This window comes from Phodopus roborovskii, unplaced genomic scaffold (assembly GCF_943737965.1).
Source record: "Phodopus roborovskii unplaced genomic scaffold, PHOROB, whole genome shotgun sequence".
NCBI lineage: Eukaryota > Metazoa > Chordata > Mammalia > Rodentia > Cricetidae > Phodopus > Phodopus roborovskii.
The window spans coordinates 25090808-25148938 of NW_026126459.1; the positions used below are offsets into that span (position 1 = coordinate 25090808).

The window sequence follows — 58131 nt, forward strand, 5'->3', positions numbered from 1 at the left end:
AACGTCTACAAGAATAACAGCTTTATTGTAAGTAAAAACCAGAGCTAATCCAGGGTCCTTCAATGGGTGAAAAGTTAAACAAACTGGGATCCATTCATCCTGTGGAATGAAAAGAAATAAACTATTGATATGTTCAAGAGCCTGGGTAAATCTCCAGAGAATTAGTTGATTGAAAAAAGCCAACTTCCAAAGTCTGCATGCTGCATAATTCTATTTAGTAACATCCTTGAAATGGAAACAGCCTTCTGAACACCAGGAGACAGAATCAGAGAAAGTTATGTGCCAATGTACAGGGCAAACAGTAAGCTCCTGGTGGTAATGGGAGTGTTGGAGTCTCCCTATGTAACCTTGGAACTAGATGTGTAAACCAGGCTGGCCTTGAGCTCATAGAGATCCACCTGCCTCTGCCTCCAAAGTGCTGAGATTATAGGCATGTGCCACCACACCTGGCCTAAATGTTGAGATCCTTATCTATGTCAATATCTTGTGACACTGTAATGTAATTTTCTAGGATTTTAGCATCAAGTCCAGCATTCCAGAGGTGGAGGCAGGAGGATTAGGAGTTCCAGGACAACCTAAGCCTATGTAGTGAGTTCAGGCATATCCAAGGCTAAAGCAAAACCTATTTACATAAATAATATAAATAAATAAATATTGGGGGACATTGGGTAAAAGGTAAATGGATCTCTGTTTAACCTCTTACAACTGCAATCTCTCTTTACAATGTGTCAAAATACAATTTTAACTTTGAAAATACATTATCAAGGCTGGAGGGATGGCAAGTTAAGATCACCTGCTGCTCTTCTAGAGGTCCTGAGTTAGTTTTCCAGTGCCCACTTCAGGTGGCTCACAACTACCTATACGTTCAGCTCCATCATAGGCACACATATAAATACAGAGGGGGGGGGAGAGAAAGAAGAGAGAAGAAAGAGAAAAAGAGGAAAGAGAGAGATGAGAGGGAGGGAGAGAGGAGAGAGGAAAGAGGGAGAGGAGAGAGCAAACAGAGAGAAAGAGAGGAAAGAGAGAGAGATGAGAGAGGGCGGGAGAGAGAGGAGAGAGAGAAATGCAATTTTAAATTTTAGACTGGGCAATGGTGGTGGACCTCAGCCTGGTCTACAGAACAAGTTACAGGACAGGCTCCAAATGCTACACAGACAAGCCCTGTCTCGAAAAGCCAAAATAAAATAAAATTTTAATAATAACATTCAAATTAAAACATTAAAGTGTATGAATATTTTGTGTTCATTCCATACCCCCAGCTTCTGAGACTCGAACTCACAGCCCTTGCCAAACTAGAACAGAATTTGTTTCTGAGACAGGATATCTTGTTGCCTAGGATGGCCTTGAACCGGCTAAGTAGCCAGGATGGCACAGAACCTATCTTCCTGGCTCCACATGCTTGGCAGGCAGGTAGGATTTTTCAAGACAGGCTGACTTCGAACTCACAGATTGCCCTGCCTCTGCCTCCTGAGTGCTGAGAGATTAAAGGCGTGCGCCACCACCATCTGGCATTTGATTCTTTTAATAGCCCTTACATGAGCACACACTTCCACAATTTTTTGTATTCCTTGAGAAATATGGAAGATTTCCCACGATATCGGAAACTGTGGAGTGGGGTCATGTAGGCGCAGGGACTTTCCACGAATGTCCCCAAGTGCTATCTAGAAGCCAGGCGATTTTTCCAGGTAAGGGCTACCAGGAAGCAAAGAAAGGAGAACTCCTACTCCAAGTTCCACAAGGCTCAAGGGGAACCTGGAACCTCTGGTTGCTAAGCTGTGGCCTCCTGGGGACCCGGGGATGGGGCGTCCGGGCGCCACCTGCTGACTCAGCGCATGGGGTTGTAGCAGCTCAGCAGCCTGTCCACCGTGCACCCCGTGGCCAGGGTCCCAGGACGCTGCGAGGAAAAAGGTCACAGGCAGGGACGCCGCTTCCCGACGCTGATTGCTGGAGCAGTGGGTCTGGAGGGTGGGTGGCGCAGAACACGGGCTGCTCCATAAACGGGTGTGTCCTTCCAGCCGGGCTGCTCTGCTCCAGCAGAGTCAAGCACAGCTTGAGCTCAGCACCCACTCCTCCTATCCCACTTTATTTAATCTTGGCAGTGTCTCTAAGGAAGGGTCCCACGTGGGCACAAGCCTCTTTCTCTTCCAGCCACCCTCCCCCCCGTCCTCCCCTACCCCCCCCCCCCCCAGCCAAGGTTGAGGCTAGTGAAAGGTTCCATTTGATCAGGCCATGGTGACAACGAATTTTTCTGGCATATAGTTAAGTTGCCAAGAATATGTCCTAAGTTAACAGATGAATGGTTCAAGTTTGGCTTCTCCAGGTACATATCCTCTCCGTGGCCTTCCTGACATTTGTCCTCAATATGAAGTACATTTCAGTGCAGCCCCTGTCAGACACTACAGTTATCATTAAAGGACCCCTCCTACTGGGCTGCAGTCAGCCTCCAACTAGATTCCTACTGGAGCGGGACAGAGTTCTCTCCCATATGGATTTCCTTTAGGAGGGATTTTGAAGTCATGCCTAACCCATGAAACCCCGAGCGTGTGCAAAGATTTAGCTCACTTCTGGCCTGGATACCACACAGGCCTGGGTAAGCCCAGAGCATACTCTCTGCAGAACTTTCTGGTCTTAGGTGGACTGTTCCTAGTCAAGGCCTGGTCAGGACATGTTGAAGTTGCTGGTGCTGCGACATGAAGGCCTTAGGGTAAACCACTGGAAGACAGAACCTATTAGAATGTTCTAGGCCTAAAGGACACAGAACTCCTGGGCCAACAGATGCCAGGGTCAGAGATACCCCTGCCAGATTGACAACCTTCTTTTCTATGGCCCATTTTCTGGAGACCTGAAGATCTCCCAGGCCCTCCCCACACATGCCTGTAGCTGAGGTCTGCTCTGTATTCCCTGCTAGAGATAATGATTTACACTCAAGGGCTTACTAAAGGGCTAAGGAGCCCAGGTAGGTGAGAGAGGGGAAAGGTAGAGATATAGGAACCACCAGTTATAGAGAGAAACTCTGTGGCACAATGCACCCCACCCCTTTAGCTCCCTTTCCCAGGATCCCACACTATTCTTCCTACCTTCTCTTCCTGAATGTTGCTTCTCCTCCTCCAGAAGTATTCCTTCTGTCCAGCCCACTTACGTGGTCCTAAAACTGTTTTGTTTTGGTTTTCTTTTATCTCTTTTTCTCAAGCAGAATGTTTTTCAAATTGATGAGCATACCAGAAAAGTAAGCTGTATAAATGTCTTTCTAAGCCAGCAGGATGGCTCAGTAGGTGAAGGCACATGCCCTAGTATGTTTTCCAGGGCCCAGGGAGATGGCTCAGCTAGCTGGTAAAGAACTTGCTGCACAAACATGCAGTCCTGAGTTTGATCCCAGAACCTATGTCAAAGGCCAGCCATGGTAGTGCCCACTTGTTATCCCAGCACTGCAGACAGAGATGAGTGAATCTCCAGGGCTACCTGGCCAGGCAGCCTAGTCATTGGGTTAGCTCCAGGCCAATGAGAGACCCTGTCTCAAAAATGACAAAATGAACAGGGCTAGAAAGATGGCTCTGGGGTTTAGAGCATTTGTTGCTCTTGAAGAAGGCCTAGGCAGGATTTTGTTCCAGCACCCACATGATGGTTCACAACCAACCATAACTCCAGTCCCAGGGGATCTGACACTCTCTTCTGACTTCTATGTGGTACACATACATACATATATACATACATGCAAAATATCCATACCCACAAAATAAAATAAGCAAATCTTAAAGGGGAGGTGGCTCCTGGGGAACAAAATTTGAAATTGACCTCTGGCCTTCATACAAACATGCACACACATGAAAAAAATTAAATAAAAGTTATGTTTTTGTTAAAATGCATATAATAAAGTAAGTTATACCAGAATACATCCTGTGTGACAAAATGAATATTGTTATTCTGTCTTATGAAAAATACATATATGTGTATTATATATAATGTGCTTGTGCATTTATTTTATTTTATTTGTATGAGTGTTTGCCTGCATGAAGTCTGTGCACCACATAAGAGTCTGGCTCCTGAGTCCTGAAACTGGAGTTACAGATGATTGTAAACCATTGTGTGGGTGCTGGGAACCAAACCCAAGTTCTCTACAAAAACAACATGTGTGTGTATTTTAAGTTTAAAACATGCAGAATCCCCAATGAAAGGTGAGAGTGTAACTCAGTGGTAGATTTCAAGGCCCTGGGTTCCACCCCTGATGCAGGGTAGTGGTGTTGGGCAGCTATTTATAATACTCAAGTTTGTTAGGTCTATTCTGGATCAGGGCACTTGACCCATCTGCCAAACCTGTTCTTCCTCTTCCTCTTGACCCCACCCCCACTGCACCCCACCCACATCCCCACCCCACCCCCCACCTCCCAGCAGCACCTCCACTGGATAATAATGGATTTTGTGCTGTTTAACAGTCGCTAGCCATATATGGTTTACAATGCGGCCTGTGACGGAGGAGACAGTTTTAGAATGTCATTTACTCTAAATTTTAAACCGCACGTCGGTAGCCTCGTTACCTAGGAGCTAAAAGTCACATTAAGCAACCCAGTATAGCTCCAGGCTCTAAGCTCCTGTGAGCAGAGATGGGCTTGCTCAGTATCACATCCTGGATGTAGCTTTGTTCCAAACTGTATTAAGTCACCAATAAGCAGTGGGCTTTTAGTATTTTAGTTTTGAGTGGTTTTGGTTTTTTGCTTGTTTGTTTTGACTTTTTTGAGACTGTCTCTCTGTGTAGACCAGGCCAGCTTTGAACTTGGGATGGTCCTCCTGTCCTCCTGCTCCTCAGTTGCTAGGATTACAAATGTCTCATTACACACCTTCCTTGATGTGTTCTCATTTTAAAATATACGAATATTCCCACCGTGGCTGATTTAGGCTCTAGTGCTTTAATTACTGCAAGTGAAATTTCTTTGCCCTCCTGGGGTCACTCCTACATTCTCTGTATGTTCAAGGAATGAAAAGCTGGTACCTAGCAAAGGAACTGCTTGGCCCCAAGATCAGAATGTAGGTTTCAGCCCTCATTCAAAACACAGAGCCTTCAACCAAAACTTCAATCAACAACATCCAAGGCAAAGACTCAACAAAGGCTACAGGTTTAAATCACAGCTGAGAGACAGCCTGGCAGTAAAGGCTGCTGGGAAATGTTCAGAGGAACATGGTGCTCATGATTTATGGTAGAAGTAGAACCCAAGGGACTTGTGCAAGGACAAAGATGAATACTCCTGATGAGAATAAAAAGAACAGAACTCTTGATATGCAACCTCTTGTCTAGCACAACCCAGGTACTCAATAAATACGAGTTCACTGGCTTTACTGAGTAGTGTGACTAGGACTCTGGAAACTGAACACTTGCTCTTAGCTGCAGCAGTAGCAAGAGATCATGGGCAACCAAATGCCAAGTCCCAGGCAGTACATCACCAGGGAGATAACCTTGAGCTGGTAGGAGCAGCCAGCCATGAAGTGGGGCCAAGCTAAGCCAAGAGCACTAACAAAAGGGTCTTGTCCCTGCACCAGTTATCAGGGAATGCTAGCCTTCCAGTTGCCTAGGCCTGGGCCTGGATAAGGGATAGCATCTGCCTGAAAAACATAGCTCTGCCTAGGTGGGCTCCCCAAATCCTGCTGCCCATGGAGCACTATTCTTCAGGCCCAGTCACAGGGCACTCTTGAGGGCTTTGAAGCCTGTCTTTTGGTTGCTCAATCCAACTCTGACCAACTGAAGTCTTTCTGTTATTTTCTGCAGCCAACTTTCATCTTCCCCATTTCTGGGCATTTATCACTGTACCCCAAGTCTTCCTAGTAAATTCTCCAGCCACTTGAGCCCCTTCTAAGGAATACAAACCATGTTTAAACAACACAATAATCTTAGGGACATAGCTCAGAGTGTGTTTGCCTAGCACACAGGAGGCTCTATAGTCATTCTCCAGCACAATATGGAGGGCATCATGCTATTATCCAAGCTCTTTTTGGAAGGTTTATTCTATTTTTAATTACATATATAAGTGCCATTTTTTGTTGTTGTTGTTTTGTTTTTTAACTTTTTACTGACCTGTCACCCAGCTCCCAAATAATTACACAGAAACTTATTCTTTTTTATAAATGCACTACCTTAACTTGGCTTATTTCTAGCCAGCTTTTCTTAACTTAAATGACCCCATCTACCTTTGGCCGTTGGGCTTTTACCTTTCTCTATTTGTGTATATCTTTTCTTTCCTTCTTATTCTGAGTCTTGTCGTGTGGCTGGGTGGCTGGTCCCAGACATCTTCCCTCCTCCTTTTCTCAATCTTTTGATCTCTCTTGCCGGGATTTCTCTTCCTATTTATTCTCTTTGCCTGCCAACCCCACCTATCTTTTCTCCTGCCTAGTTATTAGCCATTTAGCTCTTCAGGTGTTTTAGACATGCAAAGTAAGATAGCGTCACAGTTAAACAAAAGCAACATAAAAGAATGCAGCACATTGTTGTATCATTGAACAAATGTTCCACAGCATAAACAAATGTAACACATCTTCACCTAATATTCACAGTGTGTGAATCTGAACATGAATGGAGGTATTCATGGAGAACATAATAGAACATTGGGCACCCTGGAGTGGAGTTATAGTAGTTGTAAGTTACCAGGTGTGGGTGCTAGGAACCAAACTCTGGTCTCCTGCAAGAATGGGAAGATTTCTTAACTACAGAGCCATCTTTCCATATCTTATTCAAGTTTTAAGCAAACATTCCAAGTTCCAGAAAGCTCTTGCTAACTCACATGTAAAAGTTGTCATGTGACTATAGTTTTTGCACATCCTGTGTGTTACAAACATTTATGTGTCTAGTCACAGAACTATTAAGTGCAGCTAATTCTGTGATTCCCAGTGTCACCTCAAAACTCACTATGACTTTTCCTTATTAAATGTTATCTATACCACATTTCCTTTCTAAAATCAAGATAATGGTGACTCTAGAGACCATCTGGGTTCCAGGGTTCCTTTATTTTTTTTTATAAAAAAATATTTATTTATTATATAAACAATGTTCTGCCTGTATGTATGCCTGCAGGCCAGAAGAGGGCACCAGATCTAATTATAGATGGTTGTGAGCCACCATGTGGTTGCTGGGAACTGAACTCAGGACCTCAGGAAGAGCAGCCAGTGTTCTGCTGAGCTATCTCTCCAGCCCTCAGGGTTCCTTTAAGGGATGGTAGACGTGTAACTGAGATCCAGGCTTAAGTTTCTTGGATCTTACATGCCTGCTGGGCCTGCAGATGCTTTGGAGCTGATGAGGCAGAGAATGACGACAGTGAAAGAGGCAGGGCAGGGGCTTGGACAGCACAGGTCAGGGCCCTGCTGATACACAAGTACAGAACTGCCAGTGTCTGCATGTTCTCACCAGCACGTCCAGGATCAGACCCTTGCTCATCAGCAATTGCCTTGCCTATCTCTTGCTGTAGCCACACCCAGAGCACCACACACCTCCCTGGTGGAACTTTCTAGACACCCCCTCCCCCAGCACTGCTGCAGATGACAGACCTGCCCATGGCATCTACTTCAGGAACTCCACTTTCATTATTCCTTCACCCAGGGAATAATTCTTGACCATGTTGTGAGGCCCATGAGTGAGACAGCACCCTGTGGGAGTTGGGCAACATGAATGACAGTCTCAAGGAGGCTCAAGGAAGAGAGCAGAATGTGCACAGACAAATATAAGCAAATCGGGCTGAGTAGACTACAGCAATGTTTCTGGAGAGGTTAACCTGGAGGAAAACAATTTGGGCAAAAAAAAAAAAAAAAAAAAGTACTCTGGGCTCTGGGCCACAGCAAAAAGACTGGGTCTGAGTTAGCCAGGTTTACTGGACAATAGGACAAGGTGTTTCTCCCGCTCTCTGGGGAGGGTGGTGTAGTTCTAGTTCAGTGGTAGATCACTTGCTTACCATATATGAGGCCCTGGGTTTGATACCTTACACTGCACACATGTGCACACACAAGTAAAGTGTACACTAAATAGAATAGCCATAGGTGGACTAGTGACAAGTGACAAGGACTTAGTATGTTGGGGGAAGCGGCCATATCTTTAGAACTTACCCCTCTCTAACTGGGAATTTCTGCCCCTGTTCTTTCTATGTCTTTGTCTGTCTGTCTGTCTGTCTGTCTGTCTGTCTGTCTCTCTCTCTCTCTCACACACACACACACACACACACACACACACACACACACACACACACACGCACACAGTCTTTCTTCTTTTGAATCCCTAACACAAGCTCCCCTCCCCTTTCCTATAGCCAAAGCCCTCTGGAGGAGGTGCAGCCTTGCTGTCTGAGTGTAAAACAATGGCTGTGCAAACAGCCTGAGACTGAGGTCCAGCTCTTCTTTGTTACCAGACAAAGGGTTGAGGCCAACATCACCGAGATAAAAGGTCACTGGGAGGGGGAAGGGGAGAAGGCTTCCTGGAGGTGGTGGGCAACATGCTGATAGGTGAGTGCAACAGAGGCTGGGAATGAGGGACAGGGGCAGGTGCCATGAGGGCTCTCAGAGTCATCTGGCTGGATTCAGGAACAACTTCCTTTCAAGAACTAAAGTGGGAGCCACTTTTGGGGAGGGGCAGATGTTATGGAGTAGAAATGATGGTTTAAAAATATAGGCTTTCCTCTTCCCACGTTTAGATGTATAACACACACATTTATATAAGCAGGAGTTTGGGTCGGCAAAATAGGTCAGTGGATAGCAGTGCTTGCCACCAAGGCTGGTGACCTGAGTTGGGTTCCTGGGACCACATGGTGAAAAGTGAGAACTAAATTCTGAAAGGTTTCCTGTCACTTACACACATCCTGGCCCCTGGCCCTCCCACCCCCATCAAATGAATAAATAATGCGAAAATTTTTCAAGAAAAAATAAACTTGTGGTTTATGAGCTGTATACACTGAGGCCAAATGACCAGCCCCAATACTGCATGGCATGTACGTAGGTGTGGTCATGCCTTCCTTGTGCTGTAAGTACTCCTCACTCCGTGTGTGCCTCATGTTATACCCAGGTGAACCAACCTCAGAGTTGGCATCCTTCATTCCTCCAGTCCTGTCCAGAAGAAGATTTGGGCACATGGGGGTGTGAATAGAGCATGTGATCAAAGGTCCTACCACCTGCCCTGAGACACATAGGTGGATGAAAACTCTAGGGTCTGGGATACTAGTATTTATACTCAATTTCATCTCTATTCCTGAAACAGTGGCTACAAACTGCCCATTTCTAGCTTCTGGAGCAATGTATCTCTCTCAAACAGGCACAGAAATGACCATGAGAATACACTGTAACCATTCCTGTCCCTCTCTCCAAGAGACTTTCTCCAAGAGCCTTTGCAACCCTTGCATCCTCCTGCATCCAACTCAATGTAGCTCTGCACTCCTAGGTGCCTCTTCCAAGAACCTCACTTTTACAACATGGGATCAGAATTAGTGAGGCCATGGTAGTCTGTGAACCAATCACTAGGAGCCTTTGAGTGAACTGAGCCCTGGGATGGACCCATTGGATGAGCCGGTGTGCTCCTTCTAAAGCATCCTCCAGTTTTTGTATTGAACAAAGCTGAAGTGAGAGAGTACACAGAAGCCAGGTGGCACCTAGTGAAGGGAATCGATGCCTGGGAGGTGCCAAGCCCTCCAGCCCAGAACAGTTCCTTCTGTCCTGTGCTATGTGGGAGGTAGGAAAGGCTTTAGGCTCCAGCTCCAGGGTGGGAAGAATCCTTAGCCAAGTGTGTGAATGCGTTGCCTAGGCTAGTCCCATGACTGAGAGGAAGAGGAGGGAGTATCTCATCCTGGTCCTCACTCAGGGCATCTAGGAGCTCTGTGGGGCTGTGGTGACAACTGAGAGTAAGGAGGGGAAGATCAGTGTATGACCCTTCACCTCTGCCCTGTGCTGATTACAGACCACAATGCACTCCTTGGGTTATCTTTAAGCCTCAGCACCTTCTGTCTCCACTCCCTCCCAGCTCTGTAAACATCTTTATTGCTTGGCACAGTTAAAAACATAAAATCTAATCTTATCCCCACATTCCATCTCCCCTGCCCCCATTTTTGGCTCCTTCCTTAATTCTCCCAGTCTCCTTTGAGCTCTCAGCACCTCCTGCCAGGACTTCTTCCCGCTGCTTTTCCACAGCCCTCTCTCCTCCTCCAGGCCTTCCTCCCCTAAGTTTCAGCTCCTGGGCTCTCCCCTCCTCTGAAACTGCTTCTACACTGGCCCTGCTCAGGGAGATTGTTCTATCACTTAAGAGCCTAGCCTCACAGCTGGCAGGGACATCAATTATTTGAACGAACACTGTATTGGTGCCATGATGTGCCTGCTCTCCCTTCCCAAAAGAGATGGAAGAGAAAACCCCGCAATGGGTGGGGTTAAAACCACCTAGGCAGAACTCAAGAGCTATCTATCTATACACTGATCTAAACGGGAGGCCCCCTCCAAGTCCAGATGCTCAGGTATACAAAAGGAGACCATAAGGGAGGTAAAGAGAAGCTCAAAGAGGGAAACAGAGACAGAGGAAGGAAGGGGTGGTAGTGGAATGGGAACCTGGCTACAAAGGCTAAAGGGGACCAAACACAAATCATGGGAAAGAATGTGGTATCTATTCTAGATTAAAGAAAATGGAGGTTTACTTGGAGGGGTCAGTCTTATCTTATGTTTACATTCCAGAGAGCCCTGCAGCTTCTCATCCTCATGAGAAAATACCTGCAGGGTGTTCCTCCTACACAAGGTAGAGAGATTCAGGCATCTCCCTCAGCTTGCTCCCATTTACCTCTGGCCTCCTGTCTGCCTCTGAAGGGACACACACACACACACACACACACACACACACACACACACACACACACACGACCACTCACGCACAGAATATCAGAAATAGCCACTGAGGGAAATAGCTGGGTCTCTCAGTCTGCTACCCCTCTTCACACTCCACACAATAGTGAGATCATGGAAGCCAGAGCTGGAGAGAGCAGTGAGTTAAGAGTGCTTGCTGCTCTTTCAAAGTTCAGTTACCAGCATCCACATCAGACAGCTCACAGCAGCCTGCAACTCCAGGTCTGGAGGATCCAACATCTCTAGTCTCTGAGGGCACCTCTGCTCAAATAAAATACTCATGCACAGACACACACATACTCACAATTTAAAACAATTAAAAAGAAAGATGAGGCTGGGCAGAGGTGGTACATGCCTTCAATCCCACCACTTGGGAGGCAGAGGCAGGCAGATATCTACATTTGAAACCAGCCTGGTTTACAGAGTGAGTTCCAGAACACCCAGGGCTACACAGAGAAGCCCTGTCTGGGAATCAAAAACAAGATGAAGGAAATCAACACTTCATCCGTTAGTCCACCTGTCTATCCTACGTCTGTATTATCGTGCACAGACTAGAGACCATGCTGGGCACAGACACCAATGTGACCTATCTATACTCAGTAGCTGGTGATACAAACTATGATACAGCTTTTTTAATTACAAACATTTTTAGAGATTTATTTATTATGTATACTGTTGTTCTTTTAATACAACTATTGCCTAAGAAACACAAACACGAGACTCAGCGCCCACGTGGAATTTATTGAGAGAGGGGAGAGAAAGGGGGATAGAGAGAGAGAAGAAAGAGAAAGACAGAAAGAGCGGAGAGAGAAAGCCAGTGAGAAAGAGCAAGAGAGGGGGGCGAGCTTGGCGTGCTTGCTTTAAAAGGGGGGCTTGCGCATGCCTAACTGAGTCCTCTGGTAGCCAGGTAAAGCCTGACATAGTGATGACATGGCCATGAGCGTCCCGCCCATCGTTGGGGGAGGGGTCAGCAGACTGCTAGTTCCTAACATATACTGCATTCTGCCTCCATGTATGCCTGCACACCAGAAGAAGGCACCTGATCTCATCATGGATGGTTGTCTGGGAACTGAACTCACGACCTGTGGAAGAGAAGTCAGTACTCTCAATCTCTTAGCCAACTCTCCAGCCCTGATACAGTTATTAAAATGTCTCACAACAGGAGAGACAAAGTTGTCTTTCAGAATCAGGAAAGGTCATAAGAAAGCGGTGACCTTTGAGTTAGCCCTTGAGGGACTTATGGGATATGAGTGGCCATGATAAATGGAAGTGCATTCTAAGCAGATGGGAAGGACCTGGGCAATGGTCAGGAGCCATCCCCTCTCCTCACCACCAGTTCTGTCTTCTCACACAGCCTTCCTTCTGCTCCTCTACATCCCTCCCATCAGCACTCAGACATATTCTAGGGTTGCCCACTTTGAACATGTTCCCCAGACATGGTGTGCTGGCTAGTTTTACATCAACTTGACACAAGCTAGAGTTATCTGAAAGGAGAGAACCTCAAATGAGAAAATGCCTCCTTAAGAGCAGGCTGTAAGGCAAGCCTGTAGGGCATGCTCTTAATTAGTGACAGTGTGGGAAGACTCAGCCCTTTGTGGGTGGAGCCAGCCCTAGGTTGGTGGTCCTGGGTTCTGTAAGAAAGCAGGCTGAGCAAACCATGAGGAACAAGTCAGTAAGCAGCACTCCTTCAAGGCCTCTGCCCAACTCAAGCCTCCTGCTTGACTTCCTGCCCAGATGTCCCTCAATGATATACTATTAGCTAAAAGTGTAAGCTGAAACAGACCCTTTCCTCCCCAACTCACTCTTTGGCCATGACGTTTCATCGCAGCAATAGAACTCCTAATGAAGACACATTTCCCTCTCCAGTTCCTTCCTCAGCTCTCATGGCTAATGGCTCATGTCATTCCATATAGAGGTCTTCACACAGACTCCCTCCTGCTCACCTGCTCTCTCTCCAGCCAACTAAAGGATGGCCCAGCTCTTGTTTCTTCACAGAAGCTGTGTTAGCCAGAGGCCTCCACATTAGCAGCCATCCCTACATTCCTGAACTTCAGCTTCCAGCAACCTAACTCTCCCTCTATCCTCCTGAAAATGGGTCCCTACTCTCCTTGATGCCCATGAAGCTGTGGTCCCTGGTCTCCATGGTTTCTCCATCTCCACCCAGCTGACCCCCTTCTACATGACTATAAATATTGAGATTGGTTTCTTTGTGTAGCCCTGACTGTCCTAGAACTTGCTCTATAGACCAGGCTGGCCTTGAACTCACAGAGATCCGTCTGTCTCTGCCTCCAGAATGATAGAATTCAAGGTGTGTGCTGCCCAGCCAAATATTGAGATTCTTAGCAACTGCTCCTGCTTCTTTCTTAAGTTTCAGGAATATAGGCATGTAATACTATACCTGGCTGTTGCCCCCCTTGGTCATTTTAAAGTTAACCTGCTCAAAACTAGAAAAATGACAAACCATCTGTCCCATTGTTCATACTGGAAACCTGGGAATCTTATTTTACATCTCCATCTTTGTTACCTGACTTCCATGTAACAAATTACTCATTCTACTTCTGAAGTGTGTCCTAATCTTTCTATCTGCCCAGCATGTCCAGGTTGCACCTCTGGTCCTCGGTATTTCTGTCACATCCTTCCAACACAATATCTTCTTGTGGACCCTGGTGACCCTTCTGTCTTTCTCCACACACTAGCCAACAAAATCTTTTAAAAAACAAACAAACAAACAAACAAACAAACTTAGTGTGTCCATCATCTACTTAGAATCCCTCAACAGTCCAGGAAGCATTCCAACAATGTAGCTCCCAGCCCTGCTACTTTATCTCCCCATGTTGACCAGCCTTCAATCATGAAGGGGTTCTGGGTTCAGAACAGCTACTCTTTTCCCACTCAGTCATTGGACATGGTCCTCTCAGCTAGTTGCTCATCACATATCTAATACACACACACACACACACACACACACACCACTTTCTTCCTTCTACCACATCCTCATGGGTGTCTCCTTAGGCCCTGGTGACCAGAGGTGTTCAGTATTAAGGAAGGAAGAAAGGGAGACAGAAGGACGGGAAGAAGAGCATGGTAAGAGAGCCAGCTCTGGATTGACTTTGGACTGCCATTTGAACTGTCTCTTCAGACATTTCATTCCAAGCTGTAGCTTGACTTGTGACTTCAGCAGACCCAGCCTTAGCAGCCCTAATCTCTCTGCCCCCTGGTGGCCTTTAGTTACAAACACAGCTGTTTCTTTCTAACCAGTAGCTGTGGTGCTGCACTCTGATTTCCTGGCTTATATCGCCATCATGTGGACAGTTCTATTAACAGGCAGCTGCTCCAAGCCATATTCATTTCCAATCTTCCACTGATGGAGTATGTTTCATCCATGCTGGTCTATCGAGTAAGGCCATGCTAGAGGTGTGAACAGAACACAAATGACTGGGAGTCAAGGAACTGGCTGTGATTCTCAATCTCGGTCATGAGTGTCTGCCTGCATGTCTATATGAACCAGTGTGTGATTCGTGCCCACAGAAGCCAGCCGAGGGCATTACAGACAGTTGTAAACACCCCTGTGGGTGCTGGCTAAACCAAGGTCCTCTGCAAGAGCAGAAAATTCTCTTAACAGTTGACATCTTAGTTGTTCTTTATTACAAAAGCAGGGGCCTGGACCAGGCACGGTTGTGTATGCCTTTAATCCAAGCACTCAGGAGGCAGAGGCAAGAGGATCTTGGTGAATTTAAGGCCAACCTGATCTACATAATGAGCTCTGGGACGACCAGAACTATATAGAGAGATGAGAGAGGCTGTTCCAAACAAACAAAGTAAAACAAAAAGCAGGGCCAGGGAGATGGCTCTGCTGGTAAAGGCGTCTGCCATTAAGTCTGCTGGTTCGAGTCCACTCCTGAGGACTTACACAATGGAAAGAGCAAATCAACTCCTGAAGGCTGTTCTCTGACTTTCACATGTGTGCCGTGTGTGTGTGTGTGTGTGTGTGTGTGTGTGTGTGTGTGTGTGTGTGTGTGTGCGCGCGCGCGCGCGTCAGCATGCACGCACATAAAATATTTTAAAGAGAGGATCTCTCAGTGCAGCCCTGGCTGACCTAGAACTCACTTTTTAGAACAGGCTGGCCTCAGTCTCACAGAGCTTCACCTGTCATTTAATTTTGTTTTTATTTACATATTTCTATGTGTGAGTGTTTTGCCTGCATGTATGTCTGTGCACCATGTTTATGCTGGTATACTGGCTGGTTTTGTGTATCAACTTGACACAAGCTATAGAGTCATCAGAAGAAGGAGCCTCAGCTGAGGAAATGCCTCCTAGATATCCACCTGTAAGGCATTTTCTTAATTAGTGATCATTCCAGCTGGTGGTCCTGGGTTCTGTAGGAAAACAGGCTGAACAAGCCAGGGGAAGCAAACCAGTAAACAACTCCTGCCTCCAGGACCCTGCCCTGTTTTGAGTTTCTGTCTTGACTTCCTTCTGTGATGAGCAGCAATGATGAAGTGTAAGTCAAACAAACCCTTTCCTCCCCAACATGCTCTTTGGTCATGGTGTTTACATCACAGCAATAGAAACCCTAACTAAGACACCTGGTGCCCAAGGTGAGCAGAAGAGAGCATAGATCCCCTGGAAGTGGAGTTACAGAAAGTTGTGAGCCTCCATGTTCCATGTGGATGCTGGGAATCAAACCAAGTCCGTGTGGAAGAGCAGCCAGTGCTCTTAACCACTGGGTCATCTTTCCAGTCCTCCAAGTGTAATTTTAAACTTTAAAGAAAAAAACAAGACAAAAGTCGGACATGTTAGAAACCGATGAGCAGAAATAAGAAACCAAGGATCTCTCCTGGATGCTATCTAGAGAAAACTGTGAGCTTTTGTGTGTGTTTGTTTTGTTGTTGTTATTGCTTTTTGAGAGAGAAGCTCCACTACATAGCCCTGACTGTCCTAGAACTCACTCTGTAGACCAGGCTAGCCTTGAACTCAGAGATCTGCCTGTCTCTGACTCCTGAGTGCTGGGATTAAAGGCGTTCACCACCACTGACAGTGGGAGGAAAGGGTTTGTTTGGCTTAAACTTCAGCATCGATGTTCATCACTGAAGAAAGTTATGAAACTCAAAACAGGGCAGGGTCCTGGAGGAAGAAGCTAATGCAGAGGCCATGGAGGGGTGCTGCTCTGTGGTTTGCTTAACCTATTTTCTTACATAACCAGGACCACCAGCCCAAGGATGGCACCACCCACAATGAACTTGGCCTCCCCTGCCCCCCCCCATTGATCACTAAATGAGAAAATGCCTTACAGCTGCATCTCATGGAGGCATCTCCTTAGCTGAGGCTCCTTCCTGATAACTCTATAGCCACCTAGTGCACCATCTTTCCAGCCTTCATGCCTGGAAAGTTCACAGACAAGATCTCCAACCTTTAACATATGCTGATTATTTCATAATGGTAAAACTGATTTGGATGCACTATATTGCCAGTCCAGACCCCACTTTTATGTGGAACATGAGTATCTTTTCATACTATCACTGCCCCCTCCCTCAGCCCCAGAATTGAACAGTATCCCCCCCCATTGAATGTCACATAATTTTATTTAACTAGTCCCTAGTCTTCAGATATTTATATTGTTTTTAACTTACTGCCATCATAAACTGAACTTCAGCAAACCTCTCTCTGGCTGTGTGTGCACATGCATGCACACTTGTGATGGGAGATTTCATTCTGTAAATGTTTCTCATGCTGGTTAATGAATAAAGCACTGTTGGCCAATAGGAAAGGAAGATAGGAGGGACTAGGAGACAAGGAGGAAAGAGGAAGTAGGAAGGAGGAGTCAACATGGAGAGACTGGGGAGACGAGACCCTGGCCCCTTTCCCTGGTAAGAAGACCACGTGGAAATAATAGATTAACACAAATGGGTTAATAATTAAGGCAGAGCTAGCCGATAAGAAACAAGTAACCGGCCAACAGCATAATATCAAATACAGAGTCTCTGTGCATTAATTGGGGCAGGCGCAGCGGCGGGACAAGACCAGGCAGCAAGCAGAAAAACCTTACTCCTTACACACGTGTATTTGGGATTTGAGTCAAGAACCTTCCTAAGCTAGGCAAGCACTATACAACTGAGCCACATTCCCAGCTGGGCCTCTGGCAACTTGAAAGTCATTTTGCATTGCAAATATTCCTGTGGAAGGAACTCTTATCCATCCAAGTGTGATGGTCTTCACAAACTGTAAAGCTACTCTTCCCCCTCATGCAAAGTCACACTTTCAGACTGGGTCAGTTTGGGTCAGCCCATCTCACACTTGGAAGCACAATGGACTTAGAGTCACTTCTCACAGCCCATCTACTCCAGTTCTCCACTTCCCAGGATTCTCAAGTGTCCTGCTGTCTTCTCACGTGGCACAGAAATCAGTATCCATCTGATTTTACCTCTTGTGTTCATGTAAAAAAATAAGACACTTTCTGATTCTTGTGTTGTCATTTCCAAATCAGACAAATATCTTTGCATAATGTTTTGTGTTTATCACTTATTTTATTTTTTATTAATTTTTTAAACTTTTTTTTGTTTGTTTGTTTTGTTTTTGTTTTTGTTTTTCAAGACAGGGTTTCTCTGTAGCTTTAGAGCCTGTCCTGTAACTTGCTCTTTAGACCAGGCTAGCCTGGAACTCACAGAGATCCACCTGCCTCTGCCTTTTGAGTGCCCAGTACATTTTATCGCTTACTTTATTTTGTGACAAGAGTCTGCTGTAGCCCAGGCTGGTCTCAATCTTACTATGTAGCCAAGGATGAGCTTGAACTTGTGAGGATCCAACTGAGACTCTTGTGCATGCTAGTCAACTACCGACTGAGCTAAACTCCCAGCTATCACTTATTTGAGTGAGAGCTACTACTGTGTGCCAGGACTGCACCATGAATTTGCACTGAATGTCCTTAAGCATGTGTGAGTAGATAGGTATCAGTGACCTGTGATACCAAAGATAAGACTGGGCCTGGCAGAAGAGTTCTGAAGTCACTGAATTGTGGATTAGATAGTAGTGTCACAAACTGCTGGATGGAAAAACTAAATGTGAGTGCCTTCAAGACACCTTGGGTTCTTCTATTTTCCAGAGTCTGCATAGCAGCCCGTTACACAGCCTCACACACTTGCCTACAGATACTTGGCGGTATTAGAACTTGAGATCCCTGAAAATTTGTTTTTAGTACACACACACACACACACACACACACACACACACGCACGCACGCGCACGCACGCGCACGCACGCACGCACACACGCACGCACGCACGCTTTCCCCCATATGCATGTGTATGGCATACATATGAATGGTAGTACCCTCAGAGGCCATGAAAGGGCATCAGATCACCTGGAGCTAGAGTTACAGGTAATTGTGAGCTGCCTATGGTAGATCCTGGGAACTGAACTTAGGTCCTCTGTAAGATCAGTAAGTGCTCTTAACAGCTGAGCCATCTCTCCAGACCCAAATTATTATTTATTTTTTGTTTTGTGTTTTTGTTTTACCAGACAGGGTTTCCCTGTGTAGCTTTGGAGCCTGTCCAGGAACTAGCTTTTGTATGCCAGGCTTGCCTACCTACTACCTACTAAAGGCGTGCACCACCATCGCCCAGCTCCATCCCCAGCCCCAGATTTTATTTATGCTTTTTATGTGATTGTTCTGCCTAAATGTATTAAGTGCACTACATCTATATATGCACAGGAAGGCAATAGTAGGGCATCAGACTCTAGAACTGAAGTTAGAGATGGTTGTGAGCTGCCATGAGTGCGCTGGAAACTGAACCCAGATCCTCAGGAAGGACAGCTTTTAACCACACAACCATCTCTGTATTCCCAAAACATGTTCTTTGGTTTGAGCAACACAAGAAATAAACCATAGCCATACACAATAACTGTAGAGAAAGGCCACTCCCTGTGTCATTTGAGTATCTTTCAGTGTTTAAAACAGAGGCCAGAGATATGACTCAGCAGATTAAGGTACTTACTGCCAAGCCTGATGGTCTGAGAGTTTGATTCCCAGCACATACATGGTGGAAAAAGAGAACCAACTTCCAAAGGCTGTCCTCTGTCCACCGCACGCATGCTGTGGCACATGCACACATACACAAACAAACAATAAGTAAGTGGTATTTTAGAAATAACATCCACAGTTGGGCATTAGTGCTACACATCTTTAATCCCAGCATTTGGGAGGCAGATGCAGGTGGATCTCTTTCTGTTCAAGGCCATTCTTATCTACAGAGTAGGTTCCAAGACAGTCAGGACTACACAGAAAAACCATAAAAAATAAAAAAAAAAAAAATACAGTAACAACAGCAAAGTGTAACATATATTAAGTCCACAATTTAGTGTACATGAAATATCTGATCTGAATATATCTTAAAGTTATTTTTAAATTATTGTATAGGGAATAAAATAAAATAATCCCAGCATGTAGGAGGCAAAGGCAGGTTCATCTCTGTTAGTTCAAGGTCAATCTGGACTACATAGTGTGACCCTGTCTCCAACAAACAAACGAACGAAAAGAGCAGTTTGGAGCTAGGCATGGAGTTTCATAACTGTAACTGCACTTAGGAGGTAAAGACAAGAGAAATGCCACAAGTTTGATGCCAGCCTGTTCTACATGGTGAGTTCCAAGCCAACCAGGGATTTGCAGCCAGGGCTATATAGCCAGACCTTGTCTCACAGGCCTCACAGAACCCTGGACAACAGAGGAACACTAAGGAGCTACACTGTAGCATTTGGGCCTTTGAGGTAGAAGGCATCTTTGAGAATGCCAGACAGACTGACTGTGTTATCCCTCCAGTCAGACTCCAGCAGCTAGAACTGAGTGAGAGGCACTGCTCAGTTAACTGTGGCACTGAGAACAGCTTTGTTCAGGGGTCCCATGCTAGCCACGGGCTACACTGGCTCCAGGTGTATTTTCTGTGGGCTCTATAACCAAACTATAAGTCTCTATCGATGCCTTATGAAAGGATGGCATTTAATAATAAGTCATAAAGACTCTGTATGTCTCAAGTGTATTTTCTTTGGGCTCTATAACCAAACTATAAGTCTCTATCAATGCCTTATGAAAGAATGGCATTTTATAATGTCATAAAGACTCTGTCTCGTCCAGTCTCAGAGCTATTCCCATGAAGAGGCAACAGCATATATGTTACTTGTCATGTAGTTTTTCTTGGTTTCTTCATGTTTGTAGCCAAGATTTTCAGGAGGTCTCCCCTAGTCAAATCTGGTCTTTATTAATTTTAAAGGAATTCACAGCTTTTCATTTCTTGTAGAAACAAAGGTATAACCTTTCCCACAACACAACATATTTTCTGACTTCCATTATGAAATTATGACATTCCTAAAATATACAGGCTGATCTAATTAATTTTTTTTACAATCTGATGTCTCCCAGCAGCTGTTGGTTTTTTTCTCATTAGTGTTTTAAAAAATTTAAGTTAATAAAGCACTGAATAGGGCCCAAACATCTTTACGTGGTTTATTCTTTTATATTATTCTACCTTTATCTTTAAATATTTCCCTTTATTATTTTCAAGCTATTTTTTTTTTTTCTTCAGCACCTAAACATATTTTCAAGGTTTTCTGTCTGGACCTGGCTTTCTGCATGCCATGGCTGAGAAAATGTTACAAAGTCCTTCTGTGAGTAAGCAGGCTCCCTCTGTGGCTTGCTTAGCATTTGGTCCTAGTAACTGGCTCCACCCCTTGGGTCAGTGAGAGTGGCCCACCCCAGCTCTGGGAAGTTGCTGGGCCTAAGGCAGCAGGCATGTCTACCTAGTCTCCCCCCTCCCCCCCACTCAAGTACTCAGCTTCGTACACCTTGAGCACCAGGACTGCATGAGAGACTGCAGTTGCTAGGAAGCCACAGCCAGCTCCATATCTGGAACTTTTGTCAGCTTTCTTAGGCCCTATGCTTGGATATACAGGTCCCACACTGGGCACCAAATGTAGCAGGTCTTTCTTTGGACTGCCTGCTCCTGAACAACAACAAAGGAACTTTTCATTAATTATGAAATCTTGGCCCCTTAGCTTAGACTTGTTTCCTAACTAGCTCTTAAAAGTTAAATTAACTCATTTATATTAATGTGTTTGGCCACATGGCTTGTTACCTTTCTTCAATATCATATGTCTGACTTCTTCCATGTCTGTCTGCCAAAACTCCCATGCCTCAGATTCTTTCCTATCTCTGCCCAGAAGTCCTACCTATCCTCTCCTGCCTAGCTACTGGCTGTTCAGCTCTTTATTATACCAATCAGAAGGTGCCTTACACAAGTGAGGAAGGATAGAGATGCGTCTTCACATAGTGTATAAAAAGACTGTCCCAACAGTGGTGCACACCTGTAATCCAACACCCAGGAGGCTCAGCCAAAAACAAAAAACCAAATCCAAGGCTACTAGCCTTGGCTACATGGTGAAACCTTGTGCCAATTGCCAATTTCTTTACTCCCAACCTCCCTCTTCTTTGCCTTTTGGTTCAAAGTCTCACACAATAACTCAGGCTAGCCTGGACATCCTGGAATGGCCTATACAGCCCAGGCTGGCCTCAATCCTGCTTCAGCCCCTCCAGTGCTGAGATTATAAGCATGAACCAGACTACTGTATATATCTCAAGTCCCTCCTTCACTATATCACACCACCTAGGGACCCACTGTTCCATATTTCTTCTCTTCACTCTTAATTTTCAAAGCTGCAAGGTGATTACTAAAACATGGGTAAATGTTATCCCAGAAAACTCTCCTTAAAATACTTTGTATAGCCAGGCAGTGGTGGTGCATGCCTTTAATCCTAGCACTCCAGAGGCAGAGGTAGATCTCATGAGTTCGAGGCCAGCCTGGTCAACAGATCGAGTTCCAGGACAGGCTCCAAAGCTACACAGAGAGACCGAGTCTTGAACCCCCCCCCAAAAAAAAAGACGTTGTGTAATACAATCTTACTTATCCTACTATGTACTCTATCTGTTCTTCCTTTTCTGTTTCCATTTAGGTAATCCTTTAGAATGTTTAATTAATTATATTCTTAGCTATATACCTTTTTGCATAATACTCTTTTTTTTTTTTTTTTTTTTTTTTGCCTTTTAAATCATTTTAAAACTCGTGAGTCTTTTAAACTCTGAGTTTGAGGTCAGCCTGGTCTACATAGTGAGTTTCAGGACATAGAGTAAAAGTATTTGCCTACTGTATGGGGGGGTCCTAAATTGAATTCCCAGTACCACCACCAACAGGTGCGTGTACAAACACAAACACACACACACACACACAGATGGAGGGAGGGAAAGAGAGAGGGGGCAGAACTTATTGATGTTACCAATTTGGGGTAGGGTTTAATATAATAGAAACTTACTTTTCATCCCAGAAATAGAACTCACTGCTACATAATCCTGATATAGACCTAAAATTTAACCTTACACATTCAAAATTCAGCAAAAACTGGGAGTGGTGGACATATCTGCTGTGGAATATATTAACTATGTAAAAGTATGTTACATGTGTTTATGCTGTATTTGTTTAATTATGAAAAGATGCATTGCTCTGCCTGCCTAAGGCACCTGATTAGTCTTTTTAAAAAGCTGAATGGCCAATAGCTAGGCAGTAGAGGGATAGGCGGGCTGGAGACAGAGAGAATAAATAGGAGGACTCTAGGATGGAGAGAAGAGAGAATGGGAGAATAAGGAGATGCCTGGGGTCAGCCAGCCAAGCAGTCAGCAGTCAGCCAGACATGGAGGAAGCAGGAAAAGTAGGACATACAGAATGAAAGCAAGGTAAAAAGCCCTGAGGCAATATATAGATGAAGGAAACAGATTAAATTAGCTTATAAGAGCTAGTGGAATAAGCATAAGCTAAGGCAAAGCATTCATAATTGGTAATGAGACTCCTTGTCTTTATTTGGCAGCTCGTTAGTGGTCCAAAAGAAAGCCTGGTACACATACTTTAATTCTAGCACTTGGGAAACAGAAGCAGGTAGATCTATAAGTTTCAGGCCAGCTTGGTCTACATAGTAAGTTTCAGGCAAACCAGGGCTATACCGTGAGACCTTGTATCAAAAAGAACAACAACAAAACTCTATAACGGAGTTTTACTTTTAGACATACACGTGATTAAATTAGTGATATAATTTTGCTTGTCTCATAGGGAAGCAAAGCAGAAAACAATACGAAAACATTTTGTTGCCAGAGCCTAACAAAATAGAAGTAACTGACTTAAAACATTCCATTCATTTCCGGACCCTTTAATCCTGTCTGGTGAGGAACACCTTTTTCAGTTTTACTACGAATATGACAATATCTGTAATTACCATCACAGATTCATAAAATGACAAAGCACGTAGTAATAATCCTGTTTTACAGACTAAAATTCTAAGGCTCAGAAAAGATGAAAGGTTTTAACTAAAATGTATTAACTAAAGCAATTAAGATCTAAAATGTGTTAAACTGCCAAGTTCTGTAATTTTAGAAACAAACATACATTTTTATACAAGGTAATTATAAAAAAATCTGGGAAGGCTGGACACTGCTCAGTGGTTAAGAGCACTTGCTCTTGCAGAGGACTTAGGTTTGGTTCTTGGCAACCATATAGCAGCTTACAATGAACTGCTATGGGGTGGGGGGAATCCAGCTCCCTCTTCTGGCCACCTTAGTCACCATGTGTGCATGTATATATGGTACACAAACATACATGCACACAAAATATATTAAAAAAAAAAACTTCAAAGAAGAAAGGAAAATCTCAGAAGAAAGGAAGGAAGATCTGGGCCAGTGAGGTGGCTCAGAGGATAAAGGTGCTAACAATGACCTGAGATCAATCCATGGGTTTCACATGTTGGGAAATGAGAACTAGTAATGACCTGAGGTCATCCATGGGTCTCACATGGTAGGTACAGAGAACAGACTCCCACAAGTTGTCATGACTTCCACAGATGTGGGAGAGCAGGAGCACTCCCTCACATATAATATACACATAATAAAAATGTAAGCATTTTTTTTCTAGCAGGACAACACATATCTGGAATCCCAGGATTCCAGCACTAGCACATAGGAGATAGAGACATGAGGATCATGAGGGTCAGGAATTCAAAACCAATCTTGAAAGAAAGATTGACACCTAGGAGACTAGCCTAGAGAATCACAAATACAGCCGGGTGTGGGAGCCCATGAGCTTTCCACATCTTTAATCCCAGCATTCAGGAGGCAGAGGCAAATTCAAGGGCCAGCCTGGTCTACATAGTGAGTTCCAGGACAGCTAGAGCTATATAATAGAGACCCTGTCTCAAAAACAAAAACAAATTTGAGGATCACCTGGGTATCTGAGGATCCATTTGAAAATAAAATTACAAAAGAGAGCAAGCTTAGTGCTGGGGATGAGGCAGTAAGGCAAGTGAGTGAAAAAAAGAAAGAAAAATTTGAAGCCAAGTATGGCATCTAATGACTACAGACACAAACCCTTGGATGCCGGGGGGGGGGGGGGGGATACAGCAAGTTCCATCCCTAGCTACACAGTAAGACCCCATCAAAACTGGGAAGGGAGAGAAAAAAGGGTGGGAAGTGATAGGGAGGAGGGCCATGGGGAGAAGAGAAAATGTGGACAATTACAGTCAAATTTATTATAAGAACTTCAAATGCTAAATTAAGCAAATCACCTTACATTCATTTGCTTGTTTACATTTGACATTTCAAATTTTTTAGTTTACATGTATGTGTGTGAGTTTGAGTGAGATTTTGTGCACTACTGGCAAGCAGGAGCCATCAGAGGTCAGAAGGGGGTGTGGATCTTCTGGAACTGAAATCATATATGAATTGGAATTGCCATGTGTGTGCCAGCAACTGAACCTGGGTCCTCACAAGAGCAATAAGAACTCTCCAGCTTCTTGTTTAAATTAAAAAAAAAAAAAAAGTGTTTCCAAACTGGTAGTGGTGTTATATGTCTAATCTCAGAACAGAGGCAGGTGTGTCTCTGTGAGTTCAAGGTCGTCCTGGTCTACAAAGTGAGTTCTAGGACAGCCAGAGTTATTCAGATAGACACTGTCTTTAAAGAAAAAAAGTCCAGAGGAGGCTGGAGAGGTAGCTCAGATGCTCTTGTAGAAGACTAGGTTCAGTTTCCATGTGGCAGCTTAAAACAGCCTGTAAGTCCAGTTCCAGGAGATCTGGTGCAATCTTCTGACCTCCATGGGCACCAGGCACCCACTCAGTGCATGTACATATATACAAGCAAAACACTCATATATATAAAATACTTTTTTTTAAGAGCTAGATATAGTATAGTATATACCTTTAATCCAAACACTTAAAAGGCAGAGGCAGGAGGATCTCTTTGAGTTCCAGGTTAGCATGATCTACAAAGTTTTATGCTAGCTAGGGCTACATAAGTGAGATCTTTTCTCAAAAACAACAAAACAGGCCTGTTGGTGGTGGCATATGCCTTTAATCCCAGGAGGCACAGGCAGACAGATCTCTGAGTTTGAGGCCAGCCTGGTCTACAGAGTGAGTTTTAGGACAGGCTTCAAAGCTACAGAGAAACCCGTCTCAAAAACAAAACAAACAGAAAGAGAGGGAGTGAGGGGAAGGAAGGATAAAAGGAAGGAATGGAAAAGGGAGGATAGAAGAAAGGCAGTCAATTTAGACTAGTGATTGGAGACTGGGGTCTTTTAGGCCATGTCAGATTGTGGCATAATTCTCAGCAACTGTGCAGATTTCTCCTTTAGGAAAACATGTGTGGTGCCATGTACTCCATGCATTGCAGTAAATAAAGCCTACAGGCAAAGGAACATGGTTAGGAAGCTAATACAGTGGTCAGCATGAGAAACACTAGGGGGAAAGCAATAGAAAATTAGAGAAGAGGGGTTGGGCACTGTGAATACCAAATCTTGACAAATGATTTTGTTCTCTTGCAGCCTATGCTAACTTTAACATGCTCTGTAGCCAAAGCTACCCTTCAACTGTTCTACCTCAAACTACAAGCCCTGGGATTACAGGTATGCATGTGGTCTACATGAAGCTTACCAAATTATTTTTGTTTTCTTTTTTTCCAAGACAGGGTTTCTCTAGCTGTCCTGGTACTAGCTCTATAGACCAGACTGGCCTGTTGTTGTTTTTAAGATTTATTCAATTATTTATTATGTATACAGTATTCTGCTTGCATGTATGCCTGAATGCCATTAGAGGGCATTTGAGTCTATTATAGATGGTCGTGAGCTATCATGTGGTTGCTAGGAATTAAACTCAGGTCCCCTGGAACAGCAGCCAGTGTTCGTAAACTCTGAACCATCCCTCCAGCCTTTGTTTTTGTATTTTGAGACAGGATCTAAGTGTGTAGTCTTGGCAGACTTGGAACTCAATATGTAGACCAGATTAGCCTCAAACTCTCTCTACACAGAGATCCACCTGCCTGTAACTTCCAAGTACAGGAATTAAAGGTATGTTTTAGTAGGGCATAGTGGCACACATCTTTAATCCCAGTATTCAGGAGGTAGAGGCAGGTGGATCTCTGTAAATTCCAGGCCATCCTGGTCTTCACAGTGAGTTCCAGGACAACCAGGGCTATGTAGAAAGACCCTGTCTCAAAACACCAAAATAAGTAAATATAAATAAAGGTAGTATATGCCACCATGCCTGACTCTGCAAATGATTTTTTGTTGGTATTGTTTTTTGAAAATAGGGTTTCACTCAGTAGACCAGTGTAGGGCTCTACATGGACCCTTGAGGCGCCTTGAGCAAGCCTGAAGCTGTGGCTGGAACTCCTTGCCCCAAGGCTGTTGTTGGTCTCTTTCCATTTTGATAATACACATCTCGTGGCAACATACATCTTGTGACAACACATACCTCATAGGGAGGAGCTAAGCCTAAAATTCCTGTAATTTTCCACTGTGCTGTAAGTCAGTATTTAAGCCCATTTTTTTCCCCTCAATAAACGGCATTCGGCATTTGGCGTTCCAACATTGCCATTGAATGAATGGCCAGCTGTTTTGTCTTTATTTCAATCTCTAGGCCTTCGCCCAATTCGTGGAGCAGTTGGTTGCGCGGGCACTACAAGTGGAGGCTCCACCGAGATCGGGAAAGAAAGGATCACCTATAAGAGATCACCCTGAAGGCTGGCCGGCAAAAATAAGTGAATGAGGATGTATTGAAGGATGGGTGCCAGTAACTGTAAGGAAATGTTCAGTGGGCAATTAGTGGCCCTATTGAAAAGACAGGGCACCAGGATTAAAACAAGACAGCTAAAGAATTCATTGCCATAAAGCAAAAGAAATGGCATAGATGAATAGGACTTTTAAGGAAGTACAAGATTTAGAACAAGGTAGAAGCGTTAAAAAAGGAAAGACAGGTGTTTCCAGGGATTGAAACAGTGGATCCTCAGATAACAGGGTTAGGGAGCACAGCCCATTAAATTTTAAGGATATAAAACAGCTTTAAAAGGCTGTCACTGCTTATGGGCCCATGCTCCTTTTACTCAGACAATTTTTGAGTCATTTTCGCAGCGTCAAATTGCACCCCTAGTGAGTAGATGCAGCTCTGTGGAGCCGAACTGAGTGGGGGTGACTATTTGCTCTAGAGAGGCTAATTTCAAGAATTTTGCAAGGAACTGTGCAAAGTAATGCTTTGCATTTCCTGCTAGGAATTTAGATATGCTCATGAGCGCTACATTCCCTTACATCCTCAGGACAGTGAGTGATTTGCATTTAGCATTCTTTCTATTAATTTTAAAGAGCCTTATAAGAGACATCAATGGGTGGTGTTGTCTCAAGGAATGGCCAATAGTTCCACTATTTGTCAAATTTATGTATCACTGGCCATTGCCCCCATTAGAGAAAAATTTCAATTCCTGTATATTATCATTATATGGATTATATTCTTTTAGCCGGCCCAGATCCTAAGGAAGTAAATGAGGCTTTTGGGGAACTGAAACATAATCTTCAACTTTTTGGGGCTTAAGAATAGCCCCAGAAAAGATGCAACAAGAATTTCCCTATTGATACCTGGGTCATCAATTGTTATATTCTGGTATCTGTCCTCAAAAGATTACTTTAAGGCTGGATAAACTGACCACCCTTAATGATTTTCAAAAGTTATTGGGAGACATAAATTGGGTTCGATCTAGTTTGGCCCTAACCACTGGACAGTTTAGACCATTATTTGATATTTTACAAGGAGATTCTGATCTCACTTCTCCGCACCTTAACGCCTGATGCTCAAGAATGCATACAGCTTGTTCAAAAATGCCTCCAATCTGCACACTTAAATTATATTGACTCTTCTCAGAAGTTGATGTTATTAGTTTTTGCTTCAGCATATTCCCCTATCGCAGTATTTTGGCAAACTGGTCCTATATTGTGGGTGCATGAATATGCATCCCCAGGAAAGACAGTTAGATCTTATCCCCAGGCAATGCTTTCTATTATTCAAAAGGCATACAAAATGAGTATTCAAGTTTTTGGCAAGATGCAGGATGTAATTGTTACTCCCTACACTCAACAACAGATATAATGGCTTCAGCAGTTTGATGAGGATTGGGGACATTTCTTGTGTTCCACACCCTGCCACTTTGATAGTCAATTTCCTTCCAGTAAGTTAGCTCATTTAAAAAAAAAAAAAAAATCACCCTGTGTGTTTCCCCAAGGTTATTTCCCAAAATCCTCTGAAGGGGGCCTGCAATGTATTTACAGATGGCTCTTCAAATGGTTGTGCAGTAGTTGTTTCTTTTCCCATTATCAAACGCTCTATATTTAAATTGAAGTCTGCACAATTTGTGAAACTAGCTGCAGTACAATTTAGCCCTTTAACATTTTTCTGATGAGCCATTTAACTTATACACATACAGTAAATATGTGTATCATATATTGGCTCCCTTAGAAACTGCTGCTTATATAGCTCCAGTCTCTCTTGTACAAGAACATTTACTAGCCATACAAAGCCTATTATGGAGGAGCTCTCATCCAATTTTTGTAGGACGTCTCCGAGCACATTCTGATTTGCCCAGCCCTATAAGTAAATGCCGTTGCTGATTTTACTACTAAAACAGATAGTGCCATCATGATAATGAGAGAGTCTGGTTATGAAGCAGCCTGCAAAGCTCATACAACCTTCCACCTTAATGCAGGGTCACTTAAATTCCATTTTAAAATTACTAGAGACCAAGCTATTAATATAGTTAAGAATTGTCCCCTATGTACAGAGTTCTTACCTGTTCCACACCTTGAAGTTAACCCCTGTGGTGTCACGCCTAATGATATCTGGCAGATGGATGTTACCCATGTTCCTTCCTTTGGTCGACTACAATTTGTTCATGTATCTGTGGATACCCATTCTCATATTTGCCTCTGCTCATACTGAAGAAAGGCTTAAGGATGTTAAGAGCCATTGTTTACAAGCCTTTGCTTATATGGGAATGCCCAGACAATTAAAAACTGATAATGGCCCTGCTTATACTAGTCAGAGTTTTCGCAAAAAAAAATTTTTATCTCACATAAGACGGGTATCCCTTATAATTCTCAGGGTCAGGCCATGGTAGAACGTGCACATCACACAATTAAAGCCTATTTTCTTAAAACAAAAAAAGGGGAGTTTAAAAGGTCTCCTCATAATCACCTTTCTCTTGTCCTTTATATTTTAAATTTTTTAACTATTGATGGTGCAGCTCTATCTGCAGCCATCAAGCATTGGCGCCCTCGGTCATCTGACTATGGCTCAGTTATGTGGAAGAATGTCACTACTGGACAATGGTGTGGTCCCAACCCAGTTCTAGTATGGTCCCGAGGGTCAGTCTGTGTCTTTCTTTCCACAAGACACAGATAACCCTGTTTGGGTTCCTGAGCATCTAATTCGCCATATGCAGAGGGATGGTGATTGTAACAGCCAGAAAGAAGGTCCGATGGGTCTTCAAGAATCTACCCATCCTGATGCCTGTGGGTCTGAGTAGCCATGTGTGGCCTTTTTTTCCTGACCACTAATTATAGTTTGGATCAAGCAGCTATAAATTTACACTTTGATCCAAAGGACAAGAATTTCACCTTCAATTCAGACGCTGTATTCTGGTTCCATTCTTTTGTTGTAACCAATGCTACTAATCTTGGAGAAAGTTTCAATTGTTCTCAGCAGGTCTGCCGACTGTAACAGCTGTTGTGGGCCACATACCCCAGGTGTGCAGCAGAGAGAAAAGGAGATTCAGGGGTCACGGCTGCCAGTGCCGCCTTCACCACTGAAGCAACAGTTTCTACCATAGCCCTCTCCCAATCTGTAAATACTGCAAGCACAGTGGATCAACTAGCAGGTGATTTGGCTATAGCCTTAGCCACCCAAAGCACACTTGATTATCTAGTACAAATTGGCATTTTTAAACTAAATTTACAAACTAACCTCCTATAGGAACACTTGAATTTTTGTGAGAAGCTCATATGGCTTCTGGTTCTCTGTCTTTCACATATATCTGTGTTAATGCATCATTTTTCTCCAGAAATCCTGGAGTGATCAGTTTTTAAGTTATACACATGCTTTAGCCAGGCAGATCATTAACATCTATGAAACCTGAGTGCCACTTGTCAATGCAGAAGGCCTTTTACAAGGACTTCAACTTGTGGGCAGAACACTGGGGTTTGTAGCTCTTGCACTTGGTGCTACTTTGCCACAGCATTAGACAGGCCCAGGGCAACTTTCTAACAAGACCAGATAGTGTCTTTGGCTCAAGAGAAAATGCCTCTGCCCACATATGGCTGACAAACTATTCACCAGTGATGGATAAGGCAAAGGGGGCAAATATCCAACCTAAGATAGGAAGGTTACAGGCCTGGGTGACCTCTCCAATGACGGGTAAGGAATTATGCTGACGTCCTCTGCCACCTAAGGCAGGTGTTAGTTTCTATTAAAAGAAAGGGGGACCTGTAGGGCTCTGCATGGACCCCCCCCCCCAAGCACCATGAGCAAGCCTGAAGCTGTTGGCTGGAACTCCTTGCCCCAAGGCTGTTGTTGGTACTCTTCCCATTTTGATAACACACACCTCGTGACAACACACACCTCATAGGGAGGAGCTAAGCCTAAAATTCCTGTAATTTTCCATTGTGCTGTAAGTCAGCATTTAAGCCCGTTCTTTCCCCTCAATAAACGGCATTTGGCTCTCCGACACTGCCATTGAATGAATGACCCGCTGTCTTGTCTTTATTTCAATCTCTAGGCCTTCGCCCGATTCGTGGGACAAATGGGCACTACAGACCATGGTGGCCTCAACTAGGAGATCCTCCTGCCTCTGCAGGAGTGGTGGTTTTTACTTCAATGGTCACCTTAGTTCTAAGATTACATTTTATTAGTCCACAACAGAAAAAATACATATAGGATCTCAGGTATCACCCCAATCCTACTAATCAGGATGATTTCTAGCAAATTTCCCAGATAATCTATAAGCACAAAAGAAAGCCTGAGGAGCCAAGTCTGTGTACCCTCTATAAGTTTGCTCTGTCTCACCCATGCACTAATATTGAAAACTTGGGAGATTTTAATTGAGGTTTTGTAGTCTAGGCAAAAATATCTAGAGCTCATAGAAAGTCTTTAAGTAGCCTTGGCAGTGATCTTTTGATGGACCTTTACCATTACTGCATATAACATAATCCACTCTACTACCTAATTGGTTGTGTAATCTGCATGTGTTATGGGGGTAGGCATGCCTTTGCCACAGGATACCTCTGGAGGTCAGAAGACAACTTAAAGGAGTCATCGTTCTCCTTCCAACCATGTGGGCATCAGGGATGGAGCTTCAGAAGTCAGGCGTGTTGATAAGCACCTTTACTTGCTGAGCCACCTCTCCAGTCCTGAGTAATCTTATTTCTAATTAAAGTATGGCTTTTAAAAAAGTGCATGAATCTGAAATGTATAATTTGCTGTTGCCATGGTCCTAGAGACTGAACCCAGGGGTTCTTGCATTTTAGGCAGTCTTCTACCACTAAGCCTTATCTTCAACCCTTTGTATTCTGTTTCCTGAAGGTCTTATGAAGACATTCCCAGGGGCCCACAGCTTTTTTGTTCCTGTTTGTTTTGTGGGAGGCATACCTGTGTAGATGCCCACACTCTGTGGATGATGATCACCCCTACAGTCCAGGAGACTATTGCCAAGGATTCCTGTCTCATTCTCTTGAACTGGACCGGTGTTAGGCAGCTGGCCAGAAAACCTAGCAACTCTATTATCTCTGCCTTCCACAATACTAGGGTTACAGACTAACCCTCCTGCAGGCATGGATCACCTTTTTAAAAAAACAAAACTGTGGATACAAGGAACAAGGACTAAGGGTCCTATTTATGCTTAATCAGCAAGCCAGTTCCGCAGCCCATTTTATTTTAATACATGGAAGGATTCACTCGGTTTACCAATCTGGATTGGAACCCGTTGTGTAGTTCAGAAGAAGGCTTGTAGCTCTCAGCAACCCTCCTCCTGCAGCCTCAAGAGACATACACCACCATGCTCATTCTAAACGTCACTTCCTCAGAGACCTTCCCTAAGCAGGAAACATGGAGTTGTACCCAACCACCTTTTACTCTATTATCTTACTTACCTAGTGTTTATAATTTGGAATATTCTTACTTACCTGTTGTTTATCATTTGTAATATTTTATTCAAGGTAGTTTTGTTCTGTTATATCCACAAACCTCTGTTAAACAGTGCCTGACACATGGTTAGTGCTCAACAGTTTTACTTAGTTAAATATAATAAAAATGGAGCATTGTCTGGAAGAAATGTGGCTAGCACTCTGGGCTGGACCTTGTCAGTAAATTGGAGGCTTAAATGGGGCTAAAGTCCACAGCCATAACATATTCAAATGTTACTTTTCTTTCTAAGCACACTTAATTGAAACCACCTTACAGAACGTCGGATTTGCTTTGCCTTTACAAAGAGCGACTTAAAAAACAAACTCCGAATCTTCCCTTTGAAAAAAAAAAACCGATTGTGGCACACCCATTCTAGATTCCAAGCCCGCTCGGTTCCATGGAATCAGCGAGTGCGACCCCGCCCTTCGCGCCGACCGACCTCCCAGAAGTCTGTGCGTCCCGAGACCCCGCCCAGGGCGCAGAGCCGACCTGACCGCTGCGCCGAGCCCAACGTAAAGCGTAGGGTTTCGCGACAACTCAGACTCCACCCCTTCGGCCACATGTCGCGCAGGTCTTCCGGTCGGACGCCGCGCCACTTCGTCGCGCTGCTTTACGAACCTAGCGCGGCAGCGCCCCGCCTCCTCCTGCCTCCGTCCTCCGTTCCCCGCCCCCTCCTGGTTTCGCGTCTCCAAGCCCGTCGCGCCCGCTATAATCACGTGATTGCCTCATCCGGGTCCTTTGCGTTCTCTCTCCCTCTCCCAACATGGCGGCCTCAGGTGAGTGAGCGGCCGAGCGTGGCCAAGGACCAGGCTCCGAAATAGCCTCCGGGCTTGATCCGCTCCTTGCTGGAGTTGGGGGGCAGGTGGCACCGGCTCCTTTCGGGCCTGGGAGCTGCGGCAGGCTGGCGGCATAGCCGCTTTGGGCTGCTGCCTCGGAATGTTTAGGGGGAGGGGAAGGCCTCTCCCCTCCCCCTCACACCCTTTTCACCCCATTGCGCGCGACTGGAGTAGGCAGTGATGGTGGGCTTCGGCTCCAGTCGGAAGAGGTAGCGCAGAAAGGTGTGCGGGAGGCGCGAGGCCCCCTCCTAGGCGTGAAGCACTGCGCCCGCGCCAAGGCGCGTAGGAAGGACGGAGGCGGTTGGCGCGCGGACCGGAGCGCATGAGACCGGGTCTCCAAGGCGCGAGGCCGTTGCGGACCCTAGTGGGGGCAGGGGTGGGGGGGCGGTTAGAACGCGAGCGCGAGTCCGTGGAGGGGCGGAGGAAAGCGGCGGTGCGCGTGCGCGACAAGAGGCGAGGTGAAGAAGGCTCGCCTCCGAAGCGCGCTGGAGTCCAGATGGGAAGCTCCGGTGGACCCGGGTTTGGCTCCTTGATGACCTTGTACTTTATGCTTTGGTCGGCTGTGGAGTGTGACCCGGCCTCTGTACTCCAAGGGAACGCACATTGGGTTTGGAGGTTGGTGCTACTATAGTTGGGGGTAGGGAACCTAAGTGTGCGCCCACGTGTTAGGGCAGAGCTCTAGGGATGGACACCTATATCTTCCGCGGTTTTCTTTTCAACTCTTAATTCAACAGTTTGTAGTATATGCCAGGCAGTGATGGGGACAAGATCAGGTCTTTGCATTACACAGCTTCCATTTTGATTGACTAGTAGTTTCAGTTTGTCATTTTTCTGGATAATTGGGAAACTTCCCAGAAGGTGCTATTAAAATAATAGCTAGAGGTTCTGTGGTTTCCTTTTTTAAAATGGGGTGTGTATGCCAACATTGCAAGTGGGTTTGGAGGGGTTTTCTTTTTGCTTTACATTTTAAATGGACCTGTAAGAATGCCAGTTTGGCTTTTTAAACACCTCGCTTTAGTTTAGGAAATAGTTTATTTTCTCCAGCATGACCCTCTAGTCTGTAAAAATATTTTTGTATTGCTGCCTCTGAACTATTTTGAGATAGGGTCTCTATTATTTAGCATTGACATGTCCTGGAACTTTGTAGACCAGACTGACCTTGAACTCAACAGAGTTCAAGAATTCTAGGATTAAAGGCAACTTTCAGTCGTCCTCCCCGTCCTCCCTCCGCCTTTTAGGACTTGGGTTTTTCTTTGTAGCCTTGCTGTCCTGGAAACTTCATAGACCAACCAGCACGACTCTGCCTCTCTAGTGCTGGGATTAAAGATGTTAGATACCACACCTAGCAACACTCAGTTTATCAGAAATCCATCGTTTCTATTCTTACAAGGAACCTAGGGTTGTGATTGTCTTTGGGAAATGTTAGGTGAATTTAGATGCATTTGGGTATCAGAATTTTATTTTCCCCTCCTGCATTGTTGAACCTTAAACCCAGAACTTATGGATACAGTAGGCAAGCACGCAGGCACATAGCCCTCCCCCCCCCCCCCCCGAGATTTTCTTTTTTGGAGATTGGAAATTCACTTAGTAGATAGAACAAACTGGTCTTGAACTCACATCTGCCTGCCTCTGCCTCAAGCACTAGGATCAAAGGCATGCGCCAGCACCTGTCTAAGCAAGCACTCTGAGTAACCTATATATTCCCAACCATGGATAAATAACAGCTTTTGTTACTGTAGCACTTAATTGAAGAAGCTGGTGAGATAATGTAAAGAACTGGTGGTTTCTCACAGCTGAAGAAAAATTGTTTGCATGTAGCAGAGCAGGGTCAAAATGCCGGGGACTCTAGGCTTTTGGTCTCATTAAAATGGGAAGTACTTAAGTGCCACACAAAGTTGGAGTTGCTGTCGACAAACATCATCTAAAACTTAGGAAACTGTTTTAAATGGTGGAAAATATTCAGTGGCCTAGATTACTACCTTGTCAGTTGAGTGTCTTAATTAAGTGAAAAGTCTAGATGTGTTTCTCCTATGAAATTCTTACTGGTGAACAACCTCATAGGTGAACTGAGGATATGTATGTCTCAGATATGCCAAGGCTGTCAAGTTTTTAGGAAACTTGAGCCAAGGTAGGCATGTCTTTAAAGAATACTTAAAACTGTGAGGTCTTAGCTAAAGACTTACCCAGCACTCAGGAGGTTGAGACTGGAAGATTGATGTGAGTTCCAGGCTAGCCTGAATACAGTGAGTTCTTGCCCCAGAGAAAAGGGCTTCTTTTTTCTTTTTAAGTTTTTATTGTGGCTATATGAATTGTTAAAGTGGTCTGCCTCTTCATTTATTCTTTTAGCTGCAGGTCTCAGCAATAGGAATCATAATACCTTGATATTATTAAAATTGAAGCTAATATAAGGTGTGCTTAGGATTGTAACAATAACACTCATGCTGAGGTATTTGGATTTATAGAGAGGAGGTGGTATTAAATGGTTGCTGGTCTTTATAGTTAAGCATTACAAAGGCTGTAGTTACATGTACATGATTTACCTTTTTGCAAATCCCATTCTGTGCAGAGTATTTGTTGCTTTGCAAGGAGACTTAAATTAGATGGCAGAGGCTAAAACACTATGAAGTCAAATTCTGAGTATTACCAATTGAAGGAAAACAGTGTATCAGATTGGAAAAGTATGTGTATCTACTTTGATATAATAGCTTTGAGATGTAATTCACAAGGGCACTGTTTGTATGTTTTAAGGCTTGTCTTTAAATCTCACACTTGGAAGGCATAGGCATAGACAGATTACATAGTGAGCCTCTGTTCTCCCACACCACACACAAAAGGTACAAAAAGTAAGTAAGGTTACCATACACAAATAAGCTTAGTTGCTTATACTTGGGGGTGGGGGATCATATTGCCTGATCCTCCCAAGTTTTAGGATTTACTTTTTATACACATGCACGTGGATTCTCTCTGTGGCAAGGGCTGGTCTTCAGCAGCCTTCCTGCCTGTCTCCTGAGCTTTCTAAGTGAAAATGTCACTAGGGCAGTGTTTCTCAGACTAGAGAGAGAGCTCAGTGATGAGTGCTTATCTATCTCTATCATGCATGAAGAACAATTTAGAAAACAACAGAAGGGTTTGGATTGCTCAGTAGCAAATGCCTGTAATTTCAGTACTTGGTAGGCAGGGGGTGGGCATGATTGCTGTGAATCCAGGATAGTCAGAGCTACACAGTGAGATGCCTCAAAGGTGTGTCAGGTGAGGGGAAAGAAGATAAAGCTGAGAAAGATTCTAAATTAAGAATTGAGCTGAGTTTTTCCCCCATTTCAGGATCAAAGGGGGGTTGTTTTGTTTTCACCGTTTATTTGGATTTTTTTTTTTTTTTTTTTTTTTTGAAAAAATATAAAATCAAGACTAAAATAATGTGGCTAGAAAGATGAGAGTAGTTAGTTATTCTTGCAGAGGACCAAGGTTCAGTTCCCAGCTTCTACATAGTGGCTCACTATCTGTGACTACAGGTCCAGGTGACCCAAGGCACCTGGCGTACATGTGGATCACATACACTCTTAACTATTCTGAATACATAAAATAAGTGTATAAAGTGTTATGCCTTGTATCACATTCAGGTGATATTATTGTTGGTTAGCGGTGGCCTAGCTTGCACCCCAGCACCATAACAACCTGGTGTGGTGGATGCAAGTGATCACAACACTGACGGAGAAGTCACATTCACAGTCATCCTTGACTGCATGGGGCAGCCTCAGTGAGGGCTGGGTGGCAAGCTTAAAGGTTTCTACACGTGAATTGGAGCAATGTGAGTGCTTTAGAACCCTCTGTTTAACTATTTTCAACAGTAGTTCAATTCAGTGCCACTCTATCTAGCCTTACAATTTGAGACGTGGCACGGTCAACAGCTACTTCAAAGGAACTGAGAGGACCATGTGGTTGGCTGATAAAATGTCGATTTTAGATCCACGTAAGTGTAGCCTGGTGTTGGTGGGGCATGCCACCAGCACTTGGGAGACAGAAAGAAGCAGGTGGAACTTTGAGACTTTGAGGCCAGCTTGGTCTACAGAACAAGATCAAGGACAGCCTTCAAAGCTACAGACAAACCCTGTCTTGAAAAGAAACAGAGACTACTGATTTATAACCATCTTCTCTGTTTTTGCAGCATGTCCATTTGATTTGAGCATTCAACCCATAATACTTGAGGTTGCTAATTATGTCCATAATGCTATTTGTAGCGTTCATAGCAAGCAGGGCACCTTTTTCCTGATGCTTGGATTTGAGAAAGCATGGCTCCTTCCTCCTCTCCTCTCTTCTCCTTTCCTTTTTAGTCTTCCAACTTGGAACTGGTCCTGGAACTCACTCTGTAGAGTAGGCTGGCCCTTAACTCAGAGATCTGCTTCCCTCTTCCTCACAAGTGCTGGGATTAAAGGCTTGCACTACCAACACCCAGCAGAGAAAATAGCTTTTTATTAAGCACTGGTTTATCAAGTTAGATTATTCCTCTTGAGTTGAAAATTAGGTGAGAGTTGGAAGGTGGAGAAAGAAAGAATTCATGATTCTAAAAACCATGAAGCTGCTGGGCATGGTGGCACATCCCTTTAATTTCAGCACTTGGGAGACAGGAGTAGGTAGATCTCAGCTGGCCTGATCCACAGAGGGAGTTCTAGAGCCTGTCTCAAAAACCAACTGTGAAGCTGCTTAACTTTTGGAGGAGGAGGAAGTGGGCTCAAACTTGTAATCATCCTGCTTCAGCCTCCATTGTACTAAGATTACAGGCCACTACCATGTGAGGTTTTGTTGGTGGTGTGGTGTGGCTAGGTTAGGTTAGGTGTTTCAGGGGCTGGATTGGTGGGTGGGTGGGTGGGTTGGTTGGTTGGTTGGTTGGTTTTCCCCCCTTAATGGTGTAGTGGTGGCTTTGCCAAGTCTAGAAGTCCTCTTGGTCCCTTCTGTTCTGAATTATGTTAGCTGTGCCACATGTTACGTTCTTAAGGATGCAGAGAGTTCAGGTGCTAAATGTCTCTTAACTAAGCAAAAGCTTTCAAATACCAGGAAACAGGAACTTTACCATGGCTATGATAACCTGCCATCGAGGTTGGGCCTGTTTGGTAGAATAAATAGAGCCCTTCGAATGCTAGGAAAACACCTGAAATTTACTTACCCTCTCTCTAGATAGATTTTATGTGTCTTCCTTCATAGTTATTTAACAAGTAGATAATACACACAAAGTGCCATATGAGTGTGTTATGTATGGGGTGGGAGCTTGGTCTTATGTATTTAAGGAACTATGAAGGTATTAGCATGTTGTTTTAAGTAGTTTCTAAATTAAAATTATTAAATTTTCTCCTTTCTGTGGGGTGGTTTTAGATTTTTTGTTTTTTTTTTTTTTTTTTGTTTTTGTTTTTTTTTTGTTTTTTTTTGTTTTTTTTTAAGAGTTTCTATGTCAACCAGGCTAGCCTCCAACTCAGATCCTTTGGTTTCTTCCCAAGTGCACCGCCACTGCCAACTAAAAATTTCAAGTGGGGCTGAGGTAGATAGCTCAGTAATAAGTAAGTCTGCTTTACTTGTATAATAGGCCCTGTGTAAGTGAATAATACAGTAGAAAATATCTTCTCAGAGCCATGCTTTCTGTAGGATATTACTTTCTATACCTTATTTCCCTTTCTGTATCTAAATATGTAAATATACATAAACATTTACCTCTCTCTGTTATTAGTTTTGTGGGGCAGGGTCTCATGTCTTCCAGGCTAGGTTCAGACTCACCATATAGCTGAGGATAACTTTTAACTTCTAATCTTATACCTTCTCAGTTTAGCATTCATTTCAAGTGTATTTTGCCATGCCCAGTTTATATAGTGTTAAGGATTGAAACCAGGACTTACTTCATGCTTGCTATGCTAACAAATGAGCTACATTTACCTTCACCTTTTTTGAAATTCCTCTCTCTCTTTCTCTCACTCTCACACACACACACACCACATACACATGTCCTCCTGCCTCAGCCTCCCAAATAGCTATTATGCTTGACTTCCTTGACTATTAGGGTTTACTATTACTGTAAAGAGACATTGTGACCATGGCAACTCTTAGAAAACATTTACTTGAGGGTAGCTCGCTGACAGTTTCAAAGGTTCAGTCCATGATCATGAAGGGGAGCATGGCAGCCTGCTGGAGCTGAGAGTCCCACATCTTACGGGCAACAGGGAGTCCTGGGTGAAGCTTGAGAAGAAACCCTCAAAGCCCACCCCCATAGTGACACGCTTCCTCCAACAAGGCCACCACCTAATAGTGGCAATCCCTTTGAGGGCCGTTTTCTTTCAAACCATCATAATTATGTTGTGCTTTGTCCACATTTGTGTCTACATAACATTCTTTCGTGTGAATTTCATAATCTCAGTCATCTGACCAGTCTTTGTTGATTTCTTTAGAATGTCTTTAAGTTACAGGATAAAAGTATAAATTCAGCCTGGTGGTGGTGGTGGCTCATGCCTTTAATCCCAGCACTTGGGAGACAGGGGCGGGTGGGCATGGATCTCTTGAGTTTGAGGCCAGCCTGATATACAAAGCTACACAGAGAAACCCTGTCTCCAAAAAAAAAAAAAAAAAAGTGTAAATTCTTGCAATGCAGTGGTAGCAAATGCCTTTAAACCCAGCATTTGGGAGGCAGAGACAGGTGGATCTATGTGCATTAGAGCAAGTTCCAAGACAGCTGCACAGAGAAACTCTATCTTGGGGGGTGAAGAGGAGTCTAAATGAATGTCCTTGAATAATCTTTCTCTCTTTTCAGCAAAAAAGAAGAATAAGAAGGGGAAGACCATCTCCCTAACAGACTTTCTAGCTGAGGATGGGGGTACTGGTGGAGGAAGCACCTATGTCCCTAAACCAGTCAGCTGGGCTGATGAAACAGACGATCTGGAAGGAGATGGTAATGTCCCTTTGTCACTGTCCTTAGAACTATCACCCTTAAATTTTCACTGTTTGACAATCGTATTCCATAATTTACCTCATTTGTGATTGGAAAGGATCTTCCTTTGTAGAACCTGATATTTTTTGTGTGTGTGTGTCTTAGGGTGTTGGGCTTACTTTCTAGTAGACTCTCAAACTGAAGTGAACTTTCAGAATAGCTACTGGCTGCTGCCTTAAGATTGCTAGAGATAGCGGCACACACCTTTGATCCCAGAGCCTAGGAGGCAGAGGCAGGTAGATATGAGTTTGTGCCTGGTCTACAAAGCAAGATTCAGGACAGCCAGAGCTACACAGAAAAGCCCAGTCTTGAAGGAAAAAGAAAAACAGTTCAGTAGCTAGGCGTGACATGCCTTTAATCCTAGAGCCTGTCTGTTACTCGCTGCTGTTTGACTGTACAATGCCATTCTGTATCTTTCCCTTAATCTGTTTTCACCTCAACTTAATGCCGATAGCTCCTGAGTACACATTAAAATTATGTATACTCAGATTGTATTGCAACATCATTTATGAGGACAAATAGATCTTACACCTAAAAAGAAACCTAGAGAGAGAGAGTATGTGTGTGTGTTGTTGTTGTAATTGATTGGTTGATATGGGGGGAGTTTGTGATTTCACTGTGTGGTCTTGATTGACCTGTAATCCACAGAGATCCATCTGCCGCTATCTCTGGACTGCAGGGATTAAAGGCTTGCACCACCATGTCTGGCTTTGTTTTTGGTTGGGGTATGAGTGTTGTTGTGTGTGATTTAGACAAGGTCTCTATGTAGCACTATCTGACCCAGAACTTGCAATATAGACAAGACTGACCTCAAGCTTTCAGAGGTCTGGTCACATCTCCCTCTCCAGTACTAGAATTATAGGATGCACTACTACCTTAGAACTTTTTAATAATTATTAGGGCATAATCATCAATCTAACTACCTTTTTTTTTTCTTCCTTTCTTTTTCCCATAAAACATACTACAAACTGGTTACTTTGTGTGTGACCCATTTTTATAATAAAAATAAATTTCTTATGGCTTATGCCTTCTCTAAATGTTGAAACTAAATATAAATTCAAGGGCCAGGACTAGGATAGTTGGTTTGGTTTTGTTTGTTTGGGTTTTAGGCAAAGGTAAACCTTGAAGAAAGCCTGGTGAGGTGGCACAGACCTGTAATCCCTGCAATAGGAGGTAGAGACAAGAGGACCTCAAGCCTAGTCTGGGGGTTGAGGGGGTGGGCAGAAAACACCAGATCCAGCCCAATAGTAGGAGTAAAATAGCTCTCTTCATCAGTCAGTACATAAAAACAGACATGAGTATTCCTTACTTTTTGTTTTTCTCTACCTTTATGGATATTTTTTTGCCTGTGTTACCTGTTGGATTGGAACTGGGTTTACAGGTGGTTATAAACCACCATATGGATGCTGGGAATTAACCCTGAGTCCCGCAAGAGCAGCAAGTGCTCTTAACTGCTGGGCCACCTTTCTAACCCCAGTTTGTTCCCTCTTGAGCATAACACCTTAGAGACATTGTTTTAGTTTGTCTTTTGCTTCAGTGCTGCAACTTTGTTGTGACTGGGCTGGTATTGGCATAAATTTCTCTGGTTGTAAGGGAATGTTCCTCTCGGTTCTTTTTGTTTGTTTTAATCTTGTATGTGGTTTTTTGTTTTGTTTCTGGGTTTTTTTGGTGGTGGTGGTCTTTTTTTTCTTTGAGACAAGATCTCAAACTTTGAGCCAGCCTCTCCCTCAATACCTGGTAGGGTTTGGGTTGTTTGAGACAGTCTCATTCTGTAACCCAAGCTGGCTTTGAGCTCAAATCTATTACGAGCAGGTTTTCTGCCAGCCTGGTCCCACAGCCGCATCAGCCCCAAATAACACACAGAGATACTGTATTAGATATAAAGCTCTTGGCCTGTTACTAGCATTTCTTATTGGCTAACTGTCTTAAATATTAACCCATTTTTATGAATCTTAAGTATTTCCACATAGTCTTATCTTACCGGAGAGAAGGTCTGGACCTCTGCTCTCTCAAGTCTCTACATGTTGAATCTCCTACCTCTCCCTGGATCCTCCTTGTCTCCTAGGAGTCTCGCCTATTTTGCTTTCCTATGGCCAACAGTGCTTTATTCATTGACCAATAAGAGAAACATATTTACAGAATGACATCTCCCATCACACATCAATCCTGTTGCAGCCTCCTGGGTGCTCTACCATACCCAGCTTCTTAGTTCCTTTCCTGCTCTTCTGTCCTAGTATCAACAACTTGGCATAGTAACGACGACGATGTGTATAGGGCACCTCCAATAGACCGTTCCATCCTTCCCACTGCTCCACGGGCTGCTCGGGAACCCAATATTGACCGGAGCCGTCTTCCCAAATCACCACCCTACACTGCTTTCCTGGGGAACCTGCCCTATGATGTGACAGAAGACTCCATTAAGGAATTCTTTAGAGGACTAAATGTGAGTGTCGTAACGTTAAACTGCTTGTGAGATGTTGAGGACAGTAGCTAAATTAAACTGATAATGGAAGACAGTAGAGTCCAAGGTGGAAAGAATATGTTAATTTTTCTAATGGTTAAATATGATTTGAAAGGTATAATAAATAGGATATAGAGTTATTTGTCTTATCCCAGAGACTTCCAGGTACTTGTATATTCTTCAGAGAAATTAATTATGTATGTACTGATCTCTGTAGTTTCTTGTTGTTTTCTCCTTTGACTCGCTTCTTTATTCTCAGATCAGTGCTGTACGCCTACCACGTGAACCCAGCAATCCCGACAGGCTGAAAGGCTTTGGCTATGCGGAATTTGAAGACCTGGATTCTCTGCTCAGTGCTCTGAGTCTCAATGAAGAGGTAAAGAAATAGCAAACCGAGTCCACACTCCGTGTCCTTTGAACTACAGTGATTTCTGTTAATTGGGGGAAGCAGCTTGATGGAATTTTAGGGAAGAAACCTGTCAGGTACCCCATTTCTAATAAATCTACGTATAGCTTTGTCTCAACTCTAGCACTTAATTTTTTTTCAGGGCTAGGCGTGTTTAACCCCAGAAAACCCTGATCACTTCTGAGAAATCCATGTCTTAAACCACATTCCATCATCTAAACTTATCATTTGGCATAATTGTCAATAAATAGCTCTTAGAAATGCATTTACTGGATGGTAATTGAATTGTCATCATCTGTATCAGATAGTGATAAAAATTCATAGGTATAGACAGACACACTGGTTCATTTCATACCTGTAACCTCAGCTTTTGGTCAGTATTTAAAAGGAAATTTAGAAAAGGGAAGTCAGAGTATACAAAAATAATACTGAGTTGGAAAAATCGTAAGGATCTAAACAGTGATCTTAACTGTTTTTGCTGCTTGTCATTGTCCTGTTTGAATAAAACTGCTTTACTGATCATGCTAGATTAGTTTTGGGTTTTTTTTTTTTTTTTTTTTTTTTTTTTTTTTTTTTTTGGGGTTTGGGTTTTATCCAAGACAGGATTTCTTTCTCTGTAACTGACTTCTCTAGCTGTCCTGGAACTTGTAAAGCACGCTGGCCTCAAGACTTGCCTGCTTCTGCCTCCCAAGGGCTAGGATTAAAAAAAGTGTGTCATCACTAGGCTGGAACCTGGAGTGACTCTTGCCTCTTGAGGGCTGTAATTAACAAGCAGCATATTAATCGACTGAAATAGTTTTCAGTATGTTTAACAAACTGCTAGAGTTAATTTCATTATGCGAAATTGGGCTTTAAGAAAACAGAAAGATTGGCTTTATTTCATTTAAGGCCACCTTTGTTATTTCAATTTTTCAAGACTTTATAAGCGATTTTTTTTTTTTTTTAAGTTAACAAGGGATGGTTAATAGGGTCCTGTGCTCTCAGTCTCTAGGTAATAGGCGAATTCGAGTGGATGTTGCTGATCAAGCACAGGATAAAGGTGAGGAAACTGATAGAGCATTCCAGGTTGGTAGTGGGTCGTCCTATAGTAGCAGTTCTCAAACCCAAAATTGCTTTATGGGACTTTAGGCTGTGTTAGAGGAAATTGGCCACAGATGAAGGGATTATTCTGACACCTAATAGATGGAATCCAGAGATTCATCCTATCTCTACCTCAAAGAATTCCCAACTCAAAATATTAGTTATAGTTGGAAGTTTTTCTGTCTCATCTGGTTTCTCTCCCACCTGTCAGTTCCACATTAACTTATTAAATATTCACTTAGAGACTAATATTAATTATAATTGCTTAGCCAATGGCTCAGGCTTATTATGGACTAGCTTTTGTAATTAAGTTAACCCATTTCTATTATGTTTTGCCATGGGGCTCATGGGCTTGTTACCTCACATCTTGCTTCCTGAGCAGCTACATGATGTCTCCCTGACTCCACCTTTTTTTCTATCAATATTCTGCCTGGCCATTAGCCAAAACAATAAAACACAGAAAGACATCCCACATCAGTTAGTAGGTTGAGATTTCAAAGAACTGGGGCTGGAGAGATAGCTCATTGGTTAAGAGCTCTTCCAGGGGACCCGGGTTTGATTCCCAGCACCCACATGACAGCTCACACCTGTCCAGCTATTTCCAGGGCTTCTGGCATTTTCACAGACATACATGTAGGCAAAACACAAGTTAATATTGAATAAGAATAAAGACTTCAAAGCACTGAGTAGCCTAATTGGACCTTAAATCTATAATTAGATTTGCTATGTATCAGCTTAAGCTACATTCTGAAACATAAATATTGAATTATAATTAAAACACATTTGAAGAAAAGAATAGATCAGTTCCTTAGAGAGGGCAACCTGATGCTAGTGCATTAGAAACTAGAAGCCAATGGGATGTGATGTGAAAGGCTGTGTGAGAGAAGTGAGCAATGTCTTAGCTAACTTGTTTTTCTCTATAGACCGGGATGATCGCTCTTTTGGTCGAGATAGAAATCGAGATTCTGACAAAACAGACACAGACTGGAGGGCCCGTCCTGCCACAGACAGCTTTGATGACTACCCACCTAGAAGAGGTGATGATAGCTTTGGAGACAGTAAGTTCAATTTTTCAAATTCGTTCCTTTAGTGTTCTTGGCAATATAGAACATGAGTAGTTAGAAGTTGAGGTATGACTTGAAGATAAAATTTCTATTGTTTCTGCTTATAGGGTGTTTATTTGGGGGTTTTACTTTGTTGTTGTTTGTTTGGGGTTTTTTTTTTTTTTTTTTTTTTTTGATAATATAGCATTAACAAATGCAGAAAAGGAACTTTAAACTATTAAAAGAAAATCTTAACAGGAAGTATAGGCATTTCTCTTTGGACGTGATTATTTATAAAGAAGCATAAGTAGGGCAAGAGATGCAGCTCAATCAATTAAGTGCCAAAGTAAAATTGTCACACGAGGAGAACCCAAGTTGGGTTCCTAGTTCCCCAGTTTAAAAAAAAAAAAAAAAAACAGGTTTGGAGGCAAAAATAGGCAGATCACTGAAATCTACTGTCTAGCTTCTTAATGAGTAAGCTGCAGGTCACTGAGGGACCCTGTCTCCCAAAACCAGGATGGATAGTATCTGACGGACAAGCCCAAAGTTGCCCACTGACCTACATACACAGAAACATGAAATCTACAAAATAAGCAAGATACTTCTTTAAATTTCATCAGCAAGTTTCTCTATGAAAAAACAGCCAAGAGCTGCTAAGTGGCTATAATCATGATTAATTTTTAAGGATGACTTTCAGAGAACTTGTAATTCATTCACTTAAAATACAGTGACTGCCTTTGTGCTGGAGGCAGTGTGCAAAGAATCTTGTCTTCACCAGACATTGACAGTGGAAAAGAGATTTGAGAGTGTGGTGTGAGAGAGCAGATGAAACAGGGCAAATAATAAAATTCTTCATATCACAGTTACATACATGTGTATGTAATACTAAGAATAAAATTTAAAACTCAAAGCAACTTGATAGCAGCACTGTATTGTATTAAGTTTTGTTTGTTTTTGGGGGTGTTTTCATTATGTAGTCCTGGCCAGCCTGAGACTCTGCCTATCGCCCTCCTGTTTGCTAAGATTGACAACTTAGGTTTTATCAGGTGTGATGACACATGCGTTTAATGCCAGCACTTGGGAGGCAGGGGCAGGCAGGTCTCTGAGTTGAGGGTAGCCTGTCTACTTAGAGGAACTCTGTCTCATATATACATACAGTTTTTAATGGGGGGTGGGTTACACAAGAGTATACTGTCTGCAAAATCAGTGAAGCATTTCACACATGAGCTGGAGTTTAAAAACCAGTTGGCCACCTAATGTAGATTGTAGAAACCAATTTGGTTCTCTAAGACAGCAGTGAGAACTGAGCCATCTCTCCAGGCTTCACCACCCCGCTCTTTTGAAAGTCATGAACCCTGATTTTTCTGAACCCTCTGGCTGGTCCTCACACTAAACTTTTTGAAGCCATCTTTGGTTGTTTTGTATGAAGCATAGAAAGTTCCAGCTATATTTTATTTTATGCTTACATATTTTTAAACATCATAGTCTAGAATTTGTTTTGGACTATCACCCCACCCAAGGAAAAAACACTTTAACCCAGAAAAATTTTTTTGGGAGAACGTCCTGAAGCTGTCATTTTGTGCATGTGGTTTTTTTGTTTTGTTTTTGGACAGGAAGATAACCTTGAACTTGGTCCTCCTGCATATGCTTCTCAAGTGCTGTTCCTAAGAAAGCATTCTGCTGTGAGCTCCATTGCTAGCACCCATTGCTGTTTTGGTTTTGTGTTTGTTTAAGAAATAATTAACTACTGAGAAGATTTTAATTCAATACAAATGGTTCTGATTTGAAGATGTGTTTGAACTCTATAAAAACTGAATCTGTGAGGGGAGAGGGGTGTTACCTATACTCTTTTCTTTCTAGAGTATCGAGATCGTTATGATTCAGACCGGTATCGGGATGGATATCGGGACGGGTATCGGGATGGTCCACGCAGAGATATGGATCGCTATGGGGGCCGGGATCGCTATGATGACCGAGGCAGCAGAGACTATGACCGAGGTAGTCAAGGGAACATGCTCTGTGAAAGTGCTTCTTTTCAAGAATTTTCTTTTTGGCTCCTTTTCCTTCTGTGTGACCACAATTTGAGATCTATTTACAGGCTATGACTCCAGGATAGGTAGTGGCAGAAGAGCATTTGGTAGTGGGTACCGCAGGGATGATGACTACAGAGGAGGTGGGGACCGCTATGAAGATCGGTATGACAGAAGGGACGATCGGTCCTGGAGCTCCAGGGATGATTACTCTCGGGACGATTATAGGCGTGATGACAGAGGTACTCATTTTCTCTTTCTTCAAGTTGCAGTTGTAAAATGTATTTGTCTACCTCTGAGCTTTGAAAACAGAGTTTATATATTGTAAAGGAAGGAGCAGAGCACAATAGACAATTGGATATGGGTAGCATAGTGAAAAGAAGACAGGTTTTTTGTTTTTTTTTTTTTGTTTTGTTTTGTTTTTTCCAGTTAAAACTTAAAAAAAAAAGCCAGGCATTGGTGGCGCATGCCTTTAGTCTCAGCCCTTGGCAGGCAGAGATCTCTGTGAGTTCGAGACCAGGCTGGTCTACAGAGTGAGTTCCAGGACAGGCTCCAAAACTACACAAGGAAACCCTGTCTTGAAAAAGAAAGAAAAAAATTATTAAAGGTGGTGCACACCTTTAATCCCCCAACACTGGGAGTGCATAGGCACACAGTTCTCTGAGCTCAGGGCTACACAGAAAAACCCTGTCTCAAAAAAAAAAATTATAAACAGTAGAGAAGGACACACTCAAGTGAAGAAAATTAATGTCCCAGCCAGTAATTTTAGTGTGATGTTGAAAACAAATGTTGCTGATTTTATGTGAGATTTTTGTGTGCTTATTCTAAAAATTGTGCACCTAGTTGCTGAAAAAAGCACTGTCACACTCTGACATGTTATTAAAAAATAACCACTTATGTTCTTAAATGTGGCGATGCCATCTGAAGGCTAGGTTATCTGGCCTAAAAAATTGATACTACTGGTAGTGCATACATTTAATCCCAGCGTTTAGGATTCAGAGACACTCAGTAGATCTGTTTGTATGTGTTTATGGCCAGCCAAGGCTGGTTCTTAGTCTTTCTAGATCTCTATCTCATTCTTACTCTTGTATATGTTTGTATGCATGGAAGTTGAGGACAGTTTGTAAGAGTCCAGTCTCTACCTTGAGTGTTACCTTGAGGAGTAAGCATCTTTAACTGCTATCTGTCATATCTTTAATATGAACTTACTTTTGTTAAACTTAACATGAAGTATTCTTTTTAAATCTGATAGTCCTATCAAATTTGGCTTCTTGTATGCAGAGACCACCACCCATCCTTATAGCTTTTTACATAGTATCTAACCAGGTCAGGTGAGCTATTTGAATTTGTCGATAACGTGAACGTTTTAAATGAAAAGTGGGTGGTTTTAATGGGGAGGAGAGGTAGAGATTTGTAAACCATATTCATTCCATTGTCTAGTCTGCCGAATATTAGCTTAATTTTCTGAGCCACTTTTTTTTCTTGAATGTAAAGATAAATTGCTCCTTGACAAGTTTGGGCAGTTGTAGAAACTGCTGTCTTACATCTCAGAAATTCTGAAGATGGTTCATGAGATGGTGTTGCTGTAGGAGCAGTAGGAACTGAGTTGTGTGCCAACACCAAATAAGAGACTTGTCAAGGGGCTAGAAGAGCTGGCTGACCAGTTAAGAGCACTTGGTGCTCTTGTAGAGGAGCTAGGTTCAGTTCTCAGCACCCACATGGTGGCTCACAACCACCAAAACTCCAGTTCCAGGGGATCTATTGCTCTCTTACGTTCTCAGAAGGCATCAGATACACATGGGCTTCACATACATGCAGGCAAAACACTACACATAAAATAACTTGAAAAAGAGAGAGGCTATTTCCTAGAACTCACTGAATGGCCATCCTACCTTAATCAACAAGCTCTGGGTCCGGGTCCGTCAGACCCTGTTCTAAGATGGTAGGGAGTGCTTAAGATGTGAGTGTAAGGTTGACCTCTGTGTGCATGCGCAATACACAAGAGCTAAACAGTACACACTGTTTCAATACATGCACCCATGTAATAAAGGTATAATGTAATAATAAAGACCGGACTTAGTGTTTTTATTGTGAGAAGGCAGTGCAGGTAGGTGGGCAAGGCATGAATTCTGATAATGTGGGGAAATTGATAAGAAATCGGACTACTTATAATTTCATACAAAAATGTAAGAACTTAGATAGTCCCTTTGACTGGAAAATACCTTATCTGTGAAATGACTGCTATGTGGGTAACGAGTCTGAGTTCACATCTCCAGCATGTGTCATTTTAAAAAAGTTGAGTTGACTATGTTCACCTGCATTTTAATGGGGTGGTTGAGTGTACAAGTAGATTCTTGGAGCTCTCTGGCCTTCATATTCATGTTCTCTTACAAATACACACCTTAGAAACATTCCTGTCATTGGTATAAGCTCTTTTTACCCTGTTGAAGATACTCATCTTCCAGACCAGACCCTTGAACAAGATCATGAAAGCTGTATATGGAGTCTGGCTTTCGGCATTCACCTGATTATTTGGAAACTGTTACTTAGAGTTTCATTTAACTTAGGTCCCCCCCAAAGACCCAAACTGAATCTAAAGCCTCGGAGTACTCCTAAGGAAGATGATTCCTCTGCTAGCACCTCCCAGTCCAGTCGAGCGGCTTCTATCTTTGGAGGGGCAAAGCCTGTCGACACAGCTGCTCGAGAAAGAGAAGTAGAAGAGCGGCTACAAAAGGAGCAAGAGAAGTTGCAACGGCAGCTGGATGAGCCAAAACTAGACCGCCGGCCACGGGAGAGGTAAGTTGTCATCCCTGCTGCTGAGTGAGGGCACTTTGGGGATAGGAGTGATGGCTGGTATCACTGAGAAGTGTTTTGGGCAGGGTGAAGCAGTCTGTAGAGTGTGAGACAGTGTTACACACTAAAGATTTCACTCCTTGGAGTTTTCTAAACCTCAAGTTTTGCTACACTTACCATAAATAGAAATTGGTGGCACTTTGATACAGAAATAAATCCTGCCTGTTTTTTTGTAAACTAGATTCATCCAGGTTTTTTGTTTTTTATTATGGTTGGTTGGTTGGTTGGTTTTTTTCAAGACAGGGTTTCTCTGTAGCTTTGTAACCTGCTCTGTAACTTACTCTGTACACCAGCCTGACCTCGAACTCATGGAGATCTGCCTGCCTCTGTCTCCCAAAGGGGATTAAAATAGTGCATCAGCAGTGTCCATCTTGTAGTTATTAATGTTTGTAATAAACAGTTTGTGTCAGGTTCATGAAGGCCTTTAGTGAACTGAATGCCATTTTCCCCTCTTTTTCTAATCTCCTGTTGCAGACACCCAAGTTGGCGAAGTGAAGAAACTCAGGAAAGAGAACGGTCGAGGACAGGAAGTGAGTCATCTCAGACTGGGACCTCAGCCACATCTGGCCGAAGTAAGTCAGACCAGGGTGGGTATCAGTATTGCTGTTTCCATATCCAGAGTATGCAGGGACTTTTCAGTGTTTGTAGATTTAGTCTTTTCTTCAGACAAAGCCTCTACATCACCTTGGGTTTCCTGAAACTTGTCATATAGACCATACTGGCCTTGAACCCATCAGCAAGGGTTGATGGGTTTTCACATCTCTTCTCCAAAAGCCTGAGGAACAGGTACCAGAATAGACTTAAATGATCTGTTAATGTCACTAAGTGTCACTAATGAGAATACTTGACTATTAGATCTATCTTGTTTTTTTAAACATGTATTTTGTAGAGAGATGGGTATACGTGGCATGCCTTGAAGCCAGAGAAAAACTTTCAGAAGCCTGTCTCTCCACCTTGAGTGGTCCTGGCATTGGCTGAATTCAGTTATTAGCAGGTCTTGGTAAGAAGTGCACATACCTGCTGAGCCATCTTGCCAGCCCCTATTTTCTCTTGCCAGTGTGTGTGGGGTTTGTTTGGTTGGTTTATGTTTTTTTCTTTTTCTTTCTTTCTTTTTTTTTTTTTTTTTTTGAGTCACCATCTCACTGGCATTCACAAGCTCTTCTTTGGGGTGATATTGTGTGATGCTATTATTTAGGCAGCCTCAAATTATTGTTCTTGAGGGATGGAACATCGTTCATTCTTCCTGAGATTGCTCACTCACAAGCATAGCTAGCGTTTCACCGTAGCACCCCTTAACCCACTGTTGCCTAAGCTCTCCTACCTCCGGCTTTACTTGTACTTAAGTATTTTAAGAGAGTTCAAGGCCGAAGTGATTTCTAAGTTGAGCCAAGTGTTGTAAGAGTTTTCTGAGAATGTTTCATATTTGGAGTAGCCTAATAACATAATGTAGTGATCCTTGTGGCTGGGTTAAGTGTGGTATTGTTTTGTGTGGCCACTTTGGTAGTGCTTGTACTTCAAATGTAGGAGACTCCTGGTAAATCAGGCGCCGCAGTTTTTGTGCAAGTAGAAGTGTTTCTGGTCTTTGTTCCTGTGTGAAGATAGTTGTCTCCTTAGATAGATTTTCCCTTTTCTTTGTTCATGAAGCATTTCTCTCCAGGGGACATAGAATAAATACGTTGGTTTTTGTATAGTTACAATTATTAGCCAAAATTGAAAAAAATTAATGTGGTGGTACATTGTTTTCCATACTTAATGCTATGCAGTGTATATACAGTAAGTTTCTCCTCCCCTTCCCCTCTGCCCCCCCCCCAGATACACGAAGGAGAGAGAGTGAGAAGTCTCTAGAAAATGAAATCCTCAATAAGGAAGAAGACTGTCACTCTCCAACCTCCAAACCTTCTAAACCTGATCAGCCTCTAAAGGTAATGCCAGCCCCTCCACCAAAGGAGAATGCGTGGGTGAAGCGAAGCTCTAACCCTCCTGCTCGATCTCAGAGCTCAGACACAGAGCAGCAGTCCCCTACAAGGTGAGTAGGCCTGCAACAGCAGCCGCTTAGCTGGAAGGTGCCCTAAGGGGGACTGGCCTTTAGTATTACAAATGAAGTTCCCTCATGTATGACTCATACTGAGGTGTCTCATAGCAGTGTCTGTTTTCTTGATTTTTTTTTTTTTTTTTTTTTTTTTTTTTTTTTTTTAAGCCAGTTCGCATCATTTTGATGGGTTGAAATCAGCTATGATGGGGAGTATTTATACCACAGAAATATGGAGACATGTCTATTGGGTTTTGTCCTGAGACATACTGTTAGTGTAACCTTGAAGGGTCATGTCACTTAAGTGACTTAATATTCTCTTAACTTTTCTCAATTTTTGCAAAGAGAAAACTACTGCTAACCTTGCTGGGTTGTAAATTCCAACGCATGTGGCAGTTTTCTGTGGAAATGACTGCTTTTGTTATCTTTTCCTATACTTAAATATTGCTGTATTCAACATGCATGCTCTTGTGTGTTTCTGTAAAGGCAAGTCATTGCATTTGGGAAATGGTATAAGCTTGTGTTGTCTTTCCTGTAAAAACTGATGGTTGATTGCTTGCTCCATTCTAGTGGTGGAGGGAAAGTAGCTCCAGCTCAGCTCTCTGAGGATGGACCATCAAGGAAAGGTGAGCCAAGGGAAGTAGGTTTTGATCTGTTTAAAGCTGTGGATACAAACACATCCAGGAGTTATAAATTCAGTTCCCAGCACCCATATAAATGGCAGCTCACACCCACTCATATCTCTAGTTCCTTCCAGGCATTTGATGCCTCTTCTGTCCTCCACAAACACCAGACATAGGTGGGGCACAAATATAAAATAATCTGGAATTAAGCCCTTTGTCCAAGTAAATTTGTTTTTGATGACTTTTGTGTTGGGGAGTGGCCTAGTGGGCTTCATTGAGGATTACAAAAGTGCTGGCACCTTACTGGTGGCTAGACTATTGAGAATGTCTTCCCTACCCCTGTCAACCTTCAGTCAAGAAATTTCAACTCTTATGCCCTGTTTTGTAATGTTCTTTTGATGAGCTACCTTTTCTTGCCAATAGGGGGCAGGAATGGACTCTTCAAAGAGTGTGCAAAGCTGGCTTTCCTGGTAAACCCTGCCTTAGTAGGGAAATTGAACAGGGGTAAACATGTTTGTCTAGGTTAGAAATGTCACCATTACCCAGTCAAGGTCACTACAGAACAATCTAGTCCTTTCTTTTTTCTCTTTTTACTTTTTTTTTTTTTTTTTTTTTTTGGGGGGGTGGGATGGGGGTGTTGTTATGTTATTTATTTGGTTGGGTTTTTTTTTGTGTGTGTGTGTATTTTTGAAACGGTTTTTCTATATAGCCTTGGCTGTGTTGGAACTTACTCTGTCTCACCAGTGCTGGAATTACCAGGGCCACTACTACCTCCTGGCTTCTAGTCTTTATTTCTATATTGCTTTTCCAGGTAGCATTTACTACAGTGGGACTTTTCAGTAGGTCTTGTTTGGTATGCGTGGGTGTGGTATAGGGACTTGGGAAGAAAGTCCTTTAGTGGGGGGTTGGTTTGAAATGCAGTCAATTTCCTTTAGGACATGTTTTCTTCGGCTTATAGGAAAGCTAATACAGGGAGTTACTTTATATGATTTGAATTTGGTTTTTGTGTTTCTGCTTAAACAGATGAAAATAAAATAGATGGGGTAAGTGTCCCAAAAGGCCAAACTGGGATCTCAAGTCGTGGTCCTGGAGATGGAGGTAACAAAGACCACTGGAAGGAGTTGGATAGGTATGTATGTTTTCTCTTTCCTCCCTGTTTATAAATTGTTGATGTTAGATGCAGGGGTCTTTGTAAAGATGTTCTTGGCTTTCCCAAGCATTACCAGCTCTACCACTGAACAAAGTTTAGAGTCAGTCATGGTTACATTTGGAGTATCTACATTGTCCCAGTAATGCTGTTGAATTACTGTGCTATGAAAGTGTTGAATGATCTGTGCTTGTGTGTCTGCAGGAAAGATGGCAAAAATCAAGACTCCAGATCTGCACCTGAGCCAAAGAAATCTGAGGAGAGCCCAGCCTCCGTAAGTGTTGTGTACTTCCATCCACTTCTCATAGCTCAGTTTTACACTAGATTCCTGTTTTTCTTGCAACTGGAAAAGTTGGAAATGAGGCAGTGATGTTTTTAAAATTAGTGAGAAAAGATATGTATTGCTGGAGGAGTCACTTGTGACCCTGACCCCCTCCCTGACTGCTACAGTAGAATATGCTACCCCTAGATGAATCCGTGTGGTCTGGACTCAGCTATGCCAAAGCATTAATATCTGCTTTCTAGGTATTTGGTAGGAAATACTTGGTAGGAAAATCTCAAGTTTTATTACTTAGTCCCTCTCTGTTACAGAAGTTCAGTTCTGCAAGCAAGTATGCTGCTCTCTCCGTGGATGGTGAAGATGAGAATGAGGGAGATGACCATGCTGAGTAGACCTCCAAATGCTGTGCTTTCTTCTAGTCTCCATCCCAGAAGATTCAAGAGCAAATCAAACCTCTATCCAGACAAGAAAAAATAAAACTCACCATCTCCTGAAGACCTTTCTTAACTTTTTTTTTTTTTATATGAAATGAAATTGTTTTGCATGCTGCTGCAGCCTTTTAAAGTATTGAAGTAACTGGAGAATCAACATTGTAGCCAGAGAGATGTGACTACCGCTTTTGAATGGGGAAGTTGCGATATGTTCTGATGATACCGAGTGGCTACCTTTGTGACTAGTGCCTGGGGCTCCACTCAGCAGAAATGTAGTGACAGTGAGGCTCAGTTGCATCAGTTAGGCAGTAGAGAAAGGTACAAGGAAGAGTGAGAGTTCTACCTTTAATTCTTATCCTGTGGTGGCACCTATGAATTCCCAAACACCATCTGAATAAATTTCCCATCCTTGGAAAGGTAGATTTAGTCTCTCAAGTTATTTTAGTCTCCAGGAGGCTGCCAACCCTTCTACTTCAATTCTGACTTAACTGGGCCAGCCTAGGAGGAGTTTTTGTTTTGTTTTGTTTTGTTTACCCCCCAAGGGGGTAGTTGGGAGTGAGTCTGCAGGCCACTAACAGGTAGTACCTCTGGGGACCAAAATGAATGGGAAACTCAATCGTGGTTTGAAAAGCTTTGGAGGAGTGATCAGTTATTTTATACCAGGCAGTAAGGGAAATGGTATGACCTCCAATAGACATATGAATAGAACAATCATTTCCTGGATGAGGAAGCACTTAGTGGTCGTGGGAAATTCCAGTCTTCTAAAATCTGTCCTTTCTAAAGGTTCGAATATATCCACATTCTTTCCAAACTTTGTTGCTCTGGCTATCATCTCATGTTCTTGATGACACTCAGCCTTCCAAAACCAGTCTCTGTAAAGTCACACACCTGTTCTCACATTTTTATCTTGGCCACCAGAAGCTGTGGCCTGTGGAATCACTGCTTTTTTTTTTTTTTTTTTTTTTTTTTCCCCCCCAAGCAAACCAGCTCAACAGTATCTTTAATTCCTGCTCCTGCTGCTTTCACCCCCTTGGAGGTCAGAGTATTTCATTTGATGGACTTTGATGGTGAATGGGGAAACTTGAGTTAAAGGTCTTCAGCCTTGATTGGGGTGTTTAAGATTTCTGTTTTCTTCACAGGAAACCTATGCTGGCGCTTGGGTTTATAATGTGACCTAGACTGTGGTTTTTTGCTTGCGGGGTTGGCTTCTTGACTTCCTTCAAGAATAAAGGATGATGTAGAGAACTGTTGGATAAGGTCTGGCTTCACTTGAGCACAGTAGCTTGACCTGTTGTTTGGATCTGCACCTTGACAGCAAGCTTCCCTGTTGTGGGACATCAGGGTACCTGCAGGCAAATGAGACCTGGTCTTAATGTGCAAATCTAGACCTGCTCTACAGGAGTGTTGGTTTCATGGGCTGCAGTAGTGGGCATAGCAAGTCACTCATCCAGTGGACTTGATTGGCTAGTAGCTAGGAAGTGGGTTTTAGAGAGACACACCATTGAACGGGCTTTTTTTTTTTTTTCCCTTTGGTTGTAGACAATGAAAAGGTAGTTTGCCCTCTTCATGTCTATTTCCCTTCCAGATAGTTGCATCCAGAAGAAAGCTGTTCTGTCCCATACTCTTACTTTGTTTGCTCCTCTGTTAAAATAAAAACAGGGGTTGACTTATGTCCCGCTCCTGAATACATGTAAAATTTGTACAAAAATATCTTCTATGAAAATGATTTGTAATCTGTAGACATTACTTGGGAGATGTCTTGAGATGTAAAATCCCATCCTTTGGGTTGAGGGTTTTTTGTTTTTCTCCAAATAAACCCAGTCTTTAAAGTTGAAGTTAACGCTGTAGTTTTTGGATACTTCCTGTGTCTTTATTTTTCCTGCCTCTCTTTTCTAAATCTCTAGTCCTTCAGTTTATATAGCAGTGGAGGAGTTATTGCATAGTGGTGGAGGTAGGCCTCAGTATACAAAGCCCAAGATTGGGTGCCTTAGTAATTTAACTAGCATTTTTGACCAGTGTTAACATCCCAGCTGTCCATGAGGCCACACTGACTAGAGTTGTGCATAGCTGCTGTGGAGTGCCAATATAGAAACCACTGTTCTTCATGAGGTACCTCAAATTTAAGCTTTCCAAACAAAACTGGTCATTACTGAAAAGCAAGAAAAATGTTTAGGGCATAGTCACAAGGAATTGGAACACATTTGAGGTACTCATACCAATGATGCAGCACTGGCTGTGTGTCATTAGAGGCAGCTGCTTTTCTAGTTTTTGTTTTGTTCTGTTTGGTGAGTTTTTGTGTTTAGTTTGAGTGTTGGAGACAGAGTTTCTGCCTAGCCTTGGCTGTCCTGGAACTGTCCAGGACAGTTTGAGGCTGGCCTCAAACTCATGTACATCCTGCCTTTGCCTGAACTAGGGTTAGAGATGTGCGCCACCACTGCCCATTTCCATTTTTTAACAAACCCAAAGCTGACAGTTGGGAAGGGATCCATGAGTAGCTGTGCTGAGAGAGCTTTTCAGGGTGGCTAGATAAAAGGTTTCCCAGGATTTACCCCAGAAGCTAATCTCAATAGGCTTAACCAACTGGGAGCAACCAAAGTCTTTAGAGGACCAGAAGCCTAGCTGCCTGTCAGCAGAATGCAAACAGGATAGTCACTTGACAGACTTGAGTCTAAGGCTGGGAACACTCCAGGCCACATAGATTTGCTTTCTCCTGTCAGAACCAGGCACTGAGCTCTGGAATCCAAGGCTATGAAGGAAGGCCTGAGTTCTAATGCTTCTCTAGCTCACAGCAAGGCCTCTTGGGAACTGGTTGAGCTTCACATCTGCTTCTTGGTAGCAACATTTGACAAATCTGCAATCATAGTCACCAGGGCTACAAGTGAAGGGTGACTTGCTTTCCTGCCCCCACAAAAATAAGTGGAAGAGAATGCTATCCCTGCACCCAGCTATAGCCACCTTGGTTGTGACAATCCTTGATCTGTCCTCCAGGGGGATCCACCTCTGGCGTTGGCTCTGCCCCTTACCCCATACTACTCTTACTGGTTCCCAGAGCCCAGACCTTCCACCAAAGTTCGCTTGACCTAGTGCTTTTCCAGTGAGGACAGCCCCACACTCTCAAAACCCCAAGAAACTGAATGCATCAGTCATGGGCATGAGATCTCAGGCTGTGGAAGAGGGGGTTCTTGGTACCAAGATGAAACTCTGTATAGTCAAGGTAAGGATATCTGCATAGTGGTTTGGGTCCCTCTCCTCCCTTCTTCCTACTGCTCTGGTGGCAATCACAATGCCTGGCTGGCTCCCCAAGCCACTCTTGATCCTATCCCCACTAAGTATCCTGCTTTACATTTCCTTACCTCAGTTGGTGCTGGAGAGTAGTGATCAAGCTTGAGCTAAGAGGATCCAGCTACCCTTCTTGTGACTCCTCTCTTCCCTTTCCAATTCCTAGGAACTTTCTAAGTTCTTCTTAGTGGCCCTTTGGGGAGGGTAGGCTACCAGCCTCCTGGTGTGAAGTTCTAGTTCCCCTCTCCTCTTTGAGATCCAATCAATG

At 43.3% G+C, this 58131-nt stretch overlaps 1 protein-coding gene across 2 annotated transcripts; it reads left to right on the forward strand.

Annotated features, from left to right (window-relative positions):
* The first annotated feature begins 32985 nt into the window (after window positions 1-32985).
* Eif4b (eukaryotic translation initiation factor 4B) lies at window positions 32986-56419 on the forward strand. Of its 2 annotated transcripts, none has more exons than XM_051189986.1 (15): window positions 32986-33180; window positions 40025-40162; window positions 42436-42644; window positions 42922-43038; window positions 44053-44107; window positions 45072-45206; window positions 47052-47189; window positions 47290-47463; window positions 49789-50017; window positions 50549-50661; window positions 51887-52100; window positions 52674-52729; window positions 53750-53855; window positions 54078-54147; window positions 54465-56419. In XM_051189986.1, exons 1-15 carry the CDS (start codon window positions 33168-33170, stop codon window positions 54543-54545), a joined length of 1848 nt encoding a protein of 615 aa, XP_051045943.1. In that variant the 5' UTR covers window positions 32986-33167; the 3' UTR covers window positions 54546-56419. The 2 variants fall into 2 exon arrangements, with proteins under 2 accessions (XP_051045943.1, XP_051045944.1); XM_051189987.1 differs by having other exon boundaries at window positions 32991-33180; window positions 50549-50646.
* Window positions 56420-58131: the final 1712 nt, after the last annotated feature.

Bases quoted from the DNA above. Each gene is read 5' to 3' on its own strand.
- Eif4b (XM_051189986.1), top strand. The intron at 45,207-47,051 runs GTAAGTTCAATT...TTTTCTTTCTAG, and splicing joins TGATGATAGCTTTGGAGACA to AGTATCGAGATCGTTATGAT. The intron at 47,190-47,289 runs GTAGTCAAGGGA...ATCTATTTACAG, and splicing joins CAGCAGAGACTATGACCGAG to GCTATGACTCCAGGATAGGT.